The 72,089-nt window shown below is 41.7% G+C and overlaps 1 protein-coding gene across 2 annotated transcripts; it reads right to left on the bottom strand.

Moving 5' to 3' along the window:
• Positions 1 to 13,762: 13,762 nt before the first annotated feature.
• acp1 (acid phosphatase 1) lies at positions 13,763 to 32,470 on the bottom strand. 2 transcript variants are annotated; one of them, XM_061986774.2, is made up of 6 exons: positions 32,377 to 32,470; positions 31,783 to 31,856; positions 26,702 to 26,815; positions 18,613 to 18,674; positions 16,991 to 17,096; positions 13,763 to 13,986 (listed from the first exon to the last, which is right to left on the bottom strand). In XM_061986774.2, the coding sequence occupies exons 1-6, from the start codon at positions 32,417 to 32,419 to the stop codon at positions 13,909 to 13,911; spliced, it is 477 nt and encodes a 158-aa protein (XP_061842758.1). In that variant the 5' UTR covers positions 32,420 to 32,470; the 3' UTR covers positions 13,763 to 13,908. The 2 variants fall into 2 exon arrangements, with proteins under 2 accessions (XP_061842758.1, XP_061842759.1); XM_061986775.2 differs by lacking the exon at positions 26,702 to 26,815 and adding an exon at positions 26,553 to 26,666 and having other exon boundaries at positions 32,377 to 32,467.
• Between the last annotated feature and the right edge of the window lie 39,619 nt (positions 32,471 to 72,089).

Genomic DNA, 72,089 nt, shown 5'->3' with positions numbered 1-72,089 from the left:
ATGACTCGGCCGGGATTTGAACTCCCAACCTACCGATCTCAGGACGGACACTCTAACCACTAGGCCACTGAGTAGGTACAACAGGCAGGTACAAGGAATATGCTACAAAGACAACATATTTGATGTTCAAACTGATAAACATTTTTTTTTTGCAAATAATCATTACTTTAGAATTTGATGCCAGCAACACGTGACAAAGAAGTTGGGAAAGGTGGCAATAAATACTGATAAAGTTGAGGAATGCTCATCAAACACTTATTTGGAACATCCCACAGGTGAACAGGCAAATTGGGAACAGGTGGGTGCCATGATTGGGTAGAAAAGTAGATTCCATGAAATGCTCAGTCATTCACAAACAAGGATGGACCAAGGGTCACCACTTTGTCAACAAATGCGTGAGCAAATTGTTGAACAGTTTAAGAAAAACCTTTCTCAACCAGCTATTGCAAGGAATTGAGGGATTTCCCCATCTACGGTCCGTAATATCATCAAAGGGTTCATAGAATCTGGAGAAATCACTGCACGTAAGCAGCTAAGCCCGTGACCTTCGATCCCTCAGGCTGTACTGCATCAACAAGCGACATCAGTGTGTAAAGGATATCACCACATGGGCTCAGGAACACTTCAGAAACTCACTGTCAGTAACTACAGTTGGTAGCTACATCTGTAAGTGCAAGTTAAAACTCTCCTATGCAAGGCGAAAACCGTTCATCAACAACACCCAGAAACGCCGTCAGCTTCGCTGGGCATGAGCTCATCTAAGATGGACTGATACAAAGTGGAAAAGTGTTCTGTGGTCTGACGAGTCCACATTTCAAATTGTTTTTGGAAACTGTGGACGTCGTTTCCTCCGGACCAAAGAGGAAAAGAACCATCCGGATTGTTATAAGCGCAAAGTTGAAAAGCCAGCATCTGTGATGGTATGGGGGTGTATTAGTTCCCAAGACATGGGTAACTTACACATCTGTGAAGGCGCCATTAATGCTGAAAGGTACATACAGGTTTTGGAGAAACATATGTTGCCATACAAGCAACGTTACCATGGACGCCCCTGCTTATTTCAGCAAGACAATGCCAAGCCACGTGTTACATCAACGTGGCTTCATAGTAAAAGAGTGCGGGTACTAGACTGGCCTGCCTGTAGTCCAGACCTGTCTCCCATTGAAAATGTGTGGCGCATTATGAAGCCTAAAATACCACAACGGAGACCCCCGGACTGTTGAACAACTTAAGCTGTACATCAAGCAAGAATGGGAAAGAATTCCACCTGAGAAGCTTAAAAAATGTGTCTCCTCAGTTCCCAAACGTTTACTGAGTGTTGTTAAAAGGAAAGGCCATGTAACACAGTGGTGAACATGCCCTTTCCCAACTACTTTGGCACGTGTTGCAGCCATGAAATTCTAAGTTAATTATTATTTGCAAAAAAAAAAAAGTTTATGAGTTTGAACATCAAATATCTTGTCTTTGTAGTGCATTCAATTGAATATGGGTTGAAAAGGATTTGCAAATCATTGTATTCCCTTTATATTTACATCTAACACAATTTCCCAACTAATATGGAAACAGGGTTTGTAAAAGGAAAGGCCATGTAACACAGTGGTAAAAATGCCCCTGTGCCAACTTTTTTGCAATGTGTTGCTGCCATTAAATTCTAAGTTAATGATTATTTGCAGAAAAAAATTTAATTTCTCAGTTCGAATATTAAATATCTTGTCTTTGCAGTCTATTCAATTGAATATAAGTTGAAAAAGATTTGCAAATCATTGTATTCTGTTCTTATTTATGATTTACACAACATGACAACTTCACTGGTTTTGGGTTTTGTACATTCATTAGACACATAATGATGTATGTTTAATGTTTATATATTTAAATGTTGATGGATACATCAGAAAAGTAATGAAAATCCAGTATTCAGTGTTTCAGAAAATTAGAATATTACTGATAACCAATAAGAAAAAAAGATTTGAGAAATGTTGGCCAACTGAAAAGAACATGTTTAGCACTCAATACTTGGTGGGGGGTCCTTTTGCCTGAATTACTGCTGTAATTTGGAGTGGCATGGCGTGGATCAGACTGTGGCAATCCTCTGGTGTTATGAGAGCCCAGGTTGCTCTGACAGTGGCCTTCAGGTCTTCTGCATTGTTGGTTCCTGACATATCGCATTTTCCTTTTGTCAAAGTCAGGCGAGTTTTCTGGCCAATTATTGACATGTTTCATTTGTACTGGGAAGTCGGAATTTCTGAGTTCCCAGTCAGAATTCCAATTGCCGACTCTGAAAGTCGGAGCATTCTCACCCACCCGGAGTTTCACCACCCTGCTTCAAGACCACCATTGTCCCTGTCCCCAAGAAAGCACGGATCACAGGACTTCATGACTACAGGCCGGTGGCGCTGATGTCTGTGGTCATGAAGTCCTTTGAGCGCTTGGTCCTGCCCCACCTCAAGGACATCACCGCTCCCCTCCTGGACCCACTGCAGTTTGCCTACAGAGCCAACAGGTCTGTGGCTGATGCAGTGATCCTGGCCCTCCACTTCATCCTGGAGCATCTGGACTCCCCAGAAACCTACGTCAGGATCCTATTTGTGGACTTCAGCTCTGCCTTCAACACCATCCTCCCTGGACTGCTATGAGACAAGCTCTACCAGCTCAGCGTGCCCGACTCCCTCTGCAGTTGGATGAATGACTTCCTGACGGACAGAAAACAGCATGTGCGGCTGGGGAAGATTGTCTCGGATAGTCGAACCACGAACACTGGTACTCCTCAGGGCTGTGTACTTTCCCCCTGGCTCTTCTCCCTGTATACAAACTGCTGCACCTCCAGTCACCAGTCGGTAAAGCTGCTCAAGTTTGCGGACGACACTACTCTCATCGGGCTCATCTCGGAGGGCGACGAATCCGCCTACAGGAGAGAGGTGGACCGGCTGGCGTCCTGGTGCAGCCTCAACAACCTGGAGCTGAACGCCCAGAAAACAGTGGAGATGATCTTGGACTTCAGGAAAGTCAAAGCCCCACCATCCCCCCTGACCCTGATTGACTCTCCCACCCCCATCTCCATTGTCAATCAATCAATCAATCAATGTTTATTTATATAGCCCTAAATCACAAGTGTCTCAAAGGGCTGCACAAGCCACGACATCCTCGGTACAGAGCCCACATAAGGGCAAGGAAAAAATCACCCCAGTGGGACGTCGATGTGAATGACTATGAGAAACCTTGGAGAGGACCGCATATGTGGGTAACCCCCCCTCTAGGGCAGACCGAATGCAATGGATGTCGAGTGGGTCTGACATAATATTGTGAGTCCAGTCCATAGTGGATCCAACATAATAGTGAGAATCTAGTCCATAGTGGATCCAACATAATAGTAAGAGTCCAGTCCATTGTGGACTCCATCTGTTTCTTGGGCACCACCATCACTCACGACCTCAAGTGGGAGCCGACCATCAGCTCCCTCATCAAGAAGGCCCAGCAGAGGATGTACTTCCTGCGGAAGCTGAAGAAACTGAAGGTGCCGACCGAGATGCTGGTGCAATTCTACTCCGCCATCACCGTGTGGTTCCCCTGCGCCACAGTCCGGGACAAGCATCGACTACAGCGCATCGTACGTGCTGCTGAGAAGGTGATTGGCTGCAAACTCCCACCCCTCCAGGACCTGTTCTCCTCCAGGACTAGGAGGCGTGTGGGTCGGATCACAGCTGACTCTTGGCACCCTGGACACAAACTATTTTCCCCTCTCCCCTCAGGCATAAGTCTACGGTCCATCCAGACCCACACCTCCCGCCACCTGAACAGTTTTTTTCCCCTCAGCCATCAGGCACATGAACAATAACAAGATCTGATAGCTCAGTTACAGCTGATGTTATTCTATTCTGTGTTTTATGTTGCACGATTGCGCCAAGTAAAATTCCTAGTTTGTGAACCCGTTCTCAAACAATGGCAATAAAAAAAAACTCTTCTGAGTTTGTTTCATAGATGGCTGCTCTGGATGTAAACAATGATGTCCGCTTCTATAATATCCGTTATTAGCACTTCTGATTAGTTTTTGTCGCAGTAAATCAGCCATATAAAATGTATTGCTGTACATTTCTATATGGTAAACAGTGTTGGGTTAGTTACTGAAAAGCAGTAACTAGTTACAGTTACTAGTTACTTCATTTCAAAAGTAACTCAGTTACTAACTCAGTTACTTACACCAAAAAGTAATGAGTTACTGTGAAAAGTAACTATTTAGTTACTTCTTTTTTCTTTTTTTTTTAAAGCTCCAATTAATGCCCTTTTAGCCTTCATTTCAGTACTGTTATTGCACTGGAGAATAATACAATCTGTTGATCAACTTGACATGCATTTGCATCACTCAACTCTGCTAAGCCATGTGGTCTACATACAACACACAAAGACAAAGATATGTTACAAAGGCCAATTTGTTTCTGGCCAGAACAAATTGACAAAACTATTTTAAATAGCTGCAACATAACATACATAAGTAACAAACAGCATAATAACAGCATAGATGTAAACCAAGAAAGGCACACACTACATACACAAAGTCTAACCAGGCATTTTCTTCCTCAAGTAATTCTTATACAAAATCATGTCTGAAACCCAGAACACTCTACACATTTCCCCAGTTTTAGTTTAGAGATAAGGAAAGATTGGCCTGGCCCACTAGGATCCCTCTTTATGTTTGTGAACTTTATAGTCTATACATTTAGAGTGATGTGATAATCAAACACTCTAGAAGTCTAGAATGAAAGAGTATATAAGAGAATTGACAGCAACGTTCCCTCTCAGGAGCGCGCATGTGCAATTTCGCACTGCTCAAGCGTCCTCTGCGCACGGCAAATCTATGCCATGCACAAAATCAAATAAAAAAATAAGCGCATAACAATTTTCGACACGACACGGACACGACAGAGAAAACCGTTTTCGTCATCATTGTTCAAATATTGTAACGTCTGTCGAGACGCTTTGAGGACATGAATTCTATCCATCACTTTACTGAGCAAAACTCTTTACTGTCGGCCATAAACACATCACCAAAACATTAGTAAAAAAAATGATATCTAGCAAAACTGGTCATTTTCTGCAGTACAAACCAGACCAAAAGCAACTTTGTTATATCAACAGCAGCCGCTCGCTCTCTCACATGCGCCAACACTTGCACATATGGCACTTAGCCAGTGATGCGTTTACAGCCACACAAAAAGTCGGACAACTCCAACACCACACATAAAGTGTCATTCCAGGTCGTTACACTATGATTTACCAATCAAATGTGTGCTTATTCTAGTGTCATTTATTAGGAATCTTAATTTATAAATATTAATCATTAAATGCTGTTAGTATATTAAATAAATACTAATAAAAATATATTTTTTTACAAACAGGAAGTTGCAGGAATGTACACATGATCCCCTGCTTACATCTCATTGTGCAACATGTGAATGTTTTAATGGGAACTAAATGCAATGTCTGAAAGGGGTACAAATTATTTCCAAAGCAGGACCTCCACCCAGACAAACAATACAAGTACACAGTTCATGAAAAACAATATTTTTTGTTATTGTCATTATAAGTGGGCCTAAACACTTATATTAGAAATGGAAATGACTGCTGTCATTTGATTATAATAATAAGAGAATGTTGTCTGTCTATCTGTGTTGGCCCTGTGATGAGGTGGGGACTTGTCCAGGGTGTACCCTGCCTTCCGCCCGAATGCAGCTGAGATAGGCTCCAGCGACCCCGAAAGGGACAAGCGGTAGGAAATGGATGGATGGATGGAGATGTAAGTTGTTATTTAGTGAGGTTTGGGACAGGTGTGCTGCTGGTGTAGCCACAGTGTGCACGTCTAAAGTTGCTCACATGGACTCCACTCAATGCTCAGGGAGTTTTTGCGTTTGCTCACACATGAACAATTAGAGGGAACATTGATTGACAGAGTGTGTACCTTCAGCGGTGAATGGTGGTGGTGGTGGAGGTGAAGTGGCATCAGAGTCTCTGTCTCTCTTTACTAGCTTCGTCGAAGCATGTTGCTATGTAGCTTGTTTCAGCAGATTTGAATTGCTGTTTTGGGCAGTAGATGGCATCTTTGATCCAAAGCACAATTTACATTTAACTAAAATGTTATTTTCTTTGTGCTCGACAAAAGAAAAGTAGTGAAAATATCTCCATGTTAGCAAACTCGGCTCCTGGCTCCGCCATGATCAGACACGCCCCCCCCCCCCCCTCGCTCCCCACACTCACACTCAGACACACCCACACAGAGCGCATGTCTCTCTCTCTTCTCCGGCTTGTGACACAAGAAGAATCAGCTCAGCGCTCCGATAAAATACACTTTATACTACATAAAAAGTAACGTAAAATAACGCAGTAACGCATCATGTAGTAACGGTAACTGAGTTACTGAATATAAAAAAATAACGCGTTAGATTACTAGTTACCGCCGAAACTAACGGCGTTACAGTAACGCGTTACTTTGTAACGCGTTAGTCCCAACACTGATGGTAAATGATAATAAATGATAAATGGGTTGTACTTGTATAGCGCTTTTCTACCTTCAAGGTACTCAAAGCGCTTTGACACTACTTCCACATTTACCCATTCACACACACATTCACACACACTGATGGAGGGAGCTGCCATGCAAGGCGCTAACCAGCACCCATCAGGAGCAAGGGTGAAGTGTCTTGCTCAGGACACAACGGACATGACGAGGTTGGTACTAGGTGGGGATTGAACCAGGGACCCTCGGGTTGCGCACGGCCACTCTCCCACTGCGCCACGCCGTCCCTGTAGTGTAAACTGCATTTATCTACATCGCTAGCAATAGCTTCTTTGTTTCCTCTTCATCCACCGTACTTGAAAGTTGCAGAAATAGTGCATATTTTCCCACAGGTCGTTTATATTCAGACAAGGCCAGCGCAAAAATAGCTTTCGCAGACGTGGTGATTTCCGACCTGATAACTGAAACGCTCACAACTAAATTGAGCGCAGCACCATGGTCTTTAACCAGGTATTGGTCGTTTTGGCTGTGTGTGCAGGTGCCAAGTCCTGTCGGAAAAATATAATCTGCATCTCCATAAAGTTTGTCAGTTGTAGTGACTTTGGACCTAAGAAAACACAGTGCACCAACAGCTGCAGATGACATGGCACCTCAAACTGTGGAAAATTTTAAAGTTTCCACCCCAAACATCCAAACTTTCCACAGTCGTAAAATCAGTAAAGTTTGCAGAGTGGAAACTTTACTGTTTGTGCACTATTAACACAAACTGACCAATGAAATGGATTAATTGACATTTAACATGAGTTTTATCTATATTTAAGACTCTTATTGGCAAACAAGGCCATGAGTTGAGAGGGAGCACCTTGTAAAAAGAGTTTTTCCTGTACGTCACCTTTGTTTAAGCATCCTGGGGGCCAGCCACAATAGATCATGACATTTTCCGCTCCCTGAAAAAAGTATTAAAAAAAATATGCGTCGTTTCTTACTAAACGTATTCGTAATTTCCATTTTTACAAAAACAATACAGGTATTTCATGCAACTGCATATCTTTTTAACTTCAATATTATGTATTTATGCAACAAATATTATACTATCATACATTTCAAACTTCTTTTTTTGTTTTAAAAATAAAAATAAATATCTCCTTCACTTATGATTTTAAAGTAAGTTATTCAAATTGCACACTCTAAAAATTACAATAGAAAAAAAACTACAGTACCGTTTTTCCATTTACAGTAATATGCAGTAAAATCTGTTAATTTTACAGTAAAATTGTTACAACTGAGCTGACAGTTTTTTTATACTGCAAAATCAAACGTTTTTGTTTTACAGTATACACTATATTGCCGAAAGTATTTGGCCACCCATCCAAATGATCAGAATCAGGTGTCCTAATCACTTGGCCTGGCCACAGGTGTATAAAATCAAGCACTTAGGCATGGAGACTGTTTCTACAAACATTTGTGAAAGAACGGGCCGCTCTCAGGAGCTCAGTGATTTCATAGAATGCCACCTGTGCAACAAATGCAGTCGTGAAATGGCCTCGCTCCTAAATATTCCAAAGTCAACTGTCGGCTTTATTATAACAAAATGGAAGAGTTTTGTGTAAAGTGGTGTAAAGCACGTCGCCACTGGACTCTAGAGCAGTGGAGACGCGTTCTCTGGAGTGATGAATCACGCTTTTCCATCTGGCAATCTGATGGACGAGTCTGGGTTTGTAGGTTGCCAGGAGAAGGGTACATTTCGGACTGCATTGGGCCGAGTGTGAAATTTGGTGGAGGAGGAATTATGGTGTGGGGTTGTTGGCTTGGCCCCTTAGTTCCAGTGAAAGGAACTTTGAATGCTCCAGGATACCAAAACATTTTGGACAATTCCATGCTCTCAACCTTGTGGGAACACCAGTGCACAAAGCAAGGTCCATAAAGATATGGATGACAGAGTGGTGTGGATGAACTTGACTAGCATGCACAGAGTCCTGACCTGAACCCGATAGAACACCTTTGGGATGAATTAGAACGGAGACTGAGAGCCAGGCCTTCTCGACCAACATCAGAATGCGCTTTTGGAAGAATGGTGGAAAATTCTTATAAACACACTCCGCAACCTTGTGACAGCCTTCCCAGAAGAGTTGAAGCTGTAATAGCTGCAAAAGGTGGACCGACATCATATTGAACCCTATGGGTTAGGAATGTGATGGCACTTCAACTTCATATGTGAGTCAAGGCAGGTGGCCAAATACTTTTGGCAATATAGTGTATGTAGAAAAACATTATCAAATGCGATAGGCAGTGTAATAATCTCATGAGGTGAATTAATTCTTATACATTTATATTCAGAGCAGCCATAACTGCAATGTGACCCTCACTGAAAATGAGTTTGACACCCCTGTGCTAGATGATAGCAAATGTATCAGAACTGGAAATGTCTTTAATAAAAGACAACACAATTAAGTATTTTCTTGATTCAGAGGATGTCAATGTTCTTCTCGGCTGGCTTTGGCAAGACTGTCAAGCAACAGTGATATTCAACTAAATTGTTTTGGGGGACATATTTCCAGAAAGCTCAGGACCACGGGGTCAGACTTCTCCCTTTACCATCAGTCTTATATACAGTCTTATATATTACGGAGAACCAATGTCCTCTACAGTAGACATTTAATTTTGGTCTATTTATTTTGTCAGAGTTACAGAAGCTCTTTGCTGTTTTAAAGGACTTTTTGCAAAAGGCTAATCAAACATAATTTCTATGACACTCTAGGTTGTTTTTTTTTAAGAATCTGCTGCATGTGAGTCTCTCGCAAGTTTTTTGAACTGAACAGGAGGGCCACCAGTCGAATAGCCCAAATGATGAAAGAGAGAGGACCTATAAAGGAACTTTGAGAAACACCACTAGTATAACGAAAGAAGTTGAACAAATGACTGACTGACTGCATCCGAAGTAAACAAGCTACAGCAACACCTTAGTTATATTAATCAAATTACGAAAAAAATGTGGAACTTCCAAAAAGGAAAAGGACTTAAGAAGTGTCTTAAAGAACGCCTCATTTATGTAGATCACATATTTGGGACGCCGGTGTTCAGTGTTAAAATGTCAATGCAAGGATCTGCCAATGTGGTTACAGTCGTCTAAGTGTTTGTCTCCCAAGTTTTGAACTAAACTCAGGGGCCAGGTTGATGTCATTTCCAGGCGGGATTCGTCCCCCAGACCGTCAGTTGAGTGGAAAAACTACACACTCTTTAATTAATCTGATAGACCCCTCATTGATCTAACAGAGCTGAACACCAAAAGCTCCCCTTCAGACAGATTTGTAACATATAGTGTCAAAAAATCCACCGAAAATGAGTGTTTGAATCACAGACGGCGTATCAACATCAACAAGTGCCTCAGGGTGTTACTAAACGGGCTCCTTTTAGCACTGTAATATCTCAAAAATTTGTCCCATTTTGTCCACTAGCGGCGCTCTAATCATTACACATGCGTTTGTTTTATCTCGTCTTGATTACTGTAACATATTATTTTCTGGTCTCCCCATGTCAAGCATTAAAAGACTGCCATTAGTACAAAATGCAGCTTCTAGACTTTTGACCAGGACAAGAAAGTTGGATCATATTACGCCTACACTGGCCCACCTGTACTGGCTCCTGGTACACTTAAGGTGCGATTTTAAGGTTTTGCTACTTACGTACAAAATACTCAACTGTAGCACCATCTTGCCGTTTGTAATGTGCCGTATGTTCATCCATTGCAGTTGATCACCCTGGAAGTGGGATCCCAATATCTGCGGTCCCTTCTTAAGGTTTTCTTCTTTCTCCCCAGCTGGGGTCTGTTTAGTTTTTCCTGGCCCGGATGTGGGTTGAGATCAGGGGATACTGTGAGTTTGTGAAGCCCTTTCAGACACTTGTGATTAAGGGCTATAGGTTGTATTCACCTGATCTCACGTTCGGCTCATGAACTATGCGAGGCTCGAAGTGGTCTGTTGTCAAAGCTTGCCCTAGACTTGCGTTGTTTTAGACGGTTGGAACAATTCAAATCGCAAAAAGGATAATATTCTTTAGATTTCCTCAAATGGAAATTAAGAAAGGCGAAAGAGTGCAAGAATTTACGAAAGTGGCACGCACTCCAGTCCGAGGGAGCAGAGTGGAAGTGATCACTTTGATAAAAGTTTGTTTTATATACTCTTAACGTTTATAATTTCCCATTAAAGTATTATATTGATAATATTTGTATTTGATCTTGTTTCGGAGTCCTTAAAACACATTTTGCTATGCGTGTTTTTTAAACAACCAACTCGGCGAGTCTAAATAAAAGGCAAATGTGAGCAAATCCTAAAATAGTTAAGCTTTTACCAAGGCCAGCAATCATAAATTAAACTTTCAGCACATACACATTGAGATCTATATTTACACTATATTGCCAAAAGTATTTGACCACCTGCCTTGACTCACATATGAACTTGAAGTGCCATCCCATTCCTAACCCTTAGGGTTCAATATGTCGGTCCACCTTTTGCAGCTATTACAGCTTCAACTCTTCTGGGAAAGCTTTCCACAAGGTTGCGGAGTTTGTTTATAGGAATTTTTGACCATTCTTCCAAAAGCCCATTGGTGAGGTCACACACTGATGTTGGTCGAGAAGGCCTGGCTCTCAGTCTCCGTTCTAATTCATCCCAAAGGTTTTCTATTGGGTTCAGGTCAGGACTCTGTAGGGATGATGTTCGAAAACCGGTTCTCCCGATTGTTCGATAAGAAAAGAACCGATTCCATGGATTCAAATCCCTTTTTGAGAAAGGTTCCCGTTATAGAAGCCACATAGTAAAGAAAAAGATTTGGTTCCTTATTCGAATCCCTCGGACCGAATCCCGTGTCACAGGAAATGTCCTGTGGCACGGCACAAGAAATGACGTAGCTCAGTCATTCGGCGGCAGATACAGAAGCGGCAACAACAATGGACCGGAAAAAAACGCTCCAAGGCATGGCTTCACTTTACTAAGAAATACGACGAGGAAACGGCTATCTGCAATTATTGCCAGGCTTTGCTTTCCTGTAAGGGGAGCAGTACAACAAACATGTTGAAACATGTTCAGGCCGTACATAACCTGAAGGTTAGAGAAACGTGTCGTGTCTTTGACACGAGGAGAAGCAGCGATAGAGATGACGAAGCACACCCTTCATCCTCTGCTTCAACCTGCAGTCCCAGTGATAGTGCCGGTGAGTAACTAACGTTAACTGTTGCCGGTTAATTTCCATATCTGCTCACTTGTAGCCTTCAGGCTAAAATAACGTTACCTCTTATGTCAACCAGGACTGCAGTAATGGTAGCTAGACTAACGTTACCTAAGCATAGTCAGTGGCTAACGGTAACGTTAACGTTAGCCTTTTTGTATGTGTCTGATAACGTTAACGGTATATTGTAGCCTACACCAATCCAGAGTTTGCTGGTCTGTCTAACAAACTAGTGCTTGCAAGATATTAAGATGTTAACGTTATCCTATTTCAGATGATGACATTCATGACAGCCAGAGTGACCAGGGCAGTGTTTGCTCTGATTTATTTTTTTCCTAAAAAATAAGTGAGCTTTTGTTAAACCAAGTATTGTGTGTTTTTTTCCACAAACAACAACCTATCTGGATTCGATAAGAGAATCGATAAGGAATCGGTTCGATTAGAGGATTCGATAATGGCATCGAAATCAATAACTTCTTAACAAACATCATCCCTAGGACTCTGTGCAGGCCAGTCAAGTTAATCCACACCAGACTCTGTCATCCATGTCTTTAAGGACCTTGCTTTGAGCACTGGTGCACAGTCATGTTGGAAGAGGAACTAAACTGTTCCCACAAGGTGGGGAGCATGGAATTGTCCAAAATGTTTAGGTATCCTAGAGCATTCAAAGTTTCTTTCACTGGAACTAAGGGGCCAAGCCCAACTCTTGAAAAACAACCCCACACCATAATTTCTCCCCCACCAAATTTCACACTGGGCACAATGCAGTCCGAAATGTAACGTTGTCCTGGCAACCTCCAAACCACAGACTCGTCCACAGATTGCCAGATAGAAAAGCGTGATTGATCACTCCAGAGAACGTGTCTCCACTGCTCTAGAGTCCAGTGGCGACATGCTTTACACCACTGCATCCCACGCTTTGCATTGGACTTGGTGATGTATGGCTTAGATACAGCTGATCGGCCATGGAAACCCATTCTATGAAGCTCTCTGCGTACTGTACGTGGGCTAATTGGAAGGTCACATGAAGTTTGGAGTTCTGCAGCACCTGACTGTGCAGAAAGTCGGCGACCTCTTTGCACTATGCGCTTCAGCATCCGCTAAACACTTGGTGGCTTAGTTGCTGTTGTTCCCAAAATCTTCCATTTTCTTATAATAAAGCCGACAGTTGACTTTGGAATTATTATGAGTGAGGAAATTTCACGACTGGATTTGTTGCACAGGTGGCATACTATCAATCAATCAATCAAAGTTTATTTATATAGCCCTAAATCACGCGTGTCTCAAAGGGCTGCAAAAGCCACAACGACATCGGCTCAGATCCCTATGACAGTTCCACGCTGGAAATCACTGAGCTCCTGAGAGCGGCCCATTTTTTCACAAATGCTTGTAGAAACATTCTCTATGCCTAAGTGCTTGATTTTATACACCTGTGGCCAGGCCAAGTGATTAGGACACCTGATTCTGATCATTTGGATGGGTGGCCAAATATTTTGGCAATATAGGGTATATTTTGATAAAGACGGCGAAAAACATGCATTCTTGTTAACGGCGCGTTAAATCAGGAAATGCAACCGTATCCAAGCAAAAATGATGCATGATTTATCAGGGAGTCTTGATACCAATTTCCTTGATCAAGCCACACAAAAACAAGTTGTAGCCCTCAATGCTTTTCCAAGTTTTAATCTGTTTTGCCAAGTAGAATGACATCTGGAGCACCAGATAGTTCGACATGTCTGGTAACGTAACCGACAGATGATCCTTGAGATCACTCGACAAATCTTTTCTTGATAACATATAGGGATAGATACCATTGCATAGTTTGATTGTTTTGCTTGTATCTGCATTTAGTGGTAAGATCTAGGCCCCTTGCGTACTCCGATAGTTCGCACAGTAGCCATGTTGGTTTTGTGGTCCACCACTTTGTTTACTTCCGTTCAAAAGTCATGTGACTGAATACAACCTAAATTTTGATTGATTGATGGTTGAAATTCTACTAAACTCTTTCAAAACTTCCACAAAAACAGACATGACTTGAGGGAGTTGTATATTTTATTACAACACATGCATTGCTACGCTACTAAATGTGGTTTGAAATGCGACAAAGAAATTTGTGGTGGTCCAGTCATGACATTGACCACAGTTAGTTACGTGATGACAGGCTTGTTATTATTACAATTTTAGGAGTTCACCTCCAGAAATGCTTTGCAGCATCGTTGGCACTGCTCGTACACCTTTTCAAAGTCTGCATCGCTGCCCTGCAGCCAACAAAAAAGAATGAGAAATGTCACGCTGCAGTGAAGTGGCAAACATCTTCAAACAAAATAACTGAACAGAGGTTACAAATTAAGTGCCGATAAAGCAGGGATAAAATGTATTTATTAAAATTTATTTCAAAAGATTCTAGTAACTTTTTTGAAAAAGTGGTTATTTTATCTTTATTTTATTTTCAGGGGTATTTTGTGTTCTTAGTATTTATGATCGCCATAAGTAACCTTTATGTTAATACATACCATACAGTGAAAACAGCATTGAAGTTAATTTTACAAATAGAAGGAAAACTAGACATTTTGCTCCAGATAAATTGCCCTTTTTTCAGTCTGGTCAGATTAACATTTGCTGAGAAAAATATGTGGGAGAGAAAGGGTAGGGGAAACTGCCCAAAGAGCATAGACGAGGCCAAACAAATGTTTAATGGGATTTAAATACTTTCAAGTCATTGTCGAGTTGCCCGAGGAGGAAACAACTTCCAGACGCCAACTGGCTTTCATTTCAATTGTCAACACTATTTCGGTTTAAACAAATGTAGCAATCATCACCCACAGCAAAAGCAACACTTCTAAAAACAGAAACATCTTTTTTTCCATAATTAACTAGAATACAATGTTCCTGTTATTCTGTTAATTTCTCACGCTTTGAGATTAGTATGAAAAAGATTTGAAGAGGATGAGAGTCAAATTGTAGAAGTTATAGCATGTGGGAAGTGAATCATGTCTTTATTATTCACAAAGGATCATAAATGTATTTACAGAATACTGTGCAAGTGAAGCATTAATTTTCCATGATGAATACAGTTATGCCTAAATAGACTTATTTTTGTCAAACCACAAAACACATCTGAATGATTAAATCAGAGATCAGTTGATAACAATTTAATTCTCCATTTATTGTTTTTCCATAAATATATATATATATATATATATATATATATATATATATATATATGTGTGTGTGTTGCTTCATGCGTCTTATCTTCTCTCCGGACAATACAAAAACAATATTTAACGTTAGTCTTGCTCTTAGGCAATAGAAAAAGCCACTTATGAAGGACTATGCGACACCGTCGTACATCCAGTCCCAGTGGAATAAATAAATAGTTGATTAATAACCAAACTGTACCACATAGTGAAAAATTGGTTGAGCCATGGATCCCATGCGTGTTGTGAATTTTGCCGTTACAATTCTTCAGTGACGTGCAGTCACTAGTCATTTTTTTCTTTCCATGATGGCAGGTGAGGCCCCGCCTCACCTGCCATCATGGAAAGAAAAAAATGTAAAAATTAAAAAAAAAAAAAAATTGTTATATGTATCCAGTGATTATACTATAAAGTTATTTTCCATTTAACTTCACCAGTTTTAGATTATTTTTATTCAAAATCGCTGAATTTTCACATTTGCCGTTCAAATACTGAGAAGAGGCGGTGCGGTGAACAGCAGCCAGTTGAGGCACGTCACTCAGTCCCTCAACATGGATTCCGGACTCGGCTAAATGCTGGCCTGCTGTGCAGTGAGACTGTATTGCTATATGAACTATATTATACATTTCCATAGTTTAGTTAGCTGAGGTATATAATGTACAGTGTATTTTGTCAACAACTGTATGTGTGTAACGTATTTCTTGTGCTGAGCGATCATAAAACGGCTGCAAAAGACGCACTGGCTGAGGCTCCAGTAGCCCCGCCTCCTGCACCCTCGCCGTAGAATTGTTGATATATCAACTAAAGCCCACACTTAAACTTTCCACGTGCAAGATTGAATCTATTTTAAAAAATTATTTCATAAGAAGCCAAAAAGTGCAAAAACAATAATGTTCGTGTTGGAGGAGTTGTGAATGACTGCAGGGCCACAACATTAGGTACACCTGCAGACTGCAGGTGTACCTAATTCACAACTCCTCCAACACGAACATTATTGTTTTTGCACTTTTTGGCTTCTTATTAAATAACTTTTGTAACCTATTTTCATGGGCTTTCCTCTTTGTGATGTTAAGTTCCTGTTATGCGCTGTTATACAGTATATGCCTTGAGCTCTTATTTTGAAGGCGCTAAGAGCGGAAGTGATGTCACGTTACGGAGGTTTTTGAAAGAATGTAAATAAAGTGGTCTTCGTGTAAACTGGAGCCTCCGTGTTTGTTATTTTGTAGTTTCATACAGTATAGGCGACATTTATAAACCCTCGGTTACACTTTTTTAAATAGATTCAATCTTGCACGTGGAAAGTTTAAGTGAGGGCTTTAGTTGCGGCGCATGGACTTAATTTCTAAGTAAAGGTAAGACCATAATAATGTTTTTTTTAATTAAATGTGCTTTTTTGTGTGCTACAGTTTGTATGTGTAAAGTTAAAGTTAAGTTAAAGTACCAATGATTGTCACACACACACTAGGTGTAATGAAATTTGTCGTCTGCATTTGACCCATCCCCTTGTTCACCCCCTGGGAGGTGAGGGGAGCAGTGGGCAGCAGCAGCGCCGCGCCTGGGAATCATTTTTGGTGATTTAACCCCCAATTCCAACCCTTGATGCTGAGTGCCAAGCAGGGAAGAATGCTGGTATGAGCTTTTAAACATAACCCGTTAACTGCTGCCAATCAAATGGTGAATAAGATACTCTTTAGGGTTCATATGTTTGTAAATCTGACTGTGATGAAGTCAATGCCTCACCAGCCATCAACCTCACCGCACGTCACTGCAATTCTTGTTAGAGAACAGCGATTTTTGCAAAAAGTACTGAAACATTAAACAGTTGGACATTCACAACTTTAGAGAAAGTCTAATTAACTAACTGTGTAGTGTAAAAAGTTATAAGACTCGGATCCAAGATAAGGCACTGCTTTTTAAACTGCCAACCCATTTTGAAGTTTCACCTGTTGTGTTCATAATAGTTTTGGGGCATCCATTCACACTTAGGCTATAACCAGTAAACCCCAAAACTTCACAGTTTCAGGTATATTTAGACAATGAATAAGCAAAATCCTGTACCACTTACGTAATACGGGTCTTTAATGATCAGCTGCTTCTGTGGGTCGTACGAACCAAGAAGTTCAATCTTTGCTTTGTGATTTTTAACCAAGTTTGCTCTCCGGTTCAACTCACTGTAGAGACAAGAGTAGAAAACATGGTTTATTGGTATTGGTATTAGTTTATTTCAAACATGCATACGATTACAATATGGTGCATCAAGTAAAACCAGTTTCTCTTTACAAAATGTCCAAAAAGGAGTAGGAAGAAGAAGAACTTAAATAATCCTACCCATTTTCTGTTTCATAGCAATTGCTAACACATGTATTTGTTTACTTCCTGTTCTCAATCTTTAACACAAATATAAAAATAACAAATAAATAAAGTTCTCATGAATTTATAGCTGTAATTCACTTAAAGATAAATAGAATCATCACCTTATTTCATAAGTGGCCTTATTATATTATACATCAATAAGTAGCCTTGTTCATTATTTAAGTACACTTTGTTGTATATTTCTAAATGAGATTTCCAGTTCATTTTATCATCCATTATTACACATAAAAATGTGATTTATTTTATCATGTCAATGTCTACACCGTCTGTATTTGTGTTTGACCTTTTTTTCTACTATTACCGGTACTGTATAGCATTCCAGGATAGTCGGTTTTTGTCAAACCATCTCTTTATCAATTTCTTCTTTTATTATTTGTATTAGCTTCTGTATGTTCTTTCCTGAGCAAAATGTGGTCGTATTATCTGCAAATAATATTAACTTTAAGTTTTTTGTAACTTTACATACTGGTATGTCATTCATAGAGATTGAACAATTATGGTCCCTGTATTGATATATTTATGGCTGTAGATGTGGCATATTTTTAAATACATACATTTACAAACACCACATCTTTAACTACAATCGATGAAAATTAGTAAATATGATGACAATTTTTTAAATACGATTGTGCACAATTTATTTCAAAAGATTCTAGTAACTTTTTTGAAAAAGTGATTATTTTATCTTTATTTTATTTTCAGGGGTATTTTGTGTTCTTTGTATTTATGATCGCCACAAGTAACCTTTATGTTAATAAATACCATACAGTGACAACGGCACTGAAGTTGATTTTACAAATAGAAGGAAAACTAGACATTTTGCTCCAGATAAATTGCCCTTTTTTCAGTCTGGTCAGATTAACATTTGCTGAGAAAAATATGTGGGAGAGAAAGGGTGGGGGAAAGTGCCCAAAGAGCATAGACGAGGCATCCAAAGAACTCGGTAAGCTGCTTACAGATCAGATCTGTCGTGGGCATGTGATCTCAAAATGATCCCTAAACGTTCAAAGTAGCAAGAAATATCCCTCCCCCGACCTTTCGAAAGAGCTTAAGGAAGGATATTGCCCATTAAAAGGAGGCATTCATCTACATGTTAGTTACAGCTAAATGTTACTGGGAATTTGTGTTGGAGCAGCATTTGTTAACTTGCGAGACATTCTAATTTTTATTCATTTTATCTGGACGCTCTAGTGTGATCCCATTATTATTTTTAATCTGAGGTAATTATTAATAAGGAGGTCAAGGACTCTCGACACCTGACATCAGCCGTTCCGGAAAGCACTATTCAAATTCGCATGAAAAGTAAACCCTCACCTCAGATTGCTCTCGTCCATGCAGAGAATGAATTCAAAGCTCATGAAATCGTCCTTAGTCACCTGCAAATGGGAGACAAACGCAAAACAAGATTTAAAATCTTGGATCTGTATGCAAAAGCTTTTACCCCCGATGTCGTTAAAAACATTTGTGGCTGAAGTCATCATTCCCACGCTTAACAGCGCCATTTAACAGAAAACCAAACATGAAGGCATGCAGGAAAACTGACTAAGCACCTAGCACACCCAAGCTACACTTGGGATTGGGTCAAACTTCTACCAATGCAAAAAGTCATTCCATTCTTGGGATTGGGTCAAACTTCTACCAATGCAAAAAGTCATTCCATCCCCGATACCAGTGAAGACCCCAAGATACAGAACCAGCTGACTTACCGACTTGATTGATTGAAACTTTTATTAGTAGATTGCACAGTGCAGTACATATTCCGTACAATTGCATCAATCTGCATCAGTCCATCTTAGATGAGTTTGGGCCCAGCGAAGCTGGCGGCGTTTCTGGGTGTTGTTGATAAATGGCTTTCGCTTTGTATAGTAGAGTTTTAACTTGCACTTACAGATGTAGCGACGGACTGTTGTTACTGACAGTGGTTTTCTGAAGTTTTCCTGAGCCCATGTGGTGATATCCTTTACACACTGTTGTCGGTTTTTGATGCAGTATTGCCTGAGGGATCGAAGGTCACGGGCCTTGCCACTTACGTGCAGTGATTTCTCCAGGATGTCTGAACTTTTTGATGATATTACGGACCGTAGAGGGTGAAATCCCTAAATTCCTTGCAATAGCTCGTTGAGAAATGTTGTTCTTGAACTGTTCGACAATTTGCTTACAAAAAGGTGACCCTCGCCCCATCCTTGTTTGTGAATGACTGAGCATTTCTTGGAAGCTGCTTTTATACCCAATTGTGGCACCCACCTGTTCCCAATTAGCCTGTTCACCTGTGGGATGTTCCAAATAAGTGTTTGATGAGCATTCCTCAACTTTCTCTGTCTTTTTTGCCACTTGTGCCAGCTTTTTTGAAACATGTTGTAGGCATCAAATTCCAAATGAGCTAATGTTTGCAAAAAAATTAGGTTTTCCAGTTCGAACGTTAAGTATCTTGTCTTTGCAGTCTATCCAATTGAATATAGGTGGATAAGGATTTGCAAATCATTGTATTCTGTTTTTATTTACAACGTGCCAACTTCACTGGTTTTGGGTTTTGTACAATGCAACTTCAATTTGAATGTTTGTTTTTTTATTTTGGTGTGAACCAAGAAGTGTTTTTAATAAAGTAAATATCCGACAAATAATTATCGGACTGTTATGGACAAATATGTCTTACCGATAACTCCAATAACATTAACAAAATAGCTCCAGTAAAAATGTGTTAAAAAACGCTGCAAAAAGCAAAATTACCCATACTATGCTTTAGGTGGGTTAGGGTGAGCAAATCAAGCTGCCGTGATGATCAGTGGGACTTCACTGTTTCAGCGGAAGACATTCTACATGCTATTTGCACCAAATGTACTGCTAACATTCCACAAGGGAAAAAAATAACTTCAACAAATCAAACTTTATCAGCCACCTGAAACGCCAGCATTGCTACAACAGTGTTGTGAAAGCCTACAAAACTGCCCACGGTGCTAAAGAAGCTGCCTCAAACCCAGCCGTAAATAAAGGTGTGCAAACACTAGTTACATTTCAATTTAAAAATAATTTTTATAAATAACTTATCGGTCTTGAGAAGTGGAAGTTATCTGTATAGATAACGGCTTAAAAAAATTATGTGCATCCCTATCTGTTAAAGGGGCTGTTTGCAACATTCACACAGATGCATAGAAGCCGCTAACTTTCCAATGTATTTGTATCTTCCGGCTTCTAGGCTGTAATCACATAACTATGTACGTACTTAACACTTGCACGCGCATTAGCTTTGGCTACTGTATAATAATAGCAATTTGGATAGTTAGTCATTTGAATTGATATTCTATCCTAACAACAAGACTGCAAATTATTTGTTGCTTCTCTTGGACTGCTTTTGTTTGTGTGCACATGCTCCCTGCGCATACGTGTGGACGAGATATGGTGAGTGACTGCCGTAGACACAAATTTTTGTAACATAAACTTAGCAATTGTGAAAAATATAAACAATTGTAAAGCAAATGTGGGCTGTTAAACCACTAATGAAAACATGGTGTTTTTTTGCCAATGGTGTTTTTGTTGTATTTTTTGCTTAGAAAAATGTAACTGTGAGGAAGTTGCAAACAGCACCTTTAAGACACCACATACATGCAACACGTCACTAATGTATTTGTGTTTCTCCAACACTTTACCCCAATAAACTAATAGCATTTTTCCCCAGGCTGCCGATTGTCAAGTAGTCCCTGCTAGAGCACAACCGGACTCCCACATTTATGGTAATCTTGGTTTGAACTTGCATGTTCCTCGCTACCCTTCATTCTCACACTTATGAAACACCGGTAATCCCTCAAGTTAAACAAAAAAAAGGCTGACAGAAAACTCGGTTTGGGAAATATTTGACCCAGAGTTTAAGTTGAAAAGGGCAAGCATACTGCCATACCTTCATCAGTGCTAAACAAATTATTAAGGGAAGAATCAACTACATTTATGTTTCTTCCGACGTTCATGATATAGCAATATGAGAAAATATAATACATTTGAGGTCAAAATTTTGCTAAGTCAAAGAGCGGACCCCGAAATGCTTGAAAAGTAAATATGTGTTTTGTAGCAAAACAAATAGGACACCAATGAAAAGCTAATAGAACAATGTCATTCCAAGGATTCGGAAGATACGGCCTACAGGCCAACACTATATCGCGGACAAAGTACAGAGGACGAAGTAAAACTACTAATACTATACCTTTAAAGGACCTCATGTGTTTAGATTACGTATCCCACTGGACATATTTATTATTTTGACTGCAATACAATTGGATTTTTGGCTCCACAATTGAAATCGTCCCTCATCAGATCGTGTTTTAAATACATGATGAGTATTTAAGTGAAACATTTTAAAAATTCTTTAGGATAAATGATAAATGGGTTATACTTGTATAGCGCTTTTTTACCTTCAAGGTACTCAAAGCGCTTTGACAGTATTTCCACATTCACCCATTCACACACACATTCACACACTGATGGCGGGAGCTGCCATGCAAGGCTAGGGCTAACCAGCAGCCATCAGGAGCAAGGGGTGAAGTGTCTTGCCCAAGGACACAACGGACGTGACTAGGATGGTAGAAGGTGGGGAAGGATGACATTCTGTGATATTTTGTGTCCAAATATTGGGATCTGTAAGTTGATTTAAATCATGCAAGACAGTAACAACCTGTGATTAAGCATAATTATCTAAAATTGAGTGTATATAATCTAATTTTAGAAATGTATCATTGAACAGCACTAATTAATTTATATAAAAATAGATATAATATTTATAGAATCAAATAAAAAAAAATATTTTTAATGTGCCACATCAGTACAATTACGGCCACACAGAAAAGTGAAAAAAAATACCGGTAAGTACAAACAATGTATGAGAAAAGGTTGAAATGTTGAATGTTACAAAAGGTCACACTAATGCTTACTAATAATTAGTTGCTTTGTCACCTATAATACAACAAGCAATTCTGTCTTTAAATAAATATACTTAACTATCTATCGTATATTCACTTACGTTGGTTTGATTTGTGCATGTTAAACAAGCAAAAGATTGATAATATCCAAGTGGGGAAATTTGTGAAGTCATAATAATTTAAAGAAACCTTTTTGGCTCATATTGAGATGGGGAAGGGACCCCTCCTTACCAATTTTGACATTTTTTTTGGTCCTGCCGGGACCACTGATGAGGATGTGAGAGGAAAAAGCTTTTGCCTAACAGTCCCTCCCCATTACCACTTTTGTCAAAAATTAACAGCTTAGCAAAGTTTGATAATACCTTCTTGTGTGCATAGTAAAAGCATATACCAAACTCTTGTCAACCTTTGTCAGTTTAAGAGGAATGACAAGTAGTTGGTAATCAGATTTATCTCTACTTTTCTTTCTCTAACCATGCCTTAAAAATAATAAATAGGAATTGTATTATTTAATTATTATTTATTTTAATGTTTTCGAGGGCGAAAGGTGCTTTGCTAGGCTTGGAAACATGCATTTGTCAAAAACTAAATGATAAAAGGCCAAATTTTGAGGATGATGTGTTTTGGCCTAATGTCACGCTCATTTCTTGACAAGTACAAAAAAAACGCCAACTCCCGAAAAGCACGTTCTAAAATGTTGGTTGATTTTTGATGAAGGGAAAACACCCTACAAATATAATCCAAAACAGATTAACAAATCAGAGTGTTGGTTAATTTTTTCTGATCAATGGGGTGTCAATTCGACCAGTTTGCAGAAAGGAGAGAGGGGAAAAAAGTGACTGGAGAGGAAAAAGAAGGGACAAGAGGGGAAAGGTGGTAATGGTTAATGAAGGAGGCGATAAAGGGAACGTTAAAAATGCAAGAGCCTGTCAAAGCTCATTTTGGGGGCAAAGACTGAGACTCTGCAGTTCTGCTTTGAGGAGATTAGACCAAAATCTAGTTGGACAGGTTTGCAGAGGGACAAAGTAGCAAGACAAGAGATGTGAGGAACCGGGGAAAATCCATGCCCTCTTAGGACGTGGGGTTGGGGGCGGGGGGAATCGAGGGCACATAGAAGCATGAGTTGAACTGAGAAAAAAATACCGTACATGGACAAACAACTCTGAAATTTTAGGCTGGCTTGAGCATTTGGAACATAACAAGGATACAAAATTATGGACGGCTCCTTTTTGCTGCCTTGTGATTGATCGCTTGCAGCCAAGTGATAAAGAGGCTGACCGCTCGGAAATACTTGGAAAAATAGAAAACCCGCCAGAAATCTAGTTTCAGATTGTTCATAATAATCTGTTCTGACAATGCTTTTGTTTGGCACACATTTTATGCAGCAGAATAAGCAGGGTCATGAGGAAGCGAAATCCTGCCAAGTGGAACCTAAAGCTCAACAAAGACTTCCCTGTAACAGTTTTACTCTTTGATAAGCCTAGAAATACAAAAATAAAGTCCCCAGACACCGATTTATCGGTTTAAGTAGGACATTTCTGATGGAAATAGATTACAGTCAACGGAAAGTTATTATCAAATGGCATTAAGGATGTGTCAACTTAACGTACTGGCATTAAATTATGACTGACACTTAAAAAATATAATTGACTTTACTAGCATATTGGAAATAAAAAGTCTAAGTATTTGAAATGCAGATGACATGTTCTTTATTGAATTATCATTATTTAGAGACATACTAAAGACACAAAACACAGAATTTCCTCTAATGGTGGCTAAAAGTGTTTATCTAAAGTTTAAGTTAAAGTACCAATGATTGTCACACACACACGAGGTGTGGCGAAATTATTCTCTGCATTTGACCCATCACCCTTGTTCACCCCCTGGGAGGTGAGCGGAGCAGTGGGCAGCAGCGGAGCCGCGTCCAGGAATAATTTTTGGTGATTTAACCCCCAATTCCAACCCTTGATGCTTAGTGCCAAGCACGGAGGTAATGGGTCCCATTTTTATAGCCTTTGGTATGACGCGGCCGGGGTTTGAACTCACAACCTACCGATCTCAGGGCGGACACTCTAACCACTAGGCCACTGAGTAGGCGGCCTATAGTGCACTGTGCACAACTACTATTGAGTAGTGCACTAGTGCACTACTCAACTGCAGAGAGAACCAGGCATCATCATTTGTAGGGGAAGAACCTTATATGTACAAATGCATTTACATTTTCCATCCATCCATCCATCTTCTTCCGCTTATCCGAGGTCGGGTCGCGGGGGCAGCAGCTTAAGCAAGGAAGCCCAGACTTCCCTCTCCCCAGCCACTTCGTCCAGCTCCTCCCGGGGGATCCCGAGGCGTTCCCAGGCCAGCCGGGAGAGATAGTCTTCCCAGCGTGTCCTGGGTCTTCCCCGTGGCCTCCTACCGGTCGGACGTGCCCGAAACACCTTACTAGGGAGGCGTTCGGGTGGCATCCTGACCAGATGCCCGAACCACCTCATCTGGCTCCTCTAGATGTGGAGGAGCAGCGGCTTTACTTTGAGCTCCCCCCGGATGACAAAACTTCTCACCCTATCTCTAAGGGAGAGCCCCGCCACCCGGCGGAAGAAACTCATTTCGGCCGCTTGTACCCGTGATCTTGTCCTTTCGGTCAAGACCCAAAGCTCATGACCATAGGTGAGGATGGGAACGTAGATCGACCGGTAAATCGAGAGCTTTGCCTTCCGGCTCAGCTGCTTCTTCACCACAACGGATCGATACAGCGTCCGCATTACTGAAGACGCCGCACCAACCCGCCTGTCGATCTCACGATCCACTCTTCCCCCACTCGTAAACAAGACTCCGAGGTACTTGAACTCCTCCACTTGGGGCAAGATCTCCTCCCCAACCCGGAGATGGCACTCCACCCTTTTCCGGGAGAGAACCATGGACTCGAACTTGGAGGTGCTGATTCCCATCCCAGTCGCTTCACACTCGGCTGCGAGCCGATCCAGTGAGAGCTGAAGATCTTGGCCAGAGGAAGCCATCAGGACCACATCATCTGCAAATAGCAGAGACCTAATCCTGCAGCCACCAAACCAGATACCCTCAACGCCCTGACGCATTTACATTATAATTCCACATATATTTTTGTGTAATTTTTCAATGCATAATTAAAAAAAGATATGAGTCTAGCAGATTTTTTGCATCAATCTTCTAATGCTTTCCCCTATCTGGCAGCTAATGCTTTTTTAAATGTGCACTATACAATTGCTATACATGTACTTAGGTAAAGACATCTGCCAGTATACATTGTAAAGGTCATTACAGACAGCATTTTTTTTTATATAAATCCTCTATTTCAAGTAAGTTGCCTATTAATTCGAGTGGACAGCATACCTGGCAATAAACTTGTGCACAGCATCCACAGGTTGAAGGTCACTATGAGACAATATGGTACACACTAAAAAATGCTGGGTTATTTTGATAACCCGATTTATGAGTTGCGAGTGTTGGTTTGAATTGTGGAGTTATTTTAATGAAGAGCAATCTATTTTTTGGGTTATAAGGGTATTATTTTAACTAAATTTCTAGGTTTTCAAAATTATGAACCATTTTTGGGTGTTTTTCAATGAGTAATGCATTTTGGGGTAAAAGCCTTTTTTTTAAATTAAAAAGTAACTTTTTTCTTGAAGGGAATTCTATTCTGGATTAATCTCATTAAAATTATTTACAATCTCACATTTTATGTACATGAACATATTTGAGCATACTGTATAGGACTGCTATGACCATACACGGCAACTATTGTAAAACAATGTCATTCATATCTTGCTTTTGAGTATATTTTAATGGAATAAAAATAATTGTGATCAGTATTTGGGAAGGAGTAAGACAAACCAGCAGTAAAATTTGTCATTTTTAACCAACTATTGGGTCAAGGAGTGCTAAATTGCGCAACTCAATAGTTGGGTTGGGAATAACCCAACATTACAGTGAGCATAACTCAGCTTCTGTGTTAAATAAATTAAACCCAATAAATAAATCATGAATAACCCAACATTGAGTTAGCATAACTCAACTTTTGGGTTAAATAATTCAACGCAAAAGTTGGGTTGAAAAAATTAACACAAAATGTTGAGTTAAAATAACTCAAATAAGGGTCTCGTCCTTTTTTGAACCAGCAATTGGGTTATTTTTTTAACCCAACATTTTTTAGTGTGTACCTGTCATTAATTATTACTTATTTAGAACTTAAAAGTAACTGGAGAAAAGCAAGTTGTACAGAGATGAGCATCCTCAAAATGTTACATACAAGACCTCACACTAGTGTCCAACACATACACACCAAATGGCAATGTACACAACATGTGGTTGTACCTGTCGGGCCCTATGACTGCTCTCAATGCCATGCCCCTTTAGGCAGGCTAGCCCACGGCCATCTGGCGAGCAGCCTATATTCCAGTCGGATGTGGCGCCACTGTCTATGAGCCACTGAAACAACACAGAACAAAGGTGGATGATCATACCTGCCTGGCCACATGCCTCATGGGCACGCCGTGCCTCTTCATGCAGGCCAGACCGCGATCGTCGGGGGGGTTTCCTATCTCATAGGTGGAGGTGGCGGCACTGTCTATTTTCCACTGGGCAGAGTAGAGCACGGAGAATAAGAACACAACAAATGATGACTTCACTCATAATATTTTTCTTGTTTGATAACTCCAAAAGACACATTTTATCAAGATACATAGGGCAGACTGTTTTTGTTGTTGTTTATAGCTCAAACCCATGTATTTGCTTTTGAATTAGCTAAAGTTGGACAAACATTTTGCTAATGTTCTGATTTCCCACCCCCTCAGTAGGCACACCTATATTTTATCTAATTAAATGACATACAAAAAATGTAACTTACCGTATGTTAAATAATAATATACGGTATTAACATATTAATATATTAATAATGATATATTAATATATTAACCTAACAAATACAACAACCCTTCGAGAACTATCTTTAAAGTCAATGTGTTGATTATTGTAATTAACATATTTCTGTACGATTACTAGGGATAGAAATCAAAAAACCGGTTCTAGTTCAGAACTGGTTCCCACTGTATCAATTCCTTGGAATTGCTTGCCATTTTTTCAAACGGTTCCCTTAATGATTCCTATGGGCAGGAATTATGTCATTACGCAACGCGCGTAGGGACGTCAAACAGCAACATGGTGCCCATGCCGCGTAAACACTTCCGAGTTTGGCTACATTTTACAAGAAACGATTGCAACAGCACTACTTGTAATAACTGCAAAGTTGCTATTTCATTAAGAGGAGGACACACGATCAATATGCTGAAACATTTTAACTCACAGGATGCAATAACTATAAATAAATGTCGCGTTTTTGAACAGAGTCAATCTCATCCCAGCAGCAGTCTTCTGTCGTAAATACAAGGTACTAACACCGCCTACAATATTAGCGCAATTACCTGTTAAATTGAAATTAATGCCTTCTCATTTAAATAAGCATGACTCATGGAACTGAAAGCCCAGCTATTTCGACATAAATGGATTGCTTACCCGAAATCAAAAAGGAAATGTGCCCAGCCAGCTGGGCCAGACAAACAACTGTCCGTCGAGTGATGTTTTTTTAATGCATTTTTAAAGTGATTTAGAGGTAGAATTGATTGCTCCCATTAGATGCATTGCTAGCCACCTAGAACGAGACGATTTTTAAATGTTAGAAAGCAAAAGAAAAAAAACCCCACCTTTTGTCTTCTTGTCTCTCATAATGATTGTGAACGATAGCTAAAATATTTAAAAAAAAGTACTGTTCCCTTTTAATGTATTTGATTGTGCAACATATTAGCCGCCACATCTTCAAAAAATTGGGATTTTTTTTACGTGAAAACTAAATAAAGTATTATAATGTATTGTAGCGTCCAGTAGACACACGAAGTCCAACGTTCTTTTTAGCTTTTATTGCCAATTTTATTTTAACAAGGGCCCATTTTTTTCTCCTCTGTGCACACACGTCTTTCTTCGTGTTTCACTCCCAGACACTCAACACTTCCTCATTCTTCGCAGACATGATGTGTTCGCAGACCATGGGAAAAATAAACATACACTTTAACACCAGCAGATAGTTAGTTACAGTTAGAATGGATATATATAGTTTATTATTTGCGCACTAGTGATGCACTGAACATTTGGCTTCCGATCACCGAACAGCGCTGCCGAAACCAAATGTGGTGATGGCGTAAGACATACGCATAGGGTTGTCTGGATTGAAAGCAGCATGTCCGCGATGTGGACGTACTTTATTGTATCCGAGATATACCCGTGGACAGTGAGCTTTAAAATTATCTTTTAAGGAGAGGAAGGCTCCCAGCAGCGCAAATAAAGTATGTCACTTCATTGCGGAAATGAAGTGACAGAATTTAAGATTCTCTAAACATAAGTACAGTCCACAATAACACCAGACATAGATGCTAGATTTGTTTTTAATTTTAATAAAGAAACAGTGACTAAAAGGATTGGAGAAATCTCCAGAACAAAAAATTATTCTCAACAAAGTGCCTTTTACGATAAGCAGCAACAATCGAAAAATAAAGCAAAATTATGTTATGTAAGAAAAAAATATATGTCAATACTACCGTATTTTCCGCACTATAAGCCGCACCTAAAAACCACGGTATACTTAAAACCAGATATATTTGAAATGTATTTATTTTTTTGCCATTTTAAAACAAAATATTTCCATCATAGCAAGTAATGTGATGACGTCGTATTGACCACGCCCCCACCGCCACAGGTATTTGGACAATCTAAGAAAAACCCTGTAGTTTTTGGAGTTCATCAGTCTATTTTCCAGGGAGATGATAAAGATTCTCAAAAGTTTTACAAATGTTACTGTTACATTCTTGTGTAATTTCCACATATTTATTTATAATATTTTTTTCTTATATTTATTTTGAAAAACGTTTTTTTTTTTCTATGCTGTGTATTTGCCTTTTAAGACCTCACTGTTGGCTTAATAAGGTCACGTTACCTGTAAACTAAACAAAATTGATGCTAATCCACACTTTGTCCTCTTTATTTCCCAGGTAACAATCAATAAGAGAACCGATAAGGAACCAAATTATTAAGCAAAACTAAAAGTGAAATCAGAACGGGAAAAATCTTATCAATTACCATCCCTAATGACAACCACACACAGCAAGACGCAACAGTCAAACAAAAATAAAAGGTTTATTACTGTAACGGCCTGCAGTGTTTGTATTACATTTCATGACATTGTCAATTGCTATAGTGAATGACAGTGTTGGCGTTATCGCACTTTGTGTCTTTTTACGCATTGAAATCAGAAAGGACGTGCATTTTCGTAAGTCTGCGGGTCCCTGGGACGCAGTTTTTTTTTTTTTTTACCTACCGTGCCTTCTTTAGGTCAAAACTCCAGTTTGCTTGTTTTTTTTCATATTTTTATCGATTATCGCTTTCTGCCGGTGTTTTGTTTTGTTTATTGTGAAGGTGCGCTCTTATCACGTCGTCACTTGAGGACCGGCACGTCTCTCTCTCTCTCTGGCCAGGAGCGCGAGGACGCACCTGCACGCTGACAGTGGGAGCAAGCGCGCTGTCACAAAGACAATGTCAGTGTCGTGACTTAGAAAAGATAACCGGGTCAAATTTCCGTCCCCGTTTATTGCGTTTTTATTGGTCGTCTTCAATAGAAACACTTCACTGAGGTGTAAAGTCAACCTTTTTAACTTCATCATGTTCCATGTCTCCAGTGAATGAGTTGTTTCAGTCTTTGTGAGTCCATGGAAACTTCACTTTTATCTCCCGCTGGATCGACATCGTTCCAGGATGGAGACAGGCTAGCTGCTAGCTTCAAGCTAACCAGCACCCGACCAGACTCCTCCACCTCAAAAACATACTTTGCAGGTCAACAAATATGTGCCTTTTGAAGTGTTAATGTGCGAGGAGTGTTCAAAGGAGTCTCTTGGAGAAGTGGCTGACAAGTTAACAAGTGTCACTTGCATCGCTGACAGTGACGTCATCACCGTCATTGTTTACTGAAGCAGAGATGCTGACTGTGCCTTATAATAAACGCGCATGCGTCGCCAGGATCTGCTTTTTATCGTTATAGACTTATCAGATTTCATTTTTTTATTATCTATAGCAGGAGTGTCAAAAGTGTGGCCCGAAGGCCATTTGCGGCCCGCAGCTCATTAGCTGGCCCACAGCACATTTTAAAAATACTATTAAATTACGGTAAACAAAAAAATAACAAAAGTGGAATAAAAAAGCTTAGAGGTGAAATGTAATTTAGAAAAAGTTGCAATATTGACTAATAAAACAAAGCTGTTTATTTTCTTTAAAACTGTCATTGCTCAAAACATAATATTGAATCAAAATCAATGTTTTTATGAATTATTGACCTACACAAGGCTCCGATTACTTCACATCACTTAGAAAAATATTTTTTGTGGAAGATTTTGCCTATTTTGTGTTGGCCATAAAAACACATACTTTTCTTTGACAAAAAGGGCAGAAAACAAACAAACAAAAAACAACATAAAAAAACAAAACAGAATTGACGGATAGATCTGAAGTTGATGAATGTTTATAACTGAACACATTTACATATACATAAAAATGTGTTTTCTTTTGTATTATTTTTTAACGAATTAAGTAACGTTTAAGACAACCTTTTTCCAAAACACAATATAGAATGTGAGATATTGGATGTTGGATATTTCTCATTGCCGAGAGCTCAAACCACGCGTACACGTTTTTGTGTATCTGTATGCGGAGTAAAATTATAGAACAAACTGGACTTACAACACAAGCAATGCCAAACTATTAATTGATTTAAATTATTATTAAAAAAATCGGGTCTGGTTCAAATATAGAGATGAGGGTCTTTAATTTGACCTGCTGTTGTACTCTGACTCAATGTTGTCTACTACCATTGTTGGTATTTTGTCTATTACTATTGTTGGTATATTCACTCTTCTTACATTGTTGATACAAATTATTGTTGCAGTGTAATAATTATTGTTACCTGTGGCCAGGTATTGACTGTATTGCCACCATGATACAACATTTGTATAATCCTTAAACAAAGTAACAGTGAAACTCAATGTATTAATCACTGAATTGAGAACTGGGGGTGGGATTAAATATGTTATCTTCTTCCCACTCCCTTTCAGGCAAAACTGGACCATCATGGTTCATGCTTACACACTGTACATGACCTTTTGCATTATATTAATGTATATCATTGCGTGTTGTCTACCTTGTACTTTAAAAACAAATGTTTTATGTCATTGCCTGAAATAAATGAATACAATTAAATGAAGATATAACAGGATAATGCATAGATTTATCATTTGTTTTCAAAACGTTTACAAAAAAGTGGGACCCCAAAAATGTACTGTGGGACCCCGTTTTTATGACTTGATGGGGTCCCTTGGACCCCATTTTGAAAATTTCTAGCGCCAACACTGGCTTTAACAGCAGACATGTATCCTAAATGTGTGCTTTACATGTATCCTAAATGTGTGCTTTACAGTAATTCAGCACCATATCACAAATTTAAGTACCATACCTTATCAACAGCACCTGCATCAGTTGCCATCTTCCTAAATACGGCCTCTGCAATGGGGGATCTGCAAATGTTCCCTATATAAGAAAACATTTGAACATATTTCACTCACTGTCACTGTAAAGCAAAATACACCACATTCCAAAATCTCGCTGTCAACATATGTTGTATTGTCATGCAGTGTTTTTGGTGTATCACAAAACCGCACTGTCTATAAAAAAAGGTATAGCCGTCTTTTTAAGGCTAAATTTTCTGCTGCTATCGTGGACGTTGAACTTTTACAGCCGTTATCAGGTTCCAGGTTTACTCATGGTCGTATTATGAATGAAGAAAACGTAGCTCTGCGTGTTTATAAAAAACATTCTACTCCAGTTACACCATTATTGAAACTGAATAGAAGAGTATACACATTAAAGTAGATATGGATACTAGCAAAAGTTCCCCTCAGCATTAATAGTCATTCAGTTGACTACATTTTAGTGAACACGTTAGCGAACAAAGTCCGTCGACGATTTAATAAATCAGTAATACATGACACCCACTGTCTAGTGATGTCAACATTTTTTGCTTTGTTGAAATAAAAACTAAGTATCTTACCCAGACAGACAAACAGAACAGATTTTGTGCCTGAGGCCGCCATTATGCTGCTTGGGTCCTTGATGACGCACGATTGGTGGCCAACATGTGCCTGAACAAAATATAAAAGTACAGTAAAAGCTGAATAAAAATAAAAATACAATAATATTTTGAAATTGCTATGATTGGTCATGAGTACAGTTTTGTACGATTAAACAGGAAATGCAAAGCACAGTACTGTTGTGGCACGATCATCAGCAACCTTATATTAAGTACAAGAAATATAATTATTCTGAAAAAAATGTTCAATCTTATTTTTAAAACAACCGAACATAACTGTGCACAAAGAAAGTGGACAGAAAGGAAACAGTTAAACAACGGTTAAAACATTTAAAACAGGTTTCCTGACAGTTTTATTCCTGGTTATATGCACGTGCAGATGCAGGGGATTCATAACTCCAGGGGGAGGCACGGCTCCTCAGAACACGGGTGCTGGGGGTTATTTTTTTTACAATTGCTACTTTGCTGCCTTGACATTAAGGTAAATTTAACCTAAAAGGTATATTACTTGACCCAACTGCTATCTAGAATGACACATATACATACAGTATATATACATTAAAGACAGTACAGGCCAAAACTTTGGACACATCTTCTCATTCAATGCGTGTTCTTTATTTTCATGACTATTTACATTATAGAGTGTCACTGAAGGCATCAAAACTATGAATGAACACATGTGGAGTTATGTACTTAACAAAAAAAGGTGAACTAACTGAAAACATGTTTTATATTTTAGTTTCTTCAAAATAGCCACCCTTTGCTCTGATTACTGCTTTACACATTCTTGGCATTCTCTCGATGAGCTTCAAGAGGTAGTCACCTGAAATGGTTTTCACTTCACAGGTGTCATAGTTTTGATGCCTTCAGTGATAATCTACAAGGTAAATAGTCATGAAAATAAAGAAAACGCATTGAAATGAGAAAGTGTGTCCAAACTTTTGGCCTGTACTATTTTCATATATATATATATATATATATATATATATATATATATATATATATATATATATATATATATATATATATATATATATATATATATATATATATATACTGTACTATTTTCATATATATATATATATATATATATATATATATGTATATATATATACATATACATATATATATATATATATATATATATATATATATATATATGTATATGTATATATATATACATATATATATATATATATATATACTGTACTATTTTCATATATATATATATATATATATGTATATATATATATATACATATATATATATATATATATATATATATATATATATATATATATATATATATGTATATGTATATATATATACATATATATATATATATATATATATATATATATATATATATATATATATATATATATATATATATATATATGAAAATAGTACAGTATATATATATATATATATATATATATATATATATATATGAAAATAGTACAGGCCAAAAGTTTGGACACACTTTCTCATTTCAATGCGTTTTCTTTATTTTCATGACTATTTACCTTGTAGATTATCACTGAAGGCATCAAAACTATGACACCTGTGAAGTGAAAACCATTTCAGATGACTACCTCTTGAAGCTCATCGAGAGAATGCCAAGAATGTGAAGAATATAAAAAAATATATATATATATATGAAAATAGGCCAAAAGTTTGGACACACTTATATATATATGTATATATATATATATATATATATATATATATATATATATATATATATATATATATATATATATATATATATACAGTCGCGATCAAAATCAAAAGTTTACATACACTTGTAAAGAACATAATGTCATGGCTGTCTTGAGTTTTCAATAATTTCTACAACTGTTATTTGTTTGTGATAGAGTGATTGGAGCACATTCTTTTTGGTCACAAAAAACATTCATGAAGTTTGGTTCTTTTATGAATTTATTATGGGTCTACTGAAAATGTGACCAAATCTGCTGGGTCAAAAGTATAAATACAGCAATGTTAATATTTGGTTTACATGTCCCTTGGCAAGTTTCTCTGCAATAAGGCGCTTTTGGTAGACATCCACAAGCATCTGGCAAGCTTCTGGTTGAATTGTTGACCACTCCTCTTGACAAAATTGGTGCAGTCCAGCTAAATGTGTTGATTTTCTGACATGGGCCTGTTTCTTCAGCATTGTCCACACGTCAGGACTTTGGGGAGGCCATTCTAAAACCTTAATTCTAGCCTGATTTAGCCATTCCTTTACCACTTTTGACGTGTGTTTGGGGTCATTGTCCTGTTGGAACACCCAACTGCGCCCAAGACCTAACTTCCGGGCTGATGATTTTAGGTTGTCCTGAAGAATTTGGAGGTAATCCTCCTTTTTCATTGTCCCATTTAAAGCACCAGTTCCATTGGCAGCAAAACAGGCCCAGAGCATTATACTACCACCACCATACTTGACGGTAGGAATGGTGTTCCTGGGATTAAAGGCCTCGCCTTTTCTCCTCCAAACATATTGCAGGGTAGTGTGGCCACACAGCTGAATTTTTGTTTCATCTGACATCACATGGACAAAGAGAAAACCTTCTGGAGGAAAGTTCTGTGGTCTGTACTTAAATTCTTCAGATCTCCCATTTCAACCCAACAGAACACTCAGTGTGCTCTGATGCACATCTGGAGGTAGGAGCAAAATTAAAAGAAATCTCTAGGGCAAAAAGATAAAAGCCAATTGGACGCAATTTTAAATACACGGATGGTCAGCGTCAAGCTGTTTTCATTGACTTTGGTGTGGAATAATGTTTTGGACAATTGGCAACAAGATGAAAGAGAAACCTTTCAACTGTATTGAAGTACGTGCAGAACAAAGAACATCCACTTGCAAGAAATACTTACCATAAAACAACTGTCATGGCTGCTTAAACAGTTGTCTTCTCCACATCCTTTCGCTAATAACTGACTTTTTATTGTGAAGTTTGCCTGTTATTCTTTTTTCAATAACCATTGATTACTATAATCAGTGAATCACGATAATATGATAATCTAATAAGATTGTAAGGTGATGTGTCATGTAGCCTGTAGTTTTAATTAGTTTCTGTTCAAATAATGTAAGTGAACAAGGTTCTTTTGAGATCTTGGATATGTTTGTATTCCGAAAAAAATAAACCCTTTGGGGTAAATCTGTTCCGGTGTCCAACTGGTACCAGGAAAAAAATGTGTACACATATCCGGCAGGCATTTTTGGTAAGTAACATTAATGTGACGGTTCAAATCTGTGTCACTTGTGCCAAGGTTTATTGTTTCTCAAAATTTTAAAATTTGGACAACTTTTGATGCACATAATTTTCCAATGTTTGTTTTTATGTATGTTTTACAACCCTTTGATTAGCCATTTGACATTGAAGCAGTTCCCAGAATTGTACTTTTCGTTGTGTAGTTTGCCTGTTTGTTAGTTTTAATCATTAACCATTAATTATTCATTGTAATCAATGAATTCCAAACCCCAAAACCAGTAAAGTTGGCATGTTGTGCAAATCCTTTTCAACCTATATTTAATTGAATAGACTGAAAAGACAAGATAATTAATGTTCGAGCTGGAAAACTTTGTTATTTTTTGCAAATATTAGCTCATTTGGAATTTGATGTCTGCAACATGTTTCAAAAAAGCTGGCACAAGTGGCAAAAAAGACTGAGAAAGTTGAGGAATGCTCATCAAACACTTATTTGGAACATCCCACAGGTGAACAGGCTAATTGGGAACAGGTGGGTGCCATGATTGGGTATAAAAGCAGCTTCCATGAAATGCTCAGTCATTCACAAACAAGGATGGGGCGTGGGTCACCACTTTGTGAACAAATGCGTGAGCAAATTGTCAAACAGTTTAAGAACAACATTTCTTAACGAGCTATTGCAAGGAATTTAGGGATTTCACCATCTGTGGTTCGTGATATCATCAAAATGTTCAGAGAATCTGGAGAAATCACTGCACGTAAGCGATGATATTACGGATCTTCGATCCCTCAGGCGGTACTGCATCAAAAAGTGAGTGTGTAAAGGATATCACCACATGGGCTCAGGAACACTTTAGAAATCCACTGTCGGTAACTACAGTTCGTCGCTCTGTAAGTGCAAATTAAAACTCTACTATGCAAAGCAAAAGCCATTTATCAAAAACACCCAGAAACGCCGCCGGCTTGGCTGGGCCCGACCTCATCTCAGATGGACTGATGCAAAGTAAAAGTGTCCTGTGGTCTGACGAGTCCACATTTCAAATTGTTTTTGGAAGCTGTGGACGTTGTTTCCTCCGGAACAAAGAGGAAAAGAACCATCCGGATTGGTATAGGCGCAAAGCTCAAAAACCAGCATCTGTGATGGTATGGGGGTGTATTAGTGCCCAAGGCATGGGTAACTAACACATCTGTGAAGGCACCGTTAATGCTGAAAGGTACATACAGGTTTTGGAGCAAAAGGGCCATGATAATGTTGTTATCATGGACCCCTGCTTATTTCAGCAAGACAATGCCAAGCCACGTGTTACAACAGCGTGGCTTTGTAGAAAAAGAGTGTGGGTACTAGACTGGCCTGCCTGTAGTCCAGACCTGACTCCCATTGAAAATGTGTGGCGCAATATGAAGCCTAAAATACGACAACAAAGAGACCACGGACTGTTGAACAACTATAGCTGTACATCAAGCAAGAATGGGAAAGAATTCCACCTGAAAAGCTTCAAAAATTGGTCTCCTCAGTTCCCAAACGTTTACTGAGTGTTGTTAAAAGGAAAGGCCATGTAACACAGTGGTAAAAAATGCCCCTGTGCCAACTTTTTGTAATGTGTTGCTGGCATTAAATTCTAAGTTAATGATTAATTCCCCCCCAAAAAATGTGTTTCTCAGTTTGAACATTAAATATCTTGTCTTTGCAGTCTATTTAATTGAATATAAGTTGAAAAAGATTTGCAAATCATTGAATTCTGTTCGTATTTACGAATTACACAACGTGCCAACTTCACTGGTTTTGGGTTTTGTAAGATAATGTGGTAATCTAATAAGGTTATAAGGTGAAGTGTCATGTAGCCTACAGTTTTTAATTAAATACGGTCAAATAATGTAAGTAAATAGGATTCTGTTGAGAATCAAACACGTTCTACCTATATTTGGATTTTGAAGAAGAAATCCTGTTGATATGTATTCATATCAAGTAGGCAATTTATAAAGTTACCGTTTAACATAACTCATAACATTTTACAACAAGTCACCATGGGTGTTTGTAAAATGAAAACGTTACAAAACACACAGGGCCTGATTTACTAAGATCCAAACACCACGCGGTAAACAGCGTGTGCACTCTATGAAATACGTGTACTATAAGTAGGCATTTCATTTACTAACACCGCCTGTGCAATCGTAAAATAGTGCAGACCGCCTTATTTAAATGAGGGTTTTGTGTGTACTATACGGGCCATCAACACAAAGAAACTCTCATTTACTACACATTCATGCATCATGCTCCGACTCACAGCGTTTGCTAAGTTTTCAGACATGCCGAAGGTGGGTCATTGGAGAGAGGCTGCACTTACTCCACTTGAGACGCAAAAAAATGCACACTTAAATAAGTTTTAAGAAATATTATAATTATATATACAGTACAGGCCAAAAGTTTGGACACACCTTCTCCTCATTCAATGTGTTTTCTTTATTTTCATGACTATTTACATTGTTGATTGTCACTGAAGGCATCAAAACTATGAATGAACACATGTGGAGTTATGTACCGTATTTTCCGCACTATAAGGCGCACCGGATTATTAGCCGCACCTTCTATGAATTACATATTTCATAATTTTGTCCACCAATAAGCCGCCCGGACTATAAGCCGCGCCTACGCTGCGCTAAAGTGAATGTCAAAAAAACGCTGCGCTAAAGTGAATGTCAAAAAAACAGTCAGATAGTTCAGTCAAACTTTAATAATATATTGAAAACCAGCGTTCTAACAACTCTGTCCCAAAATGTACGCAAATGTGCAATCACAAACATAGTAAAATTCAAAATGGTGTAGAGCAATAGTAACATAATGTTGCTCGAACGTTAATGTCACAACACACAAAATAAACATAGCGCTCACCTTCTGAAGTTATTCTTCATTCGTAAATCCTTCGAATTCTTCGTCTTCGGTGTCCGAATTGAAAAGTTGCGCAAGCGTGGTATCCAAAATGGCCGGTTCCTTCGGAGCTGTGTGAAAAAAGCCACCCGGCCTCTTCGCGTAAACTTCCCTTAACCACTCGCTCATCTTTTCTTCATCCATCCATCCCTTCGAGTTAGCTTTTATGATGACGCCGGCTGGAAAGGTCTCTTTTGGCAAGGTCTTCCTTTTGAATATCACCATGGGTGGAAGTTAGCATGGCAAGCTAGAACCACAGTGAAGGATGACTTCTCATTCCCTGTGGTGCGAATATTCACCGTACGTGCTCCCGTTCCACAGTGCGGTTCACAGGAATATCAGCTGTGAAATACGGTAGTAATCCGTGTGCGGATGGAGAGATTGCGTCTTTTTATGAACCGGATCGCTTAGTAGGAGCCATTTTGTGGTCTTTACAGATGTAAACAGGAAATGAAACGTACGGTGATATCCGCGCGTTTTTTCTTCTTCTTCCGGGGGCGGGTGGTAGCTTACAGTAGAAGAAGAAGCGCTTCCTGTTCTATGGGGGCGGGTGCTTTCCTTGGCGGTTGCTTGCGTAGAAGAAGAAGCGCTTCCTGTTCTACCGGGAAAAAAGATGGCGGCTGTTTACCGAAGTTGCGAGATCGAAACTTTATGAAAATGAATCGTAATAAAGCGCACCGGGTTATAAGGCGCACTGTCAGCTTTTGAGAAAAATTGTGGTTTTTAGGTGCGCCTTATAGTGCGGAAAATACGGTACTGAACAAAAAAAGGCGAAATAACTGAAAACAAGTTTTATATTCTATCCATCCATCCATCCATTTTCTTCCGCTTATCCGAGGTCGGGTCGCGGGGGCAGCAGCCTAAGCAGGGAAGCCCAGACTTCCCTCTCCCCAGCCACTTCTTCCAGCTCTTCCCGGGGGATCCCGAGGCGTTCCCAGGCCAGCCGGGAGACATAGTCTTCCCAACGTGTCCTGGGTCTTCCCCGTGGCCTACTACCGGTCGGACGGTAGTAGGCCACGGAGGCGATCGGGTTGCATCCTGACCAGATGCCCGAACCACCTCATCTGGCTCCTCTCGATGTGGAGGAGCAGCGGCTTTACTTTGAGCTCTCCCCGGATGACAGAGCTTCTCACCCTATCTATAAGGGAGAGCCCTGCCACCCGGCGGAGGAAACTCATTTCGGCCGCTTGTACCCGTGATCTTGTTCTTTCGGTCAAAACCCAAAGCTCATGACCATAGGTGAGGATGGGAATGTAAATCGATCAGTAAATCGAGAGCTTTGCCTTCCGGCTCAGCTCCTTCTTCACCACAACGGATCGATACAGCGTCCGCATTACTGAAGATGCCGCACCGACCCGCCTGAAGATCTCACGATCTACTCTTCCCTCACTCGTGAACAAGACTCCGAGGTACTTGAACCCCTCCACTTGGGGCAGGGTCTCCTCCCCAACCCGGAGATGGCACTCCACCCTTTTACGGGCGAGAACCATGGACTCGGACTTGGAGGTGCTGATTCTCATCCCAGTCGCTTCACACTCGGCTGCGAACCGATCCAGCGAGAGCTGAAGATCCTGGCCAGATGAAGCCATCAGGACCACATCATCTGCAAAAAGCAGAGACCTAATCCTGCAGCCACCAAACCGGATCCCCTCAACGCCTTGGCTGCGCCTAGAAATTCTGTCCATAAAAGTTATGAACAGAATGGGTGACAAAGGGCAGCCTTGGCGGAGTCCAACCCTCACTGGAAACGTGTCCGACTTACTGCCGGCAATGCGGACCAAGCGCTGACACTGATCATACAGGGAGCGGACCGCCAAAATCAGACAGTCCGATACCCCATACTCTCTGAGCACTCCCCACAGGACTTCCCGAGGGACACGGTCGAATGCCTTCTCCAAGTCCACAAAGCACATGTAGACTGGTTGGGCAAACTCCCATGCACCCTCAAGGACCCTGCCGAGAGTATAGAGCTGGTCCACAGTTCCACGACCAGGACGAAAACCACACTGTTCCTCCTGAATCCAAGGTTCGACTATCCGGCGTAGCCTCCTCTCCAGTACACCTGAATAGACCTTACCGGGAAGGCTGAGGAGTGTGATCCCACGATAGTTAGAACACACCCCGGTCTGCCAATCCAGAGGTACCGCCCCCAATGTCCACGCGATGCTGCAGAGTCTTGTCAACCAAGACAGCCCCACAGCATCCAGAGCCTTAAGGAACTCCGGGCGGGTCTCATCCACCCCCGGGGCCTTGCCACCGAGGAGCTTTTTAACTACCTCAGCAACCTCAGCCCCAGAAATAGAAGAGCCCACCACAGATTCCCCAGGCACTGCTTCCTCATAGGAAGACGTGTTGGTGGGATTGAGGAGGTCTTCGAAGTATTCCCTCCACCGATCCACAACATCCGCAGTCGAGGTCAGCAGAACACCATCCTCACCCTACACGGTGTTGATAGTGCACTGCTTCCCCTTCCTGAGGCGGCGGATGGTGGTCCAGAATCGCTTCGAAGCCGTCCGGAAGACGTTTTCCATGGCTTCCCCAAACTCCTCCCATGTCCGAGTTTTTGCCTCCGCAACCGCTGAAGCCGCACACCGCTTGGCCTGTCGGTACCTGTCCGCTGCCTCAGGAGTCCTATGAGCCAAAAGAACCCGATAGGACTCCTTCTTCAGCTTGACGGCATCCCTCACCGCCGGTGTCCACCAACGGGTTCTAGGATTACCGCCACGACAGGCACCAACTACCTTGCGGCCACAGCTCCAATCAGCTGCCTCGACAATAGAGGCGCGGAACATGGTCCATTCGGACTCAATGTCCAGCACCTCCCTCGTGACATGTTCAAAGTTCTTCTGGAGGTGGGAATTGAAACTCTCTCTGACAGGAGACTCTGCCAGACGTTCACAGCAAGCCCTCACAATGCGTTTGGGCCTGCCAGGTCTGTCCGGCATCCTCCCCCACCATCGCAGCCAACTCACCACCAGGTGGTGATCGGTTGAAAGCTCCGCCCCTCTCTTCACCCGAGTGTCCAAAACATGAGGCCGCAAATCCGATGACACAACTACAAAGTCGATCATGGAACTGCGGCCTAGGGTGTCCTGGTGCCAAGTGCACATATGGACACCCTTATGTTTGAACATGGTGTTCATTATGGACAATCTGTGACGGACACAAAAGTCCAATAACAAAACACCACTCGGGTTCAGATCCGGGCGGCCATTCTTCACAATCATGCCTCTCCAGGTTTCACTGTCGCTGCCAACATGAGCATTGAAGTCTCCCAGTAGAACGAGGGAATCACCCGGGGTAGCACTCTCATGTACTCCCTCGAGCGAATCCAAAAAGGGTGGGTACTCTGAGCTGCCGCTAGGCGCGTAAGCGCAAACCACAGTCAGGACCCGTCCCCCCACCCGAAGGCGGAGGGAAGCTACCCTCTCGTCCACCGGGTTGAACTCCAACGTGCAGGCTCTCAGCCGGGGGCAAACAAGAATTGCCACCCTAGCCCGTCGCCTCTCATTGCCGGCAACGCCAGAATGGAAGAGAGTCCAGCCCCTCTCGAGAGAACTGGTTCCAGAGCCCTTGCTGTGCGTCGAAGTGAGTCCGACTATATCTAGCCGGAACTTCTCGACCTCGCGCACTAGCTAAGGCTCCTTCCCCCCCAGCGAGGTGACGTTCCACGTCCCAAGAGCTGGCTTCTGTAGCCAAAGATCGGACCGCCAAGTGTCCTGCCTTCGGCAGCCGCCCAGCTCACACTGCACCCGACCTCTATGGCCCCTGCTATGGGTGGTGAGCCCATTGGAGGGGTGACCCACGTTGCCTCTTCGGGCTGTGCAGGCCCGGCCACCAGGCGCTCGCCATCGTGCCCCGCCTCCGGGCCTGGCTCCAGAGGGGGGCCCCGGTGACCCGCGTCCGGGCGAGGGAAATCTGGGTCCTTTATTTTTATTCTTCATGGAGGTCTTTGAGCTGCTCTTTGTCTGATCCCTCACCTAGGACCAGTTTGTCTTGGGAGACCCTACCAGGGGGCATAAAGCCCCCGGACAACATAGCTCCTAGGATCATTGGGACACGCAAATTCCTCTACCATGGTAAGGTGGCAGCTCAGAGAGGAGAGTTTTATATTCTAGTTTCTTTAAAATAGCCATCCTTTGCTCTGATTACTACTTTGCACACTCATGGCATTCTCTCGATGAGCTTCAAGCACACCTGGGAAGTGAAAACCATTTCAGGTGACTACCTCTTGAAGCTCATCAAGAGAATGCCATGAGTGTGCGAAATAGTAATCAGAGCAAAAGGGTGGCTATTTTGAAGAAACTAGAATACAAAACATGTTTTTAGTTATTTCACCTTTTTTTGTTAAGTACATAACTCCACATGTGTTCATTCATAGTTTTGAAGCATTCAGTGACAACCTACAATGTAAATAGTTATGAAAATAAAACGCATTGAATGAGAAGGTGTGTCCAAACCTTTGGCCTGTACTGTATATTCTATGCGGAAAAAAACGAACACCATTAAAAACTACAGGACTAAAGGACACCAAACGAAAGGACACCAAAACGCATCAATTGAATTCATTTTAATCACCCTCTTAAGTCCCCTAGCAGCTCTAAAATTATAAAATTATGTTGCTCAATAGACAATATGTCTAATAATGTTTTATTTCTGACCGTCCAAAATGTTGACACTCACACAGATTCTCGTCTGTCCATCGTCTGTTTGTGCAGCGCAAGCTCTGATCCTGCATCTGTGTGAGGAACTGTGTCAATTTGCACGTTCTTCCCACACATGCTCAATACAACGTAAAGTAGTGCTCGCAAAAACGGTGATGAGTGTTGATTAATCTAATTTCACGTGCTAAATAATTATATGTGCATCTTCTCCTCCCAGAATCGTGGGCATTTTGATGATTTCAAATAGTTTGCAAAATAATGAAGACAGAGACGTAAAATGGATTGCACGCCTCAGTCTGCTCACTTAACAGACGCAATCCACTTTGCACAAATGCACACGCAAGGTAGAACAGTTTTGCGTGTGCTATCAGGTTTGCACGTGTTTTTGTACATGCAAGCCCTCTAGTAAATTAGGCCCACAGTGTTAACTGTAATATAGGGACATTATGGCAAAAGTGTTTCAACGCCTTTTTCTTAACCCTCACACAAGTGTAAAAAGAAGTTAACCACTGTAAAACCACAAAACAGTTGTCCATAACGCTAATAACAACTTCTTCTATCTCGTGAGGTGGCTCCTTCTGAAATATGTGTTGCAAAACCAAATAAAAAGCTAAATATTCCTTTTCTTCCTCCACAAGATTTGCTTTAGAGGTGTGATGATCGAGTCGCATGGTGATGCGGGGTTCGTTCTCCCAGGATGCAAAAGGACTTCGGACACAGCGTGCAGGTAGGAAATGATTTATTTTAAAAATAAATCAGACGGGAACAAAGAAAAACCTGCTCATAGCACGGAAGGCAAAACTAAAAGGGACTAGCGTGGGAGCTAGCAAGTAAAAGGGCCTAGCGTGGAAGCTAGCAGGTACAGAGCAGGAATCAAAAACTGTCGTCGACTGTTGCAAAAAGCAAATTAGGAAGTCAGACCGAGTGAGGCCAGAGCATAGATTAAATAGCCCTCTGATTAGTGCCCGGGCAACAGCTGAGCGTCCCGAACACTAACCAGAGGCAGGTGAGCGCAATCTGCCGTCATGGCAACTGAAACAAACAAACACAGGAGTTGCTGAAAACACAAGTGACTCGAAAACGTAAACAGACTGTGATCCGGGCAGCGGATCATAACAAGAAGCTTATTGTTCAGTTCGGCTGGCAGGAACTGAACCACCCCCGTAATGGAGTGTAAGGAAGACCAGGAGGGAGAAAACAGAGGAGTGGGCGGGGCTTGAGCCATAGGGGGTGGGGCCAAAGTAATTGGGGGCGGAGCTTGAAAGTCAGAAGGCGACTGGGACTGTCGCAAGTGGACGGGGTGACGTCATCAGCTTGCTTCGGTCCGGAGGAGGAGGAGTTGCGGGAGCGACGCGTCCTGACGGCGAGGAGAAGCCTTCCTTGACGGCTTCCATCTTCGCCGGCGTGTCCGGTACTGCCGCGTAGCGGCGATGTCCTCAGGCCAAACGGAGTCGATGGGAACCAGAACACCTCCAGGTCCCCACATCATCTTCTCGTTGTCCTCTGGAGAATAGCGGAGCGTCTCCGCTTCCCTCGCTCGCAACATCATCCACGTACCTTCTTGCATCTCCTCGACGCCCGTTGCGAGAGAACTGTTATCCGCTGGCTTCCTACTGTGACGACCGGGTCGCATGGTGATGCGGGGTTCGTTCTCCCAGTATGCAAACGGACTTCGGACACAGAGTGCAGGTAGGAAATGATACGGGAACAAAGAAAAACGTGCTCATATCACGGAAGGCAAAACTAAAGGGGCTAGCGTGGGAGCTAGCAAGTAAAAGGGCCTATCGTGGAAGCTAGCAGGTACAGAGCAGGAATCAAAAACTGTCGTCGACTGTTGCAAAAAGCAAATTAGGAAGCCAGACCGAGTGAGGCCAGGGCATAGACTAAATAGCCCTCTGATTAGTGCCCGGGCAACAGGTGAGCGTCCCAAACACTAACCAGAGGCAGGTGAGTGCAATCTGCCGTCATGGCAACTGAAACAAACAAACTCAGGAGGTGCTGAAAACACAAGTGACTCGAAAACGTAAACAGACTGTGATCCGGGCAGCGGATCATAACAAGAAGCTTATTGTTCACTAAAATGTTAAAATTCCAAGCAACTTTCTAAGTATTTAACTTTCCACGGTTTGTTTGTGTGCATGTCTTATTACCCTCTGATTGTTTTGGCCAGTGGACATTCAAACAGTCCCAAGAATTGCACTTTTATTCAGCTTGAGATTCCAAAATTTTATTTTTGCACCTGATTAGATGCATACACTATAGTGCACATGAGTATTCTGTGAACATTTTCCCACGTATCACTTCTGATATCGCTCACTAGTACTTTTTTAAAACACTTTGTTGAACTGGCATGTACAAAAGTATGTACGATATGTGCTTGGCATCTGAGATTCTTTGCAGCTGGACAATACATCTGCTTGGTAAGAGGACAGAGGAATTGTTAAATGAAATATGGGCCTTTGTTTTCGTTGAATAGGTCTAAAAAAATTATTGATTCCAGTAGATTCCAGAATTTTGGTTAATCTTTTGGATAGCAGTAAGACAATTTTGTACAATGTTGCAGAGACAAGGAGGGTGGACAAAATCCCCTCATAAATGTATTCCTTCCTGTATTTACACGTTATTTGCATAAACCGCATATTGTTTGGCTAGAATCAAGACAACTTACAGTATCATTCAGTAGCCGAGACTTGAGTGGGGACTTAACTTATGTCACAATTATACAAACCATCAATAATATACACAAATGCATCAGAGAGAGGCATTTCTCATATTGGGAATGAATACTATGGCTGGGTGGGTGAGAGGGAATGTTATCTATTTGTTAAGGTATCGGTCAAGGTGTTGACCCCAGGATGCAGAGACGGGAGGAAAGGTTGAAATACAAAAAGGAAATATTTTAATTATTCAAAAAAGGGGAACCAAAAGGCGATGGGGCAGAAGCGCACACCATGTATCACAGACCAAAACAGGTTCCTCACAGGTCGGCAGGGGGATAGGCCTGCGGCGCACTGAGTAAGGGTGTAACGGTACGTGTATTTGTATTGAACCGTTTCGGTACGGGGCTTTCAGTTCGGTTCGGAGGTGTACCGAACGAGTTTCCACATGGACATATTAAGTAGCGTATCGCACGTTGTGTAAACAATGCACACCGAGGCACAACACACGGCATGCTAGCAGCGACCGGGCTATGATAGACTGACCATACGTCCTCTTTTCCCGGATATGTCCTCTTTTGCGGGGCTGTCCGGGCGGAGTTTCTTAAATGCTTCAAATGTCCGGCATTTTTGAGTTATTTTCTATGTACATTCAGGGTTAAGAAGGGGTTGAAAACAAAACAAATTGTGCGCGCAGCAGCATTCGTGAGGGAGGGGCAGAGACAGAGAGAGCGAGAGAGTTATGATAAACGCGCATGCGTCGCCAGGCTCTGCTTTTTATCAATAGATTTTTTATCAATAGATCCTGGCCAGATGAAGCCATCAGGACCACATCATCTGCAAAAAGCAGAGACCTAATCCTGCAGCCACCAAACCGGATCCCCTCAACGCCTTGGCTGCGCCTAGAAATTCTGTCCATAAAAGTTATGAACAGAATCGGTGACAAAGGGCAGCCTTGGCGGAGTCCAACCCTCACTGGAAACGTGTCCGACTTACTGCCGGCAATGCGGACCAAGCGCTGACACTGATCATACAGGGAGCGGACCGCCAAAATCAGACAGTCCGATACCCCATACTCTCTGAGCACTCCCCACAGGACTTCCCGAGGGACACGGTCGAATGCCTTCTCCAAGTCCACAAAGCACATGTAGACTGGTTGGGCAAACTCCCATGCACCCTCAAGGACCCTGCCGAGAGTATAGAGCTGGTCCACAGTTCCACGACCAGGACGAAAACCACACTGTTCCTCCTGAATCCAAGGTTCGACTATACGGCGTAGCCTCCTCTCCAGTACACCTGAATAGATCTTACCGGGAAGGCTGAGGAGTGTGATCCCACGATAGTTAGAACACACCCCGGTCTGCCAATCCAGAGGTACCGCCCCCAATGTCCACGCGATGCTGCAGAGTCTTGTCAACCAAGACAGCCCCACAGCATCCAGAGCCTTAAGGAACTCCGGGCGGGTCTCATCCACCCCCGGGGCCTTGCCACCGAGGAGCTTTTTAACTACCTCAGCAACCTCAGCCCCAGAAATAGAAGAGCCCACCACAGATTCCCCAGGCACTGCTTCCTCATAGGAAGACGTGTTGGTGGGATTGAGGAGGTCTTCGAAGTATTCCCTCCACCGATCCACAACATCCACAGTCGAGGTCAGCAGAACACCATCCTCACCCTACACGGTGTTGATAGTGCACTGCTTCCCCTTCCTGAGGCGGCGGATGGTGGTCCAGAATCGCTTCGAAGCCGTCCGGAAGACGTTTTCCATGGCTTCCCCAAACTCCTCCCATGTCCGAGTTTTTGCCTCCGCAACCGCTGAAGCCGCACACCGCTTGGCCTGTCGGTACCTGTCCGCTGCCTCAGGAGTCCTATGAGCCAAAAGAACCCGATAGGACTCCTTCTTCAGCTTGACGGCATCCCTCACCGCCGGTGTCCACCAACGGGTTCTAGGATTACCGCCACGACAGGCACCAACTACCTTGCGGCCACAGCTCCAATCAGCTGCCTCGACAATAGAGGCGCGGAACATGGTCCATTCGGACTCAATGTCCAGCACCTCCCTCGTGACATGTTCAAAGTTCTTCTGGAGGTGGGAATTGAAACTCTCTCTGACAGGAGACTCTGCCAGACGTTCACAGCAAGCCCTCACAATGCGTTTGGGCCTGCCAGGTCTGTCCGGCATCCTCCCCCACCATCGCAGCCAACTCACCACCAGGTGGTGATCGGTTGAAAGCTCCGCCCCTCTCTTCACCCGAGTGTCCAAAACATGAGGCCGCAAATCCGATGACACAACTACAAAGTCGATCATGGAACTGCGGCCTAGGGTGTCCTGGTGCCAAGTGCACATATGGACACCCTTATGTTTGAACATGGTGTTCATTATGGACAATCTGTGACGGACACAAAAGTCCAATAACAAAACACCACTCGGGTTCAGATCCGGGCGGCCATTCTTCACAATCATGCCTCTCCAGGTTTCACTGTCGCTGCCAACATGAGCATTGAAGTCTCCCAGTAGAACGAGGGAATCACCCGGGGTAGCACTCTCAAGTACTCCCTCGAGCGAATCCAAAAAGGGTGGGTACTCTGAGCTGCCGCTAGGCGCGTAAGCGCAAACCACAATCAGGACCCGTCCCCCCACCCGAAGGCGGAGGGAAGCTACCCTCTCGTCCACCGGGTTGAACTCCAACGTGCAGGCTCTCAGCCGGGGGGCAAACAAGAATTGCCACCCTAGCCCGTCGCCTCTCATTGCCGGCAACGCCAGAATGGAAGAGAGTCCAGCCCCTCTCGAGAGAACTGGTTCCAGAGCCCTTGCTGTGCGTCGAAGTGAGTCCGACTATATCTAGCCGGAACTTCTCGACCTCGCGCACTAGCTAAGGCTCCTTCCCCCCCAGCGAGGTGACGTTCCACGTCCCAAGAGCTGGCTTCTGTAGCCAAAGATCGGACCGCCAAGTGTCCTGCCTTCGGCAGCCGCCCAGCTCACACTGCACCCGACCTCTATGGCCCCTGCTATGGGTGGTGAGCCCATTGGAGGGGGGACCCACGTTGCCTCTTCGGGCTGTGCAGGCCCGGCCACCAGGCGCTCGCCATCGTGCCCCGCCTCCGGGCCTGGCTCCAGAGGGGGGCCCCGGTGACCCGCGTCCGGGCGAGGGAAATCTGGGTCCTTTATTTTTATTCTTCATGGAGGTCTTTGAGCTGCTCTTTGTCTGATCCCTCACCTAGGACCAGTTTGTCTTGGGAGACCCTACCAGGGGGCATAAAGCCCCCGGACAACATAGCTCCTAGGATCATTGGGACACGCAAATTCCTCTACCATGGTAAGGTGGCAGCTCAGAGAGGAGAGTTTTATATTCTAGTTTCTTTAAAATAGCCATCCTTTGCTCTGATTACTACTTTGCACACTCATGGCATTCTCTCGATGAGCTTCAAGCACACCTGGGAAGTGAAAACCATTTCAGGTGACTACCTCTTGAAGCTCATCAAGAGAATGCCATGAGTGTGCGAAATAGTAATCAGAGCAAAGGGTGGCTATTTTGAAGAAACTAGAATACAAAACATGTTTTTAGTTATTTCACCTTTTTTTGTTAAGTACATAACTCCACATGTGTTCATTCATAGTTTTGAAGCATTCAGTGACAACCTACAATGTAAATAGTTATGAAAATAAAACGCATTGAATGAGAAGGTGTGTCCAAACCTTTGGCCTGTACTGTATATTCTATGCGGAAAAAAACGAACACCATTAAAAACTACAGGACTAAAGGACACCAAACGAAAGGACACCAAAACGCATCAATTGAATTCATTTTAATCACCCTCTTAAGTCCCCTAGCAGCTCTAAAATTATAAAATTATGTTGCTCAATAGACAATATGTCTAATAATGTTTTATTTCTGACCGTCCAAAATGTTGACACTCACACAGATTCTCGTCTGTCCATCGTCTGTTTGTGCAGCGCAAGCTCTGATCCTGCATCTGTGTGAGGAACTGTGTCAATTTGCACGTTCTTCCCACACATGCTCAATACAACGTAAAGTAGTGCTCGCAAAAACGGTGATGAGTGTTGATTAATCTAATTTCACGTGCTAAATAATTATATGTGCATCTTCTCCTCCCAGAATCGTGGGCATTTTGATGATTTCAAATAGTTTGCAAAATAATGAAGACAGAGACGTAAAATGGATTGCACGCCTCAGTCTGCTCACTTAACAGACGCAATCCACCTTGCACAAATGCACACGCAAGGTAGAACAGTTTTGCGTGTGCTATCAGGTTTGCACGTGTTTTTGTACATGCAAGCCCTCTAGTAAATTAGGCCCACAGTGTTAACTGTAATATAGGGACATTATGGCAAAAGTGTTTCAACGCCTTTTTCTTAACCCTCACACAAGTGTAAAAAGAAGTTAACCACTGTAAAACCACAAAACAGTTGTCCATAACGCTAATAACAACTTCTTCTATCTCGTGAGGTGGCTCCTTCTGAAATATGTGTTGCAAAACCGAATAAAAAGCTAAACATTCCTTTTCTTCCTCCACAAGATTTGCTTTAGAGGTGTGATGATCGAGTCGCATGGTGATGCGGGGTTCGTTCTCCCAGGATGCAAAAGGACTTCGGACACAGCGTGCAGGTAGGAAATGATTTATTTTAAAAATAAATCAGACGGGAACAAAGATAAACCTGCTCATAGCACGGAAGGCAAAACTAAAAGGGACTAGCGTGGGAGCTAGCAAGTAAAAGGGCCTAGCGTGGAAGCTAGCAGGTACAGAGCAGGAATCAAAAACTGTCGTCGACTGTTGCAAAAAGCAAATTAGGAAGTCGGACCGAGTGAGGCCAGGGCATAGATTAAATAGCCCTCTGATTAGCAGAGGTGTGGACTCGAGTCACATGACTTGGACTCGAGTCAGACTCGAGTCATGAATTTGATGACTTTAGACTCGACTTGACAAAATGTAAAAAGACTTGCAACTCGACTTAGACTTTAACATCAATGACTTGTGACTTCACTTGGACTTGAGCCTTTTGAATTGACATGACTTGACATGACTTGCTACTTTCCCCAAAACTCATTGTGTACTTGTCTATCAGCGTTGCGTGTGTCAGCTGGTGTGCTTTCAGTACAACAGCCAATCAAATTAGATCTACTTTGTTTTCATCACACAGCATTCATCCAATCAAATTGCAGGACAACCAACGAAGAAGACATGTCCAAACCACACGCCAGTGAACAAAAAATGATACCTAAAATAATTTTGTTTGGGTATAAAAATTACGAGGTGGTCAACACAAAACGGTTTGCAGTATGCAACACATGCGGTTCGAAAATGACTGATGGAGAGGCAACAACTTCCAACTTCGTCCGGCATTTGAAGTTGCACAAAGAACGGTAAGTTTTGAATGTAAGATAACGTTTATTGGCTAAGTAACGTGACTTTTATTTGCTGTGTAGTTAAATCAGTGAGGCTGTAAACTCACTGCTAACGTTATAACGTTATTGCAAACACGGGAATCTGTTGCAGTTCACTACCTTATTCATACTTTTTGTTCAGTGATTTTTTTTAAGCAGGGTTACGTTAGTCAATATATCACACGTAACGTTAGACGGCGGTCAGCAGCACCGCGTATTTTAGCCACCTAAAAAAAGACAAAAATAGTAAAATAAAGGTCAGTTAAAATGTATACTATATTATGAATATGTGTACCGTTTTAGCTAGCTTTCTGACATACTGTTGGTTGTTTACCTCAGTGGTCCCCAACCACCGGGCCGCGGCCGTGGATCGATTGGTATCGGGCCGCACAAGAAATATTATTATTATTATTTTTTTTTTAATTAAATCAACATAAAAAACACAAGATACACTTACAAGTAGTGCACCAACCCAAAACAACTCTCTCCCCCCTTTTGTTCTGGGCATTGAACATGAAGACTCTTCCTTCACTGTTCCGAGTGGCCATGAGAGTCTTGGCAGTGCCTGCCTCCAGTGCTCCAGTGGAGCGAGTTTTCAGCCATGGTGGCATCATACTACGCCCCCATCGTGCACAAATGACTGACAGACTCTTGGCTAATTTGGTCTTTTGCAAATGCAATGCAGCATAGGGCCCTGACATATAAAAAGTACAACTTTTTTGTTATGTTCACGTATATGTCATGTTTTTTCAATGTTAACACTTTTGTACAAATAAGTACATTTGCACTTTATTTTTCAATGTGCTTGTTCTGTAAAGGAATGAGTTAATGTTTAAAATGACTGGTTAATAGTGCTATTATAAAGTGCAATGTCAGCACAATTTTCTTTCCTGCAATTTAAAATGCACTTGTTTTAATAAATAAATACAGCGTTTGAAAAGCATACACAATCTGTGTTAATATATTAGTCTGTGGTTAAAAGGACTTGAAAGGACTCGAAACTCAAAATGCAGGACTTAGGACTTGACTTGAGACTTTCCAGTCTTGACTTTGGACTTGACTCGGGGCTTGCCTGTCTTGACTCGGGACTTGACTCGGACTTGAGGGCAAAGACTTGAGACTTACTTGTGACTTGCAAAACAATGACTTGGTCCCACCTCTGCTGATTAGTGCCCGGGCAACAGCTGAGCATCCCGAACACTAACCAGAGGCAGGTGAGCGCAATCTGCCGTCATGGCAACTGAAACAAACAAACACAGGAGGTGCTGAAAACACAAGTGACTCGAAAACGTAAACAGACTGTGATCCGGGCAGCAGATCATAACAAGAAGCTTATTGTTCAGTTCGGCTGGCAGGAACTGAACCACCCCCGTAATGGAGTGTAAGGAAGACCAGGAGGGAGAAAACAGAGGAGTGGGCGGGGCTTGAGCCGTAGGGGGTGGGGACAAAGTAATTGGGGGCGGAGCTTGAAAGTCAGAAGGCGACTGGGACTGACTAGACCTAAATTAAAAAAATATGTCCTGATAATGTTTGATTGTGGATTTAAAGACTTTTGGAAGCGGCTGACAGAAAGAGTTAACAGAAATAAAAAATATATCTTTGTCTCTGACGTCATGGCAAGTGGACGGGGTGACGTCATCAGCTTGCTTCGGTCCGGAGGAGGAGGAGTTGCGGGAGCGACGCGTCCTGACGGCGAGGAGAAGCCTTCCTTGACGGCTTCCATCTTCGCCGGCGTGTCCGGTACTGCCGCGTAGCGGCGATGTCCTCAGGCCAAACGGAGTCGATGGGAACCAGAACACCTCCAGGTCCCCACATCATCTTCTCGTTGTCCTCTGGAGAATAGCGGAGCGTCTCCGCTTCCCTCGCTCGCAACATCATCCACGTACCTTCTTGCATCTCCTCGACGCCCGTTGCGAGAGAACTGTTATCCGCTGGCTTCCTACTGTGACGACCGGGTCGCATGGTGATGCGGAGTTCGTTCTCCCAGTATGCAAACGGACTTCGGACACAGAGTGCAGGTAGGAAATGATACGGGAACAAAGAAAAACGTGCTCATATCACGGAAGGCAAAACTAAAGGGGCTAGCGTGGGAGCTAGCCAGTAAAAGGGCCTAGCGTGGAAGCTAGCAGGTACAGAGCAGGAATCAAAAACTGTCGTCGACTGTTGCAAAAAGCAAATTAGGAAGCCAGACCGAGTGAGGCCAGGGCATAGACTAAATAGCCCTCTGATTAGTGCCCGGGCAACAGGTGAGCGTCCCAAACACTAACCAGAGGCAGGTGAGTGCAATCTGCCGTCATGGCAACTGAAACAAACAAACTCAGGAGGTGCTGAAAACACAAGTGACTCGAAAACGTAAACAGACTGTGATCCGGGCAGCGGATCATAACAAGAAGCTTATTGTTCACTAAAATGTTAAAATTCCAAGCAACTTTCTAAGTATTTAACTTTCCACGGTTTGTTTGTGTGCATGTCTTATTACCCTCTGATTGTTTTGGCCAGTGGACATTCAAACAGTCCCAAGAATTGCACTTTTATTCAGCTTGAGATTCCAAAATTTTATTTTTGCACCTGATTAGATGCATACACTATAGTGCACATGAGTATTCTGTGAACATTTTCCCACGTATCACTTCTGATATCGCTCACTAGTACTTTTTTAAAACACTTTGTTGAACTGGCATGTACAAAAGTATGTACGATATGTGCTTGGCATCTGAGATTCTTTGCAGCTGGACAATACATCTGCTTGGTAAGAGGACAGAGGAATTGTTAAATGAAATATGGGCCTTTGTTTTCGTTGAATAGGTCCAAAATAATTATTGATTCCAGTAGATTCCAGAATTTTGGTTAATCTTTTGGATAGCAGTAAGACAATTTTGTACAATGTTGCAGAGACAAGGAGGGTGGACAAAATCCCCTCATAAATGTATTCCTTCCTGTATTTACACGTTATTTGCATAAACCGCGTATTGTTTGGCTAGAATCAAGACAACTTACAGTATCATTCAGTAGCCGAGACTTGAGTGGGGACTTAGCCTATGTCACAATTATACAAACCATCAATAATATACACAAATGCATCAGAGAGAGGCATTTCTCATATTGGGAATGAATACTATGGCTGGGTGGGTGAGAGGGAATGTTATCTATTTGTTAAGGTATCGGTCAAGGTGTTGACCCCAGGATGCAGGGACGGGAGGAAAGGTTGAAATACAAAAAGGAAATATTTTAATTATTCAAAAAAGGGGAACCAAAAGGCGATGGGGCAGAAGCGCACACCATGTATCACAGACCAAAACAGGTTCCTCACAGGTCGGCAGGGGGATAGGCCTGCGGCGCACTGAGTAAGGGTGTAACGGTACGTGTATTTGTATTGAACCGTTTCGGTACGGGGCTTTCAGTTCGGTTCGGAGGTGTACCGAACAAGTTTCCACATGGACATATTAAGTAGCGTACCGCACGTTGTGTAAACAATGCACACCGAGGCACAACACACGGCATGCTAGCAGCGACCGGGCTATGATAGACTGACCATACGTCCTCTTTTCCCCGGATATGTCCTCTTTTGCGGGGCTGTCCGGGCGGAGTTTCTTAAATGCTTCAAATGTCCGGCATTTTGAGTTAGGGTTGCGTGTATTTTCTATGTACATTCAGGGTTAAGAAGGGGTTAAAAACAAAACAAATTGTGCGCGCAGCAGCATTCGTGAGGGAGGGGCAGAGACAGAGAGAGCGAGAGAGTTATGATAAACGCGCATGCGTCGCCAGGCTCTGCTTTTCATCAATAGATTTATCAGATTTTATTTTTTATTATCTATAGCAGGGGTGTCAAAAGTGTGCCCCGGAGGCCATTTGCGGCCCACAGCTAATGTTTTAAAGGCCCACGGCACATTCTAAAAATACTATTAAAATAAACAAAAACATTACAAAAGTGAAATAAAGAAGCTTAAAGGTGAAATGTAATTTAGAAAAAGTTGCAATGTTGACTAATAAAACAAAGCTGTTTTTTTTTTTCTTTCAAACTGTCATTGCTCAAAACATAATATTGAATCAAAATCAATGTTATTATAAATTATTGACCTATCCAAGGTTCCGATTACTTCACATCAAATATTCCACTTAGAAAAATATTTTTGGTGGAAGATTTTGCATATTTTGTTTGCCATTAAAAACATAGTTTTGTTTGACAAAAAAGGGCGGTAAACAAACAAACAAAAAAACAACATAAAAAAAACTAAAACATTTTGAAATGAGGAACAGATCTGAAGTTGATGTAGACTCCAGAGATTTAAGCGTTAAATATAAAATGTATTTATGCCCTGGCACACCATTATCATCATTTCATGACCGAAACAAAACACTTTTTACACTTTTATACTGAAATAAATACACCTACAACTTATTAAATAAAAAAATAGAAAAAACTAACAGCAGTGGTAAAGTTTAGATCCATGAAGGAAAGAAGAAAGTGAATGAATGTTTATAACTGAATACATTTACATATGTATACACATTTGTTTTCTTTTTTTATTATTATTATTATTTTATTTTTTTAATGAATTAAGTAACGTTTATGACAACCTTTTTCCAAAACACAATATAGGTTGGGCATTAAAAACTAGATTTTGACCCACTTCTATGGTAGAAGAACAATGAGCCCATATATCCTCTTACTGCCAAGTTAGCCAGGCACTACCTCGCCATACCTGCTACCTCCGTGCCCAGCAAAAGGGTATTTTCCACAGCTGGAGACATTGTAACTGCAAGCAGGTCTGCTCTTTCTGCAGACAATGTGGATAAACTGATTTTTCTGGCAAAAAACATGAAGATTGAGTGAATGTCACCAGGGTTAAAGGTTAAGGGGGGGGGAGAAAAGTTAATCTGAGGCTGAGTTGACTTGAAACAGTTTAATGTTGCACTTTTTGTATACAGAAGAAAATTTTTGTCATTTTACTTAATCTGAGCAACAACTTGAGGCAATTTAATGTTGATTAACGTAGACCCCGACTCAAACAAGTTGAACAACTTATTTGGGTGTTACCATTTAGTGGTCAATAGTACGGAATATGTACTGTACTGTGCAATCTACTAATAAAAGTATCAATCATTTAATCAAAAAAAGCACTTTATATGTAGAAAGATTTTGTTAAGAAACCATCCTGAGTCTTATCTTATTTAGTTTTTATTTTATATATGTAAATGTATGTTATTGTTATGCTTAGCATTCATGACTGCCTGCTACTGCACTGATCAGCCTAGTGGTGGCTCACATCCATCACACACAGAGCTATTTCTATTTTTGGGCAGAATTATTATAGCGTTCCCAATGTTAAAAGGATAAAGACATTGTTTACAAATTTGGTAAATAAATAACCAAAAAAATAAATAAAAATATATATATATGTATATATATATATTTTTTTTTTTTACTGTACCAAAAATGAACCAAACCGTGACCTCTAAACCGAGGTACCTACCAAACCGAAATGTTTGTGTACCGTTACACCCTGAGCACTGAGCATAGAAAAAAGTCCAACAAAAGATATCCTTTCTACCTCAGGGAGGTTAGGAAGAAAACACAAAGAGGTTAGGGATATCAGGACTAAGGAGCAACCAACGTACCATGAGATGTGAGGAGTTCAGGAGACAATAACCGGCAAGGCCAAGCTGTCAGTGACAAGCTTAAATACTAACAGGCTAATTAGTTGCAGGTGTGCCTCAAGGTCCGCCCCATGTCGAGGATGAATGAACTGAAGACAAAGATCATAGGAACAAATGCAGACGTAACAATAAAGGAGAAGACAGGAGAATGATAAAACACAACACTATTGCTGCACTATTGCTGCAATGCAGAGTCGGCAGTCTAACAGCTTCCAGAAAGAAGTTGTTCCTCAATCTGGTGGTCCTACTATGGATGTTCCGTAGCACCATGTCTGAGGGTACGGGGTCAAAGAAAGGATATGCAGGGTGGGTGGGATCCTTGGAGATGTAGTGAGCCCTGTAGTTGCTGTGTCACATTGTTATGCTGATGCTGATGGTGCTTCCTTAGGAAGTAGAGATGCTGGTGTGCCTTCCTGAGCAGACATGAAGTCTTGTGGCTCCAGGTGTGGTCCCTGTTGAATTCCAAGATACCTCAAGATGGAAACCACTTCTCAAGATGGAAACCACTTCCCCAGCTGACCTTCCTAAGCCCACCACCATCTTCTTGGTTGTTTTTTTAAATCCATACAAAGGTTATTGCTTCTGCACCAAGCCACCAGATGTTCTATCTTCTCTCTGTTCTCAAACTCATCGTTGATGTGTCCCACTATGCTACTGCAATCTTTACAATGTGACAGCTGAGATGTTTAGCAGTGCAGTCATAGGTCAGTAGTCTGATGAGGAGGGGGCTCAGCACACATCCCTGGGGAGGTGTTGTGGATCCTGACAGTATGTTGTCTGTTGGTCAGGAACTCCAGGACCCTGTTCCCCAGTGAGGACCTCAGCTTTGGCATGTCCAGCTCCTTCACCAGGGTCTGTGGGATGATGATGTTGAAGGCAGAGGTGAAGTCTGGAGGAGCAGGTGGACATAGGAGTTCCTGCTCTCCAGGTGGGTGAGGGCTGGGTGGGCTACTCAGCAGTGGGGTGGTTCTTGGTACTAGTGATCAATCTGGCCCATCCGTTAATCAGGCCTGTCACTTTGCTCTTTGGTACAGGAAGGATGGACACTGTCTTCAAACAGAGGAACAGAAGGATAGTTGGATCGAGGTGCTAAAAATGTCCCGTACAACCTCGGTCAATCGGTGGGCACACTCCCTCAGTACCCGCCCTGGGTTTTCTGGGCCTGCAGATTTTTGCGGGTTCTTCCTCACATCAGCAGGGTGGGTTATCAGCCGGTCTGTTGTTGCTGGGGTCACCAACAGGTTGAGGGCATGTGGCATCCGAGGTGAATCTGAAATCTCATTAGTGAAATAAACGGCCCCATTCCTAACATATTTTAAGGCAGGGTTTCTTAACCTTTTTGACCCTTGGGCCCCACTTTTCCACTACTGTAGGGCCTGGGGCCGACTCAAATATTAACCCTAAATTAGTAATCTTACTCTTGATTGAATCTAACTTACTCACAGTTTACAACCTTTTCAAATTATATAAAACCATGTGTTAATCACAAAGATTATTATTTATTTAAGTCTTAAGTAAGTAAGTATGTACCAATGATTGTCTCACACACACACACTAGGTGTGGCAAAATTTGTCCTCTGGATTTGACCCATCCAATTGTTCACCGCCTGGGAGGTGTGGGGAGCAGTGGGCAGTAGCGGTGGCCGTGCCCGGGAATCATTTTTGGTGATTTAACCCCCAATTCCAACCCTTGACGCTGAGTGCCAAGCAGGGAGGTAATGGGTGCCATTTGTATAATCTTTGGTAACTCTGCCGGGGTTTGAACTCACAACCTACCCATCTCGGGGCGGACACTCTAACCATTAGGCCACTGAGTAGGTAGGTTTAACATGTAAACCTTAGGTTTTGGTCAGGCTGATTAGAAAAATAGGTACGGACCTGATATACTGTATATGAAGGGACTCATAAATAACTGCCGCAAAATACATTTACATACAATTGTGTTGTGGTAAAGTATATAAACTAAATAAATGGAGACCAGCTGCTGGGTCTCTGCCACATCAGAGTCAGTTTGGAGAAACTGGAGGAGATGCGCATGAAGAGATAGGGCTGCGGAGCTGACGCTGAGCACCGGGACGGACAAGCTTCACAGTGTCTTGGCTGAATGAGCAGGTATCGGACACCTCGGTCTCTTAGACGCATCCTCGCTCATCCATGCAGACTTGACACTGGCCGAGAGTTGGTGGGCGGCCGAGGGTGGAGTCGGCTCTCTTGGTTGCTTTGTTGGGTCTGCTCCTGTATCTGGCCATGCTCCTCCCACCCCAGCAGACGATGGCGTGGAACACCGCAGAGGCCACCACAGTGTATATGTTTTTTGTTTTTTTGTTGTTGTTTTACTTTTGTGGCTGTGTATAGAAGTGGCTGGTTGCATCATCTCTGCTCTTTTAATGTCTTCATGTCCTTTGTGTTCTTTGATGTTACACACATGCTTATTATGTGCTATGGCTATGAGGTTTTTCCCCTTGGCCTCAGTCTGGACCCCCTCTCCAGGGGACCAGGCTTAGACTGAATTTTTTTTTTTACCTGTTTCTCACCTTTTTTGTAAGGAGCGCCGAAAGTTGGCAGACCCGTCAGCGATCCTGTTCTGTCTCCCTGTAATGTTTGTCTGATCTTGAATGGGAAGATCTTGAAATCTTAATTCCTCCTCGGGGATTATTAAAGTATTTCTGATTCTGATTCTGATTCTGATTAAATAATAAATATGTTACCCAACGAAACTGTCAATAAAATTTAAGTGCAAATGAAAATACAGGCTCACCACTGTAGTCATAATTTTTGCACTGAAGAAACTCCTCCAGACTTCTTCTGTTTGTTTGATGTTTTCATTACTGCCACAAGTGGTGGAACATTTTGTTACAACTGAGAATCACTGCGGCCAATACGGACAACAGCTGAGAAATAGATATTTTGTAGCGGCCCTGTGGTTAAGAAACACGGGTTGAATGGGCCTGCGCTCCTGATTTTGAATGCCCTGAGAAGATTAGAATTGACATAGCAGCACATAGAACCTGACGTCCTATTGAACAAACAAATCTAACATGCACGTACTGGAAGCGTGCAGCCAAGAGACACCCTAAGAAATTAAAATAATGTTAGAAGTAAATTAATGTTTTAATGGAACACATACTACAATTTAAGTGTAAAAGACTGCTTCTAAAAGTGTTTAAGCCAACAGACGCCCCATGTGTGGATTTACCCTGACAAAACACAGCTTTCAAAAAAAATTGTTTTCTAGCTTACTGTAAGACGAGCTTGTGATGAATAGACTTTCACTAATTGAGAGCAAGGCGACCTATTAGTGCTGCATCCATTATGGCTGATTAGAGCTACTTTTCATCACACTCAACACAATAACAGCAAGCAAAAGATGCCTGCGGAAATTAGATGCTTTCATTTGCGAGCCTTCCATTTAAATTGAGTCTGCCGGTTTCATTCACGTCTCCGGGATGGAAATTAATTATTGTGAATGACTCAGTAAAAAACAAAATCATTTTGAGTATGCCGTGTCACGTCAAATTGGAGAATATATTTGTCAAGTTGGGAATTCAACACAGGAGGACGGCCCAGGGGAATGGCGCTTAATAGCCTCTACGTGTTTGTGTCTACTGCGCTCCCCTTTGGACCCTAATCCCTTCTCTCTCCTTCCTCAAATAAGTGGAAACAGATTGCGCCACTCATCAGACAATGTGCTACACCCATGTAAACATCGCCGCTGTCCTTGGATTCAACTCCTTCAGATGATGCGTGACGCAGGACTTTTTTAAAAGTCTAACAAGTTCAAAGTTTGAGTAAAAAAAAAAAAGATAAGAAAAGGAGAAAGGGCACAACAGATTGCATAATAACAGCATCTATCAGGTGGCATGGAGAGAAACAATTCAGCTTTGTAACAAAACAAACAGTGAATGTCACATACATGCAATAAACCGCATCATGAATTACTGTACATTCCTGCAGATTCTTGCAAAAAACATTTTATTTGCTGTATATACATTTTTTTTTAAACAACAATCTTTATTAGTCTCTGGTATTTTGTTTTATTTTCTGTCTAGCGCTTTTAGTTTTGTTCCATTTTCCTTGTTTTCCCCCTTGTTGCCACTACTTCTGTCTGAGCACTGGCTCCCTCACTTGATTCTGATAGCCAGTCAGGACACACCTGTTCCTGGTTGCCAATCAGGATGCTTTTTATGCCAGCACTGTAGGACGTATCATTGTGGTTTGGACACTCATACTGCATAGTGTTCCATTATGCGTTCTGTGCACTTCCCTGTGGCACTATTTTTGTCCTAAAATACATGTTTACCTTCACTCTGCCTGCCGTCTCTGCATCCTGGGCTGCAGACCAACAACACCTGTACTGAAACGTAACAGTTTTTTTTATGGTAACAGTCACATTTTACAAAACCAGTGAAGTTGGCATGTTGTGTATTCGTAAATAAAAACAGAATACAATGTTTTACAAATCGTTTTCAACTTGTATTCAATTGAATAGACTTAGACTTAAACACACTTTATGTTATGTTTGGACTAAAGGGGAGGTGACGGCTCAGACACCAGGGGGCAGTATATACAATTATTTATTATATATATAGTCAATATATATATAAATAATAATAAACAATACTACTGAACTAAGGAAATGGAGTGTGAACTAGAATACAAGAGTGTGTGGTGTAAGACTATGTGTGTAGTTAGCTGAAGTGTGTTACCAAGTGTTGACGAGAGCAAACGAGGCAGTCCATGGGGCAGGCAGATGATCTGGGGCGAGAGAGAGGCGTCAGAATCCAGGGGCGAGCAAGAGGTCGAGGAACAAAGGAGGCAGTCAGAGTCCAGAGAGAGATCCAGAGAAAAGTGAGACGCACATCTCACTTTCCAGGCGACGAAGGGTTTTGCGGGGACACGGGAGAAGACAAGGGACAAATCAAGGCACGGAGAGGAAACACGAATAGAGCATAAAGCTTGTTGCTTACGGTACACCATGAGAAAACTAAGTTCCCGCGCTGATCCTAGGGTCCACTGGTCTTTTAACCAGCTCGCCCTCATCAGTTCCAGGTGTGCAGATAGCCAGTGAGTGATTGTAGCTGGTGGCTGCTGCAGGGCGAAGACGCGTGCGGCGCGTTCCTGGATGTGCGCACCCGTGGGCGTGTCCCGAGGTGCGCACAGACGGAGCCTCCAAGTGTTCCCGCAGAGGAGGGAGAAGCAGACTGCGCGTGCGCCGTAACAGTACCCCCCCCCTACGGACAGATTCCAGATGTCCTGGAAGTCGAACCCCCGAAAAAACAGGAACAAAAGTCAAGGGAGGGCGGAGGTGCAAACTGGTGGTGGGTCGCCGGCCCAAGTGTCCCCGAATCCACCGAGGACGAGTCTGGTGGCGGCGGCGAGAAGAACGCCGCTGAAGCCGGCGAGGCGGGCGACCAAGGGACGGCCACCATCTTGGCCGTCGGGAAGGCGGACATGATTGGCGCCATGGTGCGTCTCGCCGGAAACGAGGATGTGACATCGGAGGCAAAGAGGATGACGTCAGAGGCGTGGAAGCGGCAGACGTCATCGGCGGCGTGGAAGCGGCAGGCGTCATCGGCGCCGAGGAGGGCAGCTGAGGAGTTGGCCGAGGTGCTGAAGCCGTCGCTGCCGGCCGAGGGGCAGAGGTCGGCGCTGCCGGCCGAGGGGCAGAGGTCGGGGCCAGCCTGGGAGCTGGTGGAGACGAGGGGGCCAGCCTGGGAGCTGGTGGAGACGAGGGGGCCAGCCTGGGAGCTGGTGGAGACGTGGGGGCCAGCCTGGGAGCTGGTGGAGACGTGGGGGCCAGCCTGGGAGCTGGTGCTAGCTCGGAGACTAGCCTTGGGACCGGTGCCAGCTCGGAGGCCAGCCTGGGGACCGGTGCCAGCTCGGAGGCCCGCCTGGAGACCGGTGCCAGCTCGAAGGCCAGCCTGGGGACGGTGCCAGCCTGGGGACCGGTGCCAGCTCGGAGGCCAGCCTGGGGACCGGTGCCAGCTCGGAGGCCAGCTCGGAGGCCAGCCTGGAGACCAGTGCCAGCTCGGAGGCCAGCCTGGGGACCGGTGCTAGCTCGGACGCTAGCCGAGAGACTGGTGCTAGCTAGGACGCTAGCCGAGGGACTTGTGCAGACAAGATATTTCATGTTCGAACTGGGAAACTTTTTTTTTTTTTTTTTGCAAATAACCATTAATTTAGAATTTAATGGCAGCAACACATTGCAAAAAAGTTGGCACTAGGGCATTTTTATCACTGTGTTACATGGTCTTTCCTTTTAACAACACTCAGTAAACGTTTGGGAACTGAGGAGACCAATTTTTTAAGCTTTTCAGATGGGATTCTTTCCCATACTTGCTTGATGTACAGCTTAAGTTGTTCAACAGTCCGGGGTCTCTGTTGTCCTATTTTAGGCTTCATATTACGCCACACATTTTCAATGGGAGACAGGTCTGGACTACAGGCAGGCCAGTCTAGTACCCACACTCTTTTACTACAAAGCCACGCTGTTGTAACACGTGGCTTGGCATTGTCTTGCTCAAATAAGCAGAGGTGTCCATGATAACGTTGCTTGGATGGCAACCTTTGTTGCTCTAAAACCTGTATGTACCTTTCAGCATTAATGGTGCCTTTACAGATGTGTAAGTTACCCATGCCTTTGGCACTAATACACCCCCATACCATCACAGATGCTGGCTTTTGAACTTTGCACCTATAACAATCCGGATGGTTCTTTCCTTCTTTGTTCCGGAGAACACGACATCCACAGTTTCCAAAAACAATTTGAAATGTTGTTCTAAACTGTTGGAAAATTTGCTCACGCATTTGTTCACAAAGTGGTGACCCTCGCCCCATTCTTGTTTGTGAATGACTGAGCATTTCATGGAAGCTGTTTTTATTCCCAATGATGGCACCCACTTGTTCCCAATGAGCCTGTTCACCTGTGGGATGTTCCAAATAAGTGTTTGATGAGCATTCCTCAACTTTCTCAGTCTTTTTTGCCACTTGTGCCAGCTTTTTTGAAACACGTTGCAGGCATCAAATTCCAAATGAGCTAATATTTGCAAAAAAATAATGTTTTCCAGTTCGAACGTTAAGTATCTTGTCTTTGGAGTCTATTCAATTGAATATAGGTTGAAAAGAATTAGTAAATCATTGTATTCTGTTTTTATTTACACAACGTGCCAACTTCACTGGTTTTGGGTTTTGTATTTTAACAGCAACATCATGCTAGGTTAGCCTTTCATTGAAGAAAAACAATATGAATTAACATGTCTGCAGCTGGCTGACAGTTGGTAGATCTACATGCTGCATTTGAAGATGTGTAGCGAAGCCAACTTTTTTTTTTTACAAACTTCATGACAGTTTGACTATATGACAGCGTCAAAACAAGTGAAGGAGATGATTGATTTTTTTCCATGTTTAGCGTAGGGCTGTGCAATATCAACGATATACAATATAATTGATATACATTTTGCCAGCAATGGAGCTTTTAACTAACACTATCGTTATATAGTGATAATGCATGTTGATGACACAATCTAGCTGTGTCCCGCAAATTTGACAGCATCAAGCAAAGAAACGCGTCCTCAAAGCAATATAGCGTATTATTAAGTTACCACATACAGTACAGGCCAAAGGTTTGGACTCGCTTTCTCCTTATTCAATGCGTTTTTTCTATTTTCATGACTATTTACATTATAGATTGTCACTGAAGGCATCAAAACTTTGAATGAACACATGTGGAGTTATGTACTTAACAAAAAAAGGTGAAATAATTGAAAACATGTTTTATATTCTAGTTTCTTCAAAATAGCCACCCTTTGCTCTGATTACTGCTTTTCACACTCTTGGCATTCTCTCAAGAATGCCAAGAGTGTGCAAAGCAGTAATCAGAGCAAAGGGTGGTAGAAACTAGAATATAAAACATGTTTTAAGTTATTTTACCTTTTTTTGTTAAGCATTCATAGTTTTGCTGCCTTCAGTGACAATCTACAATGTAAATAGTCATGAAAATAAAGAAAACACATTGAATGAGAAGGTGTGTCCAAACTTTTGGCCTGTACTGTAAATCAGCAGCCAAATTAGAAGCTTTGGTAACCTGTTCCGAAATGGTTCTATTATCATTTATATACCAAATAATATAGGATAGGATAGAATAGGATAGGATAGACTTTTATTTATCCCACAATGGGGTAATGACATTGTTGCATTGCAGGTTTTTACACACAGTAACAGAAGTAAAACATAATGAAAAGCAAACAAAAATAGTAATTAATACTACTTGCGCACTAATACTTACAGATGAAAGATGAAATAAAACAAAAACACTACCATCCATATTGCACACGAAGAAAAAAGATCACAATAATCACATGAGTGCTTTCCTTGTGAATTCCTTCCTTCACTGTGGATGTAAATAGTACCCCTAGTAACCTGTGGGACATAGCAATGTGCCATTAAATTAAAAATTAGATTTAGAAAAAAAAGCTAAGTCTTCTCTTAGTCATTAAGTAAGACGTGCAGAACACATGATATAAACAAAACTGTTATGTACTGAGAAGGGAAGGAGGCGACAACCAAGGCAGAACTGCGGTTTACAAGGTTTATTGAAACCTTTGATGAGTACGTGGCGTGTGTATGCTACTCTAGGTGAATGGGTGTAGACGATGTGTAGAATCAATTGTGTAAGTGTTACCAGAGGTTGTTGTCTGTGAGTGTTGGATGTATTCTTCGTCAAATCAAGGGGGCAAGGCAAAGAGGCAGTCCGTAAACAGGCAAGTAGTCGAGGGTAGGAGAGTGGCAGCGTAGTCCGTGTCCGAGCAGGGGTCGAGGATCGAGGAAGGAAGTCAGAGATCTGGATGGATGTCGAGAGGCAAAACACAATCACGGATGACGGGGAAGACACAAGGGACATGAACGAGGGAGACACGGCAAGAGCACAGAGAAGGCGAGCAAATCACAAGGAAGCGAATGCCAGACGTGACGTGGGAAGATGAGCGACGTTCTGGCAAAAGTTCCTTGGGTCCGCTGGTCTTTATGTCGTTCCCTCTCATTAGGTCCAGGTGCGTTGATCCGCGATTGTCTGCAGCCTTGTCGCTGCGTGGGCATGCTGCGCTTAGCGCGAGCAGGGGCATGTCTGGGCGCGCTGCCAGCGGAGGTGCCGGCAGACCCAGCTGCCGGCGAAAAGCGGGTTCGAGCCCGCGCCGTGACAAAAATATTTGTTATGTGCGATAATTCTCCATTTCTGTAGTCCATATAACTCTGTGCTTATACCTAGACAGTCATCTGAAATTTCCCAGTTCCATGGAATGCATAATACATTCCAAAAGTTGCAAACGACTGAATGTGTTTGGTTTAGTTTACAAAATGTACACTGTAGTAGAACAGCAACACCGGTAGCCAAATATTTGTGAATTTATGACCAACTTACAAGTCCTCCTAGACGTAATTTTGGAGAATAATTATTAATCCCCCTAATACAATGTAGCACACCCGAACTTTAACATCGGACATTTTATTTCAAAACAGTCATGATTAGAAGGATGCCTTGGCGAAGAGAAAGTACAAATAAACACTCCCAAATCCCCAAGTGGGCTTTTTGGATTTTGAGGAAACAGGCCAAAGGATAAAGCGAACATTTGAATTAAAAATCTATTTTCGAAAACAGATGTGGAATGATAATTGAGTCCAAAAACAATGAAAAACACAATGCAATTTTAAGAAGGAGAAGGAAAAAGGCTTTATTTTCATGACATGAAGTAATTGAATTTAAGGTGCCCCCTCAAGCCCCATGCATGAAGCTGGGCGGTGTACAATGCATTCTCGTGCTGTCCTCTGCCTTTTGAAATTATCTTTTTTTGTTTGTTTATTGTACCCAAGGCACAGGGCATTCCACTGGCAGAGGTGGGACCAAGTCATTGCTTTGCAAGTCACAAGTAAGTCTCAAGTCTTTGCCCTCAAGTCTCGAGTCAAGTCCCGAGTCAAGACAGGGCAAGTCCGAGTCAAGTCCAAAGTCAAGACTGGAAAGTCTCAAGTCAAGTCCCAAGTCCTGCATTTTGAGTTTCGAGTCCTTTCAAGTCGTTTAACCACAGACTAATATATTTACACAGATTGTGTATGCTTTTAAAATGCTGTATTTATTTATTAAAACAAGTGCATTTGAAATTGCAGGGAAAAAGATAGTGCTGACATTGCACTTCAAAATAGCACTATTAACCAGTCATTTTAAACATGTAACTCATTCCTTTACAGAATAAACACATTTGAAAAAAACAAGTGCAACTGTACTTATTTGCACAAAAGTGTTAACATTGTATTTCCATGGCATATTGCATTGTAACTAGTTCCACAGCAGTTTCTATCCTGTTCTTACCTTATCTCATTGATCTCATCTCATACTGTATGTGTGTGTACACATGAAAAACATAACAAATATATGAACATAACAATGAACAGAGTTGTACTTTTTAGATGTCAGGACCCTATGCAATATGTACACATATTCTTAATATAGTATACATTTTAACTGACCTTTATTTGACTATGTTTGTCTTTTTGTAGGTGGCTAAAAAACGCGGTGCTGCTGACTGCCGTCTAACGTTACGTTACTGTGTGTGATATATTGACTAACGTAATGTTACTGTGTGTGATACATTGACTAACGTAATGTTACTGTGTGTGATACATTGACTAACGTTACGTTACTGTGTGTGATACATGGACTAACGTAACGTTATGTGTAGGTACCTCATGCAACCCTGCTTAAAAAAAAATCACTTGACAAAAAGTATCAATAAGGTAGCAAACTGCAGTGGACGCAACATATTGCCGTGTTTGCAATGACGTTATAACCATAGACATCTTATAAGCAGACGCAGCATTGGTTGCTGTGACGTGAGCAATTTGCCCGCCATCTTGAAGTGCTGATGAGGAGCCGGCGAGCAGCCTAAACTGACAGTTGAAAGGTAGAAAACAAAGATGCCGGTGTTCAGCGTTTTCCTGCTCAAATGAGCGGACTGTTGAAAATAGGAATCGGGGGATTACTTTTCACAAGTAAGATTTAACATTAACGTACTATTGGTTGTATCTTATGAAAATAATATTACCACAGAGTTGAGAAGGATCAAAGATCTTCAATATTTGTATGTGAAAATCACAAAGAAATCTTCTGGGGGAGGATGACGCCTCTACAGGGGTTTGGTTTACAAACTTTCAGCCCCACCTAAAACAAAATTCACCAGCCGCCACTGATTATGATGCATTCTCATTTTAGGCAAAGTATAAGACAATACTTTCTTAACAGTATAATTGTAACCAGGAATAAGTCTTCAAGTAACAATATTCAAATACTAACATTGTTGGGTAAAACAGAATTTGGTTTTATTCTGAATCCAGTGAAACAGATTGGTGGTTTTAGCTGATATGAAGACTTTCAGGTGTTTGTAAATGTTTAAGTATTTGGCAGACGCTTTTATCCAAAGCGACTTACATAAAATAATACGTATAAAACAATCACTGCAAACATTATCATTTAAGGGAAGAATGTAATAGAAAATATCAATACAAAGTGTCAAGACAGAATAAACGCTCTGCTGCTGAAGCAACAGAGATACGGTCTATAGGTCCCTAAGATATATAGATATCTAATGTATTCATACATTGTTTATGTAGAATACACGCATATGTATATATAACCTAATCATATTGTTTCTTCAATTTAAAAATAGCTTACCGTTTTTTCCCCCTTCTCTGGGATTATATTCCCAGTTTTGATCTCGGACGTCTGGTCACTTATAGTGTATAAGAATATTATATTACTGTTAAGCAAACTATGAATAATAAAACATGCCAAAACATGTGTCTGTTATCATAGCTACACGTATGACAAAAAAGGGGGTGAAAATCAGTGGTATTCAGTGAGGTAAGATTAATTAAATGCGCTGACTGTTCATTGCTCCTGCCAAATGAATTGCACTGAGTGGAGCGGATCACCACTCCAAGATGGCGGCCCCGCGCCTCGTCTGCGCCAGTAGGCAGTAGCGCTCCATGCTGCGTCTACTTATAAGATGTCTATGGTTATAGCGTTAGCAGTGAGTTTGCAGCCTCACTGATTTAACTACACAGCAAATAAAAGTCACATTACTTAGCCAATAAACGTTATCTTACATTCAAAACTTACCCTTCTTTGTGCAACTTCAAATGTCGAACGAAGTTGGAAGTTGTTGCGTCTCCGTCTGTAATATTCGAACTGCGTGATTTGCATACGGCAATTCGTTTTTTGTTGACCAAGTCGTAGTTTTTATACCCGAACGAAACCAACTTTGGCATAATTGTCTATCACTGGCACGTTGTTGGACAACTCTTGTTCAGTGGTTGTACTGCAATTTGATTGGATGAATGCTGCGCGATGAAAACAACGTAGATCTAATTTGATTGGCTGTTGTACCGAGAGCACACCAGCTGACAGGAACAACACGCTGATAGACAGACGAAGAAAATGAAAAATACGGAGCACTCCCAAATAACTTTTTAAGCTTTGGATTTTGGGGAAAGTGGCAAGTCATGTCAAGTCAAAAGGCTCAAGTCCAAGTGAAGTCACAAGTCATTGATGTTAAAGTCTAAGTCGAGTTGCAAGTCTCTTTACATTTTGTCAAGTCGAGTCTAAAGTCATCAAATTCATGACTCGAGTCTGACTCGAGTCCACACCTCTGTCCACTGGACATAACATCATAATTTAGCACTAGCATGCATCACCTAGCATTATTGTTCCATAAATACCTGCAAATGTGTTCAGAGTTGCACCCAACAAAATGGCAGACTAAAGACAATTGACACAAGTGTTATATAACAATGTGTTCTTTTAGTTTGGAGGTTAGGGCGAAAAAGAATATGTATTATGTTTGACCTTTATTGCCATTATGAACTTGACTGTGTATTTTTTTAATCACACAAAGGAACAGTATATAAAAAATAATCTCTGTTGCCAAATATTGACCCATCATAGAGGACTAATAATGGGTAATACTGAGCAAAAACGTCTTAAAATTGATCTCATGAAAATTATATCAGTTTTTATTTTATTTAGTTTTTTGAGTTACATAAACACACTGACAAAATATTTTTTAAATCCGTATGAGGATTTGGACAACAAAAAGTAGTGATATCTAACTAAAAAAATGTCATTAGGATTTGGTCTGAGATTTTTTTTTGTAATATAACACTGTATAAAATGCAAAGTTTTTGCCATACCAAATTACTGTCAAGTATTGGTGGTGACGAACCCCAAGATGCAGAGATGGCAGGCTTGGTTCAGGAAAACATGATTAAATGTCCAAAAATGCAGGTAAAACACAAACCAGGAACCAGGAAAACAGGAGACAGTAGTGATGGGTCCGGCAACACCGATGCATCGGCGCATGCGTCGAGCTCATAGAGCGAAACCCTGTGTCGGTGCGCGTACCTCTTTTAGAAAGTCACGTGACCGATCATGAGCTGTTTCGGTCACGTGACCGATACGCGAACTGTATCGCACGGACGCCTCCTCTGTGCTCTGTGAGCGGGTCTTTTCTACAGCCGGAGAAATAATAACTAAGAAGAGAAATCGTCTAAAATGTAATGATGTTTTTTTTTTAATAAAAATGTGTAAAAAATAAATTTAAAAAAATCCCAGTCCACAAGCACCCTCATTCACAACACGTTCTCTTAGATTTCCATGTTATGATACATCCATCCATTTTCTACCGCTTATTCCCTTTGGGGTCGCGGGGGGCGCTGGAGCCTATCTCAGCTACAATCGGGCGGAAGGCGGGGTACACCCTGGACAAGTCGCCACCTCATTGCAGGGCCAACACAGATAGACAGACAACATTCACACTCACATTCACACACTAGGGCCAATTTAGTGTTGCCAATCAACCTATCCCCAGGTGCATGTCTTTGGAGATGGGAGGAAGCCGGAGTACCCGGAGGGAACCCACGCAGTCACGGGTAGGACATGCAAACTCCACACAGAAAGACCCCGAGCCCGGGATTGAACCCCAGACTACTCAGGACCTTCGTATTGTGAGGCAGATGCACTAACCCTTCTTCCACCGTGCTGCCCGTTATGATACATGTTCACATTATTTATTGACTGTATCTAAAAAAGATAAAACTATATTTTTATTTAAATGAAGATATGAAATAATCCTAAATGAAATACAATGACTTGGTTTATATTATTGTATATACTAGGTCATAAAATCAGTGTCAGTTGAGTCGGTCCATAGGTTGCCTGTAGGGATTTTTAATGTCCAGCAGATATCAGTATTTAGTGACCCAGTATCAATACAGTTTTGCAATGTATCAAAACGCTTCATGACGCCTCATCAACCCATCACTAGGAGACAGGAAACAGGAACGAGAATCAGGAACCAGGGAACAGCTCACAAGAGACGAGGAACCAGGGAGAACTGGAAACAGCAAGTAGTCCACAGCATACAGCGACAATACTCCAGCACTGACTAGAGGGCAAGGCAGGTATAAATAGCAGCCGACTGATTGACACCAGGTGTGGCCAAGTGCCAATCAGCCGCAGCTGAGGGGATACAGCGCTCAGGGAGACAAGCAGGAAACTGAACCAAAATAAGAGCGCTGACAGGAAATAAAACAAACACAGGAAAAACTAAAACATAACTAAACTGTCAGGGACAAGCCTGACAATTACAATGCATGAAAATCATTGCTAGGCCCACTTATGAAGTTTTTAAGGAGATTTTTGTATTCACCAATGTTTTCTTGGCTGGGATTTGTTCGTAGGTTGAACAAACTCTAAGAGTGCTCCAGAGCAGTCTTAGGGTGGCCTATTTGTTCTTAAGTGTGATAAGTTCCCTTACTTCTATTGTCTAATATTAAATTAATATCATAGATAGATAGATAGATAGATAGATAGATAGATAGATACATAGATAGATAGAAAGAGACAGATAGATAGATAGATAGATAGATAGATAGATAGATAGATAGATAGATAGATAGATAGATAGATAGATAGATAGACATAGATAAGACAGACAGACAGACATATAGCAAAATGAGCAATATATAGACATTTCAAAATACCGTGTGCGTGCACACACACACGCACGCACGCACGCACGCACGCACGCACGCACGCACGCACGCACGCA

Source organism: Nerophis lumbriciformis, linkage group LG26, assembly GCF_033978685.3.
Source record: "Nerophis lumbriciformis linkage group LG26, RoL_Nlum_v2.1, whole genome shotgun sequence".
NCBI classification, from domain to species: Eukaryota; Metazoa; Chordata; class Actinopteri; order Syngnathiformes; family Syngnathidae; genus Nerophis; species Nerophis lumbriciformis.
The sequence above is the reverse complement of the archived record's forward strand: the minus strand, read 5'-3'. Positions and strand labels throughout refer to the sequence as shown.

Coding starts and splice junctions, on each gene's coding strand:
- acp1 (XM_061986774.2), bottom strand. CDS start 32,419: ATGGCGGCCTCAGGCACAAAATCTGTTCTGTTTGTCTGTCTGG. Junction 26,816..31,782: donor ATGCAGGTGCTGTTGATAAG/GTATGGTACTTA, acceptor TACTCTGCCCAG/TGGAAAATAGACAGTGCCGC. Junction 13,987..16,990: donor TCATTAAAGACCCGTATTAC/GTAAGTGGTACA, acceptor TGTTGGCTGCAG/GGCAGCGATGCAGACTTTGA.